The 72,089-nt window shown below is 33.6% G+C and overlaps 5 protein-coding genes across 5 annotated transcripts; 2 read left to right on the top strand and 3 right to left on the bottom strand.

Annotated features, from left to right (window-relative positions):
• Positions 1-4,640: 4,640 nt before the first annotated feature.
• LOC145637006 (uncharacterized) lies at positions 4,641-5,210 on the bottom strand. The gene has a single exon (XM_081688528.1). The coding sequence runs from the start codon at positions 5,208-5,210 to the stop codon at positions 4,641-4,643; it is 570 nt and encodes a 189-aa protein (XP_081544654.1).
• A 7,478-nt stretch (positions 5,211-12,688) lies between these two features.
• LOC145634946 (DNA replication licensing factor MCM3 homolog 2-like) lies at positions 12,689-20,244 on the top strand. The gene is made up of 17 exons (XM_081686267.1): positions 12,689-12,819; positions 12,925-13,040; positions 13,155-13,363; positions 14,175-14,305; positions 14,390-14,628; positions 14,733-14,969; positions 15,102-15,256; positions 15,335-15,543; positions 15,636-15,801; positions 15,878-16,077; positions 16,206-16,265; positions 16,349-16,441; positions 17,644-17,855; positions 19,279-19,350; positions 19,456-19,597; positions 19,704-19,811; positions 19,998-20,244. Exons 1-16 carry the CDS (start codon positions 12,754-12,756, stop codon positions 19,761-19,763), a joined length of 2,367 nt encoding a protein of 788 aa, XP_081542393.1. The 5' UTR covers positions 12,689-12,753; the 3' UTR covers positions 19,764-19,811; positions 19,998-20,244.
• Positions 20,245-26,202: 5,958 nt separating this feature from the next.
• LOC145636126 (uncharacterized protein At2g34460, chloroplastic-like) lies at positions 26,203-32,134 on the top strand. The gene is made up of 5 exons (XM_081687585.1): positions 26,203-26,434; positions 26,952-27,149; positions 30,686-30,805; positions 31,380-31,652; positions 31,747-32,134. Exons 1-5 carry the CDS (start codon positions 26,309-26,311, stop codon positions 31,909-31,911), a joined length of 882 nt encoding a protein of 293 aa, XP_081543711.1. The 5' UTR covers positions 26,203-26,308; the 3' UTR covers positions 31,912-32,134.
• A 13,050-nt stretch (positions 32,135-45,184) lies between these two features.
• On the bottom strand, positions 45,185-46,615 carry LOC145637005 (uncharacterized). Its single transcript, XM_081688527.1, has 2 exons — positions 45,754-46,615; positions 45,185-45,657 (listed from the first exon to the last, which is right to left on the bottom strand). The coding sequence occupies exons 1-2, from the start codon at positions 46,613-46,615 to the stop codon at positions 45,185-45,187; spliced, it is 1,335 nt and encodes a 444-aa protein (XP_081544653.1).
• A 2,374-nt stretch (positions 46,616-48,989) lies between these two features.
• LOC145636124 (small ribosomal subunit protein uS4y) lies at positions 48,990-51,083 on the bottom strand. The gene is made up of 3 exons (XM_081687584.1): positions 50,925-51,083; positions 49,959-50,340; positions 48,990-49,403 (listed from the first exon to the last, which is right to left on the bottom strand). The coding sequence occupies exons 1-3, from the start codon at positions 50,950-50,952 to the stop codon at positions 49,220-49,222; spliced, it is 594 nt and encodes a 197-aa protein (XP_081543710.1). The 5' UTR covers positions 50,953-51,083; the 3' UTR covers positions 48,990-49,219.
• Positions 51,084-72,089: the final 21,006 nt, after the last annotated feature.

Genomic DNA, 72,089 nt, shown 5'->3' with positions numbered 1-72,089 from the left:
AGATTACTGTAGACACCCAAATGTGTCTCCCCAAAAACCGAACCCAGTGATGAATACTTTCACGTTGCTTGCTCTATTTATGAAAATAGCTAATCCAATTTAGCTTGATCCATGATAAGGGTCCAATAATAGTGTAGTTGGGTCGATCTCGCAAAGAGCTTTCTAATGATAGATTATAAGCCCAATTCCGATGAATAATGAGGAAGTTGTGGCCAAAATATTAAATTGGGTCTGAAATGGTTTTATGGCCCAATGATCTAGTAAAGGGCCTGTAGGGAATATTTCAAGCATCACCCCAAAATTGAACCCCACTGTGATCATACACTTAAGCATGGTGGCATCCAAAGGGAAGGAAGTTAGAGCAAAAGAGGCGCCAACAAGTTTTAGGAACTTGTAAACCGTTCACAGGGTGAAGGTTACACCCCTTAACGATCCAAGAGATTGTTAACTCCAATAGGTCTGGAACCAAGACTGGAAGTTCGGGGATGAAGGTACAAATCCAACCTAAAAGAGATTGAACCTGCCCTAATAATAGGCCTCTACTTTATTCTTCTCATATTCATGTGTGCTTTCTGACTAACATGCAATCAATAGGTTTACCCTAAACCTGTTTAATCTATGTTGGTTGAATATTAATGCACAAATAAATCTATTATTGGCGATCACTTGAATTATAATCAAATTAACCCTAAACAAGATTATTAATTACGTGATTACAAGTACAAATTCCCTTTAAACATGCATAAAAGGTGTGATCAAACAATAACAATATAATATCAAGCAACATAATAATAATCATAGCAATTATAAAAATAATCATAATAATAATTATAATAAATAATCATCATCATCATGTTAAAGCATAATAGCAAGATCCTAGGCATGATACTAACAAGATTAATAACAAACCCTAGCATGTTACTAAACATTAAAAATCAAAGCTTTAACCCTAAAATGATACTAACATGCTATTATGAAAGAAAATAGGAAGAATCATAGAAATCATAATTGATATTAGGAACTTATTGTTGTCACCCTAAACATCATACTAAGAAAAGCATCCTAACATGATACTAGGAAAAACATCCTAAACATGATACTAGGAATCAAAATAACAATCTAAACATGATCTCTATATCATAATATCAATTAAACAATTAATGTACTTACTTGGATGCTTCATACCTCTTTCTAATAACAAAATACACACGTTAGTAACTTCAAGGAAAATATAATAAAAATACAATTAAATTAAATAATTGAAAGAAAGATTTGGAACCAAACCCTCATAAATATCAAACCTTTCACGTCTAGGGCGAAGGCAACTTTGAATTATACTAGGTGTGTCTAAATCTTGTGAATGCGGAATTTTGTTTGTAAAAAGGATGGTTTATAAAGAGAGAGAAAATATCAAGAAATTCTTGATGAGAGTTAATGATTAAAAACGGGGGTTTTAGGAGGCTATTTATAACGAAAATCATCCGGAATATGATAAAAAAGAATCAGAGTTTCGAGAAGAATAAAACACGACGCTGTCGCCACACACGCCTCTGTCGGCGCAGCGACAGCCTGTGGTGCGGCGCTGCAGGCAGTTTTTTCACACGTTTTCATATTTTGATAAAATTTAAGCGTATGAAGGGTAAAGTTGTAATTTCCTTTAAAACACTTCTTTTATTCTAATTAAAACTCAATTATCAATGTTAATCACATTATGATTCAAAAGAACCTTCAAGAAGATTCTAGAAGACTATAATCAATCCTAATTGCATTAGGAATGATAAATCATAATAGGCCCTCCTCTAGATCATTAGGCCGCATATAAAGATTAAACCGAGCCCAATTTAGTAATTTGGCCATAACTTCCTCATTATTCATTGGAATTGGGCTTATAATATATCGTTGGAAAGGTTTTTTCAAGCCCCATCCAACTACACCATTACGGACCCATATCATGGACCAAACTAAACTGGAATGCACGTTTTTCATAAATAGGGTAAGAAAAGAAATATTTTCAAAAACAGAAAGAAGAGATATTTTAATAAAAACATCCTCATCACTAAACTTTTCACACTTTCAGCTCGTTCGATAATCAAACGACATGAAAGGTATTCATCACTGGGTTTGGTTTTGGGAGGACACATTTGGGTGTCTACAAGGCCCATTAATTATTATTCCTAAAATTATTAGGATTGATTCTAATTTTCTAGAATAGCCTAGAAGGTTATTTTGAGTTCTAATAGAGTTAGGATTGATAATTATCTTTTTAGAAATATAATGAATTTGGTTTGAAATAAAATAAGTGTTTTGTTGTGATAAAATCTGATTTAAAATTGATAAAAACGAAGTTTAATTGCTTAATTTTATTGAGAAGAGGATTCCATACAAAAGCGCATTTTATCTTTTAATCAGCGCCAAACGACAAAGTTGTCGCCATGCATGATGCTTGTCATTTTGCGTTGGGCTCTATCACTGGCGAGTGGCGACAAGGGTCAGTTTTATTCCGATTCAAAATCTGATTCTTTTCTATCATTTCCGGACTATTTTTCTTATAAATAGGGTCGTATTTCCCCATTTTAATTCACTCAGAATCATCAAGATTCAACCATCCTTAATTCTTTCAAGAAATAGCTTATTCTCCCTTTCTTCTAAACCTTTCCCAAACACAAAATTCCGCATTCACGAGTTCTAGACACAGTTAGCTAAGTGAGAAGTTGCCTTCGCCCTAAACGTGAAAGATTGATAATTTATGAGAGTTTGGTCCAAATTCCCTATTTTAATTATTTAAATTAATTATTTATTATTTTCCTTGAAGTTACTAACGCGTGTATTTTGTTATTAGAAAGAGATACGAGGCATCGAAGTAAGTAATTTAATTACTTTGTTATTCTTTTGATATAGAAATCATGCTTATAATTTTATATTAATTCCTAGTATCATGTTAGGATGTTGTTTATTGCTTTCTAGTATCATGTTTAGGTTGCCTCCTATTTCTTCTATCATGTTAGTACCATGTAAGGTTAAAGATTTGATCTTTAATGTTTAGTGACATGCTAGGATTTGTTATTAATCTTGTTAGTATCATGCTATCTTGCTAATATTATTATGCTTTATTAAGATTATATGATGATTATTTATTGTTGCTTGATCACGTCCTCTCTTGCAGGATTAAAGGGAATTTGTACTTGTAATCGCACTTAATAAGATAATTAATAATCTTATTTAGGCTAATATGAATATAATTCAAGTGATCGCCAATAATAGATTTGTTTGTGCATTAATATTCAACAAACATATATTAAATAGGTTTAGGGTTAATATATTGATTATATGTTAGTCAGAAAGCGCACATGAATATGAGAAGAATAAAGTAGAGGTCTATTTTTAGGGTAATCTCTTTTAGGTTGGATTTGCACTTTCATCCCCGAATATTCAGTCATGGTTCCAGACCACTATGGAGTTACCAATCTCATGGATCGTGAAGGGGTGTAACCTTCACCCTATGAACGGTTTACAAGTTCCTAAAACTTGTTGGCGACTCTTTTACTCGAGTTTCCTTCCCTTTGGACGCCACCATGCTTAAGTGTATGATCACAGTGGGGCTCAAGTGTGGGATGCTTGAAATATTCCCTACAATTACCTGCCGCAAAACTACTAAAAAGTCTATACTTCTAGCACCTTAAACGTTCCAGACCAAGCACGTGATTGGAAAGGAACCATTATCAGCAAGATTTGTGTTATTCATGAGAAAACCGTTTTTTGGAATTTAGATTTTAAGGCATTATGTATATAACTAAAGTCTTGTCTAATTTCAAATGGTAACTGCAATGTCACCATCAATTCTAGTGTCTCCGGCCTTGACACCATCCATGAGTGTATCTCCATCTCTAATTTGCGGGTCAGGGGGCTTGCCATGCCCAAATAAGGATATGTGGGAGTGGTTAGGCATATAATTTTCTCCGGGGGTATTTGTAAAGCTACAGTGTTCGGGAGTAGCAAAGACATGCGAAGGGGAATTGAGATCCTGGCTTGAGATGGTCAGAGATTGTGAGGGAATTTTGGAGTTGCTAGGTCTGGCTTATTCAGTAGCTTGAAGTTAATTTGTAATATTCTCTTTTCCTGGAATATTTAGAGGGAATTTCGGAGTATGATTAAATTTTTAGGTCATTGATTTATCTTGGAGTATATTTTTTGAAACTTATCTACCTTGTTTCCTAATTTTCTTCTATTGCTTATCTTTTCCTTGTAAATTTCCTTGAGGTATGGGATTTGAGATATTCTTCCCAACATTGAAAGAGATATATTTGAAGAGAATAATATTTAGTTGAGAAGATTTGTTTCAATACATTGTTTCCATATATTGCTCACTCAAGGTCAAATTAATATCCCCCCTTTGAGCTTTTATATCCTTATTTTGTTCCTCACATTCCTGATTTATCTCATTTAAAATCGTGAATCCTGAGCCTCCTTGAATGAATCATTGACCTTGACCTCCTTGGTCAACCCATTGACTCTAACCTCCTTGTTGACTTTTCTCGGGGGTGCTCTGTCTAGCCTGGGTGTTCTTTTCATAAGTGAGGTTTTTTTCACCAACATCCATGATCCATAACCATGCAATTCAACCGTAGGCTTGATACCTCAAACTACTGCAATTGTTCATGCTGCATCTCATGAACTTCTGAGCTTGAATTGTTATCCTTTTTGGGACAATTAGTACCCTGGGGCCCAATTTTACCATAATAACAAATCATTCGAAGCCCCTCGTATTGAATCCTCCAAACTTTACCTTTAAGCCAGAATTTAGATAAAAGGGGTTTGGATAAATCCAGTTCGATTCTCAATCTGGTAAATTGCCCCCGTTGTGTCGTGTTATTGTCAATTCGAACGACCTTACCAATTTTACTTCCTATCTTATGAAGAAATTCCATATCAAAATACTCCACAACAAGATGAGGGATCCAAACCCATTTAGTCAGGAACCTTATTGGAGAATCATCAGGTATGAAATTGGGCACCCATTTCCTGATGGTGAGGTAATTGTCATCCAACATCCAAGGGCCTAGGGTAAGAACATGATTATAATCCCCGAAATTAGAAAATTGAGTGATAAAGAAATCATGGCCAATGTAAGTGAGGATTAAACCCCCCGTTAATTCCCATTTTCGCTTCAATCTCTTCATGAGAGACATGTAACCAATATTGCTATCATACATCTTGATAATCAAGGTGTGCTACCACGTTTACGAATGTGCCTTTTTCCCTCCTTATATAGAAGGATAATTGGACGTTTAGGGTCGTCCACCACATTAGGCGAAGGTTCATCATCATAAGATACCTCCTCATCTTCTTCTCTTACCATCATTTGGGTGGGATTTTCAGTCAACCCAGGATTGCATACCATATCCTTGAATGATACCCTTGATTGCATATTTATGTTTCTATTCTCAATAGGACCCAAATGAGGTTGATTGTCGTTAATGTCACCATTGCCATCAGGCTGGCGGTCCTTATTGAAAATCAAATGAGTAATTTTTCTCTTCGGTTTTTTGTTTGAGCGTGAGATTTGATCTATTTCTTCAGATGAATGTTCGTGAGAAGGGTTTTTTTTAGCTATGGTTGAGAAGAGCATAGCGAGAGAGAATTTTTTTAAGAGAGTTTTCCTTAAGGTGATTTCTTTTAGATAGGGTGAATGTAGAAAGCCTTATCTCTTTTATTCCGCAATAGTTTTAAATTAAACTTTTAACTTATGATAAATTCAACATAAACTCCTAATTTAGAATAAATTAACACATTTTGTATTTCTACAAATTCAAATTTAAATGAATTCATATGTTAATAAATTTGTATTAACTGATATTTCATTTTACAACCTATAATTTAAATAAATTTGTATATTTTTTTTTTATCTGAGTTCATTTAGAAATAGTTACACATGGTGTCATTTTAATAATTTATTTTGATTACTTAATGTACACGTACATAATCCACATTTTTTATATCACCCAAAAAATAGTAATCGGATCCTGTTGTTATTTTTTCGAGTAGTAATTAAGTTTCATTTTAGTTTTCTGATGTGCACATTAATCTATATTTATACTTATATATAGTTAGTATTTAAAAACTCAAACCAAGAAAGACGCTTTTTTTTTTTTTTTATCTTATTACATTTCCTTATCTTCTTTTTCAACTTAATGTGCCACATGTTGTAACGGCGACAATCGAAAAAACGCCGGAAGACACCTCTAGAAAGAGGATGGGCGACATTCATCCTAAAAAATTCTAAGCAAGTTAAATTTGACCGTATGACCGATCTAGAATGCCAATATCTTTCATGATCGATCATCAAATCCGCCCTGTTCTTCCAGCTCCAATCATCACTTCCACCGCCTCCTACACCATGGGCCAACCATGAGTAAGTATGGCACAAACTCTAGGAACAGGGCGTTAGTCCAAAGTGAAAAATAGACGATAGACAGTTGTAGGCGTCGTTTGAAGTGCGCCTACGTTAGCATGTGTGAATATGATTGGCACTCATAGGAAGTGAGAGTTGACATAATATGATTAAGGACAAGGAAAGTAGGGAGCCGCCAACAAGTTTTTAAGGAACTTGTAAACCGTTCACGGATTATAAAAGGCAACCACGTATTTTTGGTATTAAAAGATATTTTTGGCGGACACATCTGGCATCGCCAAATGTTCGGGAGTTCTTCTATTCAATCCAAATAAAGGGACAACGATAGGCAACAACGATTGACCCGTGAAGGTTACACCCCATTCATAATTCATGAGATTACTAACTCCATATGGTTCGGAACCACAAAAGAAGGATCGGGGATTATGGTACGAAGTGAGTCATAGAGTTACATTCGCGCGTATTGGCCTCTACTCGATTCTTATAGTGAAAAGTGATTCATGCGATCTCAAAGACATACAAACAAAATATTCAATTTGCTCCAAACTATTATTATGCTAAATTGGTTAAATATTAATGCAACATATAATTCTAAAATATTAGTGATCACTTGATTAAACAACAATATTAAAAAGGAACCTAAACCGGTTGTCCAAATTATCTTATTAGGCGTGATTTTCAATTACATATTCCCTTTAGACATGCAATATGGTGATCAATAAATATAATAAAATAAACATTAATAATGGAAGCAATTCAACAATAAATTGTTAGTCAAATCAAATAATAATAATAAACCTAATCATGATACTAGCAATATAAAAATAAAATAAGTAATTAAATTAATTAATTACTCACATTCGTGCGCTCCTTTAAATTGCTACATCATGAATAAATTGCTAGTAACTTCAATAAAAATAAATCAAATAGAAATTAAATTAAATAAATGTAGAGTTGATTTGGTTCAAACACTCAGTTATTTGTACCTTTCACACCTTGGTTTAAGGACGGAACCTCGGGTCGAGTATGGACTCCTTGGAGTGCTTAAGGGAAGAATGGTGTAATTAGAATTATAGGTTTAAGGCTTAGAATATGAGAGAGAGAGAGAAGATAATGATTTTTGGTGTGAAAGAGAGGAAGAGAAGAAAAGAGAATGATTTGGTGATCAAGCTTGTTAATGATTGAAAAATGGGTGATATAACCTCTATTTATAATGAAAAAAGAAGGGTCGAAGAATTAAGATAAGATCCGAATTTAATCAGAATAAAACCCGATAGATAGTAGTTTTTGCAATTTTTGATTTTATCATATCTTTTGATCCAGAAATCGGAATAAGATAAATAATATATCGTTGGAGAGATGTTGAAGCCTACTTTATAACCCAATTAAAATAAAATTAAAATATTTTGTAGAATAAAAGATATGGACGAAATAGTGAGACGGTGTCAGTTTGGATAGAGTTTGGTATTTCATTCATATCTTTTCCGTTATAGCTCGGAATTGATATTATAATATATCATTGGAAAGATAATTTCAAGAACTATCCAAACATATAATATTTGGATAAAAAATATGAGGCACAAAATTAATATCTAACTGTCTTTGAACGTCTTTCAATTCGAATAGAATTAGGACTTTCAAAAAAGAAAAGTTTTGTTCAATGTCAAACACTTTAATCTTATCTTTTCAAAAAGAATAATTAAGATCTTTTAGAAACTTATATAAGATTCCAACTAATATTAATTGGTTTAGGGATGGGATTAAAGCTTGTGGACCCTCCACATGATCATTGGGCCGTAGGTAAGGTGGGCTTAGGTTCGGTTTAGGCTCAGTTTAGTATTTTGGTCATAACTTATTCGTTATAACTCAGATTTGGGCTTATAATATATCTTTGGAAAGCTCTTTTGAATCCCCATCCAAATAGTCAATCATTAGACTCAGATTATAGACCAAAATAAACTAGACTAAACGTTTTTATAAAAAGGACACGAAAATGAATGATTTTAAAGGACACAAAATGAATTATTTTGGGTTTAAAGGCACGAAAAGAGGAAATTAATTTATGGTTTGGGGAAATGGGCTAGGAATTGGGTTGTTTATGAAATGTATTGGGATTGAATATGGATTTAAGTACTCCAAAGATTAAATACCCAACCCGACCAATAATGGAAATGAAAGTTTGTTCATCATCGGGTTTGGTTTCGGGAAGACATTTTTAGGTGTCTACAACAGTCGAACCCGTTTTTTCATAAATAGCCGCCCATGATTCTAGAGTCTCATCTTCCACTTCTAAATGATCAGGGAAAAGGAGAAAAAAAATTCTCGTCTAATTAAATCAAATAAAAATCAAATGCCGCTTCAAACTGTGAAAATGTGATGAATAATCGGTAAAGGACAGATGAACTCAATTGCCTCTCCAAAGAACAACCTCGGTTGAAAATGTTCCTACCTGCCCATAAAATTACTCCAAAACATTTTGTGAAGCAAAAAAGGAAAGTGTGAGGAAAAAAGGGGTGAAAGGGGAGTATTTTAAGGGATAAAATGGTGGAGTTACGATTTACTAAAGGTTACCATTTTCACCAAAGGCACTATTTCATTTGTGCCATTGAGTCTATATGAGATAATGTGGCAGATCACTCATCTTCTCTAAGGTGCAAATGGTTAGGGTAAAAATACCTTCTCTGATCATGACACGTGACAAACCAACTCAGCCTAGTTAGGCCAATCAGAGTTGAACGTGTGGTAGGTATCTTACGTCAAGCTTATCTGAATAAGGTTCTACTTATTTACCCTAACAATGTAATTAAGTTAAAACCCTAACATTTCCATGCACCATAAAAATACATCATTAATAATAGTTAATACACATTGAAAAATGATTAGGGTAGTATAAGTGCAATTAATACCATTCCAATTTATTGTTTTGACTTTTGACCTTTCAAACTAACTTGATCGTTGGAGGCGAAACTCCATTAAATCGGGGTTTCGTTGTTTTGCAAGTGTATGGACCAAGCAGGTCATATTCAGTATTGTAACATTCAAGTGGGATTTCCAAAAAACCTTAAGCTAATATTGACAAAGTAACCCCTGCAACACAGACCGAGTAATCCATATAACATTAACAAAGTAAACCTCATAATGGCTAGTCAACATTTAAGAATTTGTGTATTTTTAGATGTTCTATTACCCCTTTTGTGTTTTAATTAGTGTTAAATTTTGACTTCTTTCACTGTTCACATAATGTTTTTGACTTGATTAATTTATATATATATATATATATATATATATATATATATATATATATATATATATATATATATATATATATATATATATATATATATGTTATTGTACATTAAATTGTTGGATTCGTTATAATGTTTACTTTCACAATATCAATTTTTTAATAACTTTCCTAACATACAATTCAATGAGATAAATTAATGGTCAAAGCCAACTAAGTCTCAACATGTGTGTGTTGGTCAAAGTGTAACACTTATTGACTTACTACTTACTAGGTTAGATCCCATCCTTAAAAAAAAAAAAAAAGTTAGATCCCGTGCCGCGCACGGTAATTTTCAATAACTATTTTTTAAACTAACACTATATTAAATTTTTTTACTTTCGTATGTTATATTTATATCAATTGAATAATGAATAACCAACCAACAACAATAATGGTAGGAAAAATCACACTAACAATAATCATACTTGGTAGGTATATTATTAAAGTATTCTTATTTAATTATAGAGTATTAATTTGATGAAATTCTAATCATAAATTATGCAAAGTAATAATCAAAGTATCATTTTTTGATTTGATATTCGAATTTAATTATTTAAGCTCGTAGCTTCTATTCATAATAAAAAATCAAGAAAAATATATAATGTTGTTGTGATAAATGTACTACTTAATATGTCTTTCCTAAAAAAAAAAAGTCCATATTTCACTAATTATGTTAAGTTTATATATAAGTTTACAGTTGATATAATTATCACAAGATTAGAATATAAATATATATATATGGTAAAAAAAAAAGAGTGACAGGAGCAGCGCCAGGCGACAGCTGTGTCGTCTCGCGCTAAGTCAAAATTAAAACGCGATTTGTACGCAGAATCATCCTCTTAACACGATTAAGAAGCAAATAATTCTGCGTTAAGCAAATTAAAATCATATTCGTGACAAATCACATATTTTATTCAAAATATAATTATCAATCCTAATCTTATTAGAATTTGAAAGAACCTTCTAGATTATTCTAGAAGATTAAAATCAATCCTAATAACTTTAGGAATGATAATTAATAGGCCCTCCTCTAGTTCATTGGGCCACATGTAAAATCATTTTGTGTCTAATTTAATTTAATCCATAACTTCCTCATTATTCATCGGAATTGAGCTTATAATATATCGTTGGAAAGCTCTTTTCGAGCCCAATCCAACTACACTACTATTGGACCCTTATCATGGACCAAACTAAATTGGACTAGCTATTTTCATAAATAGAGTAAAAGAATAAATATTTTTGAAACAGAAAGAGAGATATAAAAACATCCATATCACTAGACTTTTCACACGTTCACCTCGTTCGATAATCAAATGATGTGAAAGGTATTCATCACTGGGTTTTGTTTTGAGGAGACACATTTGGGTGTCTACACCTAGGGAAAACTAAATTTTGCCTTGGATTGCAAATTGAGCACTTGAGTCATGGTATTTTTGTCCATCAATCAAACTATACATAAAGAGTTTTGAAAATATTCTTCATGGACAAAGCAACTCCAACCAACTTCCCAACGGTTGTTCATTCTTTGAATGTGAAAAATGATCCATTCAGACCCCGAGAAGAAAATGAAAAAGTTTTGGGTCCAGAAGTACTATACTTAAGTGCAATTGGAGCCTTAATGTACTTAGCTAACAACACTAGACCCGACATAGCTTTCTCGATGAACTTGTTAGCCAGGAACATCAATGCGCCAACATATAGGCATTGGAAGGAAGTTCGACACTTACTCTGGTACCTACGAGGGACATAAGACCTTGGTTTATATTATCAACCGAAACAAGTTGCTACTCTCATTGGGTACACAGACGCTGGATACTTATTGGATCCTCAAAATGCCAAGTCACAAAATGGATATGTGTTCACTTATGGTGGCACTGCAATATCATGGAAATCAACAAAGCAGACATTAACCGCGACATCATCGAATCATGCAGAGTTGATAGCTCTCTATGAAGCAGGACGAGATTGTGTAAAGCTAAGGTCGATGATTGGTAATATCCAAGAAGAGTGTGGAATGAACGCAATAATAAGAAATCCAACCATCATCTTTGAAGATAATACAACATGCATTGCTCAAGTAACTGAAGGATATGTTAAGGGAGATAAACCAAAACATATTGCCCCAAAACTATTCTTCACGCATGATCTGCAAAAGGGTGAGAAAATAGATATCCAGCAAATTCAGTCTTGTGACAACCTTGCCGACCTATTCACCAAATCACTTCCTTCGAAGAAATTTGAGCAATTAGTTCACAAAATCGGAATGTGGCATCTTCGTGAACTATGCTGAAATCAAGGGGAGTATTATATGTACTGCACTCTTTCTCCCTTCAACCGGGTTTTATCCCACTGGATTTTTCCTGACAAGGTTTTTAACGAGGCACTATACCAGAGCATATAATACTATATAGTTGTACTCTTTTTCCCTATCTATAGTTTTTATCCCACAGGGTTTGCCTAGCAAGGTTTTTAATGAGGCAACTCGTACCCCATTCCATGTGAACGTTCAAAGGGGGAGTGTTGAGAAAAATACAAACATGATTGAAGTTTATATGAGATTTTAACCGGTTAATGTAAATTTTACCAAGTACAATAATTTGCATGTAGTACAATAGTATATACTATTATTTGGCTATATATAAGCAAGTTCACGTATTGTGAACGAAGTTGCAAGAACAAAAACTTTTTATCATACTACTACTTGCTTTCTATCTTTATCCCTTCACAAATAAATCTCTTACCATTGGTAAATATTTAACATAAAGGAATTTAATTTCCATATATTTGCAATTCATGAAAAATTCTAATTGCTTGTGAACCAAAATAAAAAAGAAAAGGAACGAAAAAGAAAGACACATACCGTACATCACACTTGTTCCCGCCAAATTAAGGAAGAAAACATCACATTTTCCCGCCAAAACCAAAAACCCCTACTCCCTCATCTGAAAACCCCGCCCTTCCTCCCGTCAACCACCATTTCCAAAACTCCCTCTTTCTCTCTCCTCTCTCTTCTTTCTCTCTCCTCCCATCACTCTCATCGGCCATTGTTGCGCTTTCAATGGATATCAGTGAAGAAACATTTGCAGCTCACAAGCGCACCTTTCTCGACTTCTTAGATCACGACGTATAAACCCTAATTTCATCTATTCTAATTTCCAATTTCCTCAACATTTCTTCTCATTTTTACTCTAATCTTCACCTTTTTCTCTTTTGTTCTTGATTTGAGCAGGTGGGTCATGGAATCTACATGGATACCATCCGGAAAATGATTACGAACAAGCAGCGCCGCCGCGTAATCGTCAACCTCTCTGACCTTCATGACTACAATTCCGACTTAGCTCGCAGGTTGATTTATCTTATTTCTGCTGATAATTTTACCCCTTTTGATTAATTTCCTTAATTTGAAAAAAAAAAATTGAATTTTTAAAATTAGGGTTTTTGGGTTTTGTTGATTGTTAGGTTGTTGAGGAATCCTACTGAGTACATTCAACCGTTTTGTGACGCGGTGACGGAAGTTACTCGGAGTATTGATCCTAAGTTTTTGAAGGAAGGCGAGCAAGTTGTTGTAGGTTTTGATGGCCCATTTGTTTCTAGAAGGGTTACTCCTAGAGATCTTCTGTCCCAGTTCATTGGTTCTATGGTTTGTGTCGAAGGAATCGTTACGAAATGTAATTTTTCTTTCCCTCTTTTAGCTTTGTCCTGATTATTTGGTAGTATAGTGTTCATTTATGCTGTTTGATTGTCAGTTTGTGTCGAAATTTGTGTTTGTTTTGGTTTAAATATGATATTTTTGGTTTGAGTTTGATTTGTTTTCTGTAATTGTGACCGATACAAGCTTGAAGTTTTGTTCGTAAGTCCTGGGATTTATTTGTATCGGTCCCTTTGGTATAGAGCTATAGAGGGAGGTTAGGGGTGAGTAGTTGGCATTTGGGTATGTATTATGTAACCAAAAGAGTGAGAAAGAACTTGCCTGTGTAGTCAATTGGAGAAGTCTGAAAATGGGCAGTTGATTAAAGAATGAAAAATAGCATTATTATGATAAAAGATGGATTTTGTCGCATTTTGTCAAGCAGTATTTGGCAGTAGAAGTGGTTGAATTTGGTTTTTGACTTTTGTGATTTGTACAATTACTAATTTACTATTAAAGATCATTGGTTTCCTCTGGAGTCTTTGGATCAGGATGAGTGAGGCTTTTTGGTGTTCCCTGAAAGTCGAAACCTGTTATGACGATAAGTTCGTCTATTAGAATGAAAATTATAAGTGTTTGTGCAATTTAGCCAACTTTAAATAAGGACTGAGGTTTTTCTCAAAACTCATGCGCCATTCTATATGCTTTGCTGAAAGAATTTGAAATAAAAGTAATCAATAACTGCTGTCAGATTCAAGCTTTAATTCACGCATGCCTTTTTAATTTTCTTATTTTGGTAGTAATTATCACATTTCATAGAATGCTACTAGTTAACTTTTTCCTTCTTTCAGGTTCTCTTGTGAGACCTAAGGTTGTAAAAAGTGTTCATTTCTGCCCCTCAACTGGCAGATTCACTTCCAGAGAGTATCGAGATATTACATCTTCTACAGGCTTGCCTACTGGTTCTGTCTATCCTACCCGGGTAATGCTCAATTTTCGTCATCTAAGACTTTGTTTATCATAATAAGCATGTATGTTTTTTCTTATGACATAAACACATTTATAGGATGAGAATGGAAACCTACTGGTGACTGAATATGGATTGTGTAAATACAAAGATCATCAAACTTTATCAATGCAAGAAGTGCCTGAAAAATCTGCCCCTGGCCAGCTTCCAAGAACTATAGATGTCATAGTTGAGGATGACCTTGTTGATGCATGCAAACCTGGAGACCGTGTTGCAATAGTTGGGGTCTACAAAGCTCTACCTGGAAAAAATAAGGGTAGTGTGAATGGAGTTTTCAGGTTTGGCCACTCACAATATAATGGTGCTGAAGCTGTTTTTCTTTTACTTTGGGCCAGACTGTTTATACATTAATTAGCAATTGACATGACCATTGTTTTCATAGGACAATTCTCATAGCTAATAATGTGACCCTGCTGAATAAAGAGGCAAATGCACCCATTTATTCCCCTGAAGACCTGAAGAACATTAAGAATATAGCTGATAGGCAAGATATATTTGATCTGCTTGGCAATTCCCTTGCACCATCTATTTATGGACACTTGTGGATTAAGAAGGCAGTTATATTACTAATGCTTGGTGGGACTGAGAAGAATTTGAAGAATGGAACTCACTTAAGAGGGTTAGTTACTTACAAGTCTTACATCTAAACTTTCGGCTTCACTTTCTTTTTTTCTCATCAGAATTACAGTGGTCCTTTTTGATACTTGTATTTCACTAGAAAGACTGCTAACTAATAATCCTTTATTACCAGTGACATAAACATGATGATGGTTGGTGATCCTTCTGTTGCTAAGTCCCAACTGCTAAGAGCAATCATGAATATTGCACCGTTGGCCATTTCAACAACTGGTCGGGGCTCCTCAGGTGTTGGTCTGACAGCAGCTGTGACTTCTGACCAGGAAACAGGTTATACCCCTTGAGATGCTCTAGTCATTTTCTCTGATTTTTCTGACTGCTCAATTAACAAGTGTTTGGTGTGAACAGGAGAAAGAAGGCTAGAAGCTGGAGCCATGGTTCTTGCTGATCGTGGTGTCATATGCATTGATGAGTTTGACAAGATGAATGACCTAGATCGTGTTGCTATACATGAAGTTATGGAACAGCAGACAGTCACCATTGCAAAGGCTGGTATCCATGCATCCCTAAATGCTCGATGCAGTGTTGTGGCTGCTGCAAATCCTATCTATGGAACTGTAAGTTGAGCTCCGTGTTATTTTATACGCATGCCTTTTCATGTACCCTTTGTTTTATGCCCTGATTTCGAAATTGTTATTTTGTGCTGCAGTATGATCGATCATTGACTCCCACCAAGAATATTGGATTGCCTGACTCTTTACTTTCTCGTTTTGATCTGCTATTTATTGTGTTGGACCAAATGGATCCCGAGATAGATGGTTATATTTCTGAGCATGTCTTGCGTATGCATCGTTACCGCTCCCAACTGGATGGAGGTAACTACCCTTTTATGTGGAGTATATCTCTTAAACTCTGTTTTTGAAATGTATACCTAACTGTCTATGTATGTAGGAGACGGGACACTTGATAATTCACAATATGGGGAAGAAGAAGAGGTAGATGCTGGTTCATCTGTCTATGTCAAGTTTAATAGAATGCTGCATGGAACGAAGGCTCAGAGGGGGAGGAAGCAAGAGACTTTAACAATTAATTTTCTTAAGAAATACATTCATTATGCAAAGCACAGAGTCCAGCCAGAGCTGAGTGACGAGGTAGCCAAATTTTAACATGCTACCCTCCTTTGTTTTACTAACTAATGTCTATGTATTGAACATAGTTTCATAAAATAGAAATTGAAGATTTATATTTTCTTGCTGATTCTTGTAGTTTTTGTTTGCAGGCATCTGAAAATATCGCAACTGCATATGCAGAGCTTAGAAATGCTAACTCAAATGCTAAGGTAAATTTCCAAGCCACTGTTTGGAAATTAATTTCCATGTACATGATTTTACTGATAAGTGAAAAAAACACTTTTTCTTGTAGGGCGGGGGTGGAACTCTGCCTATCACTGCCAGAACACTTGAAACAATTATACGACTTTCAACTGCACATGCTAAGCTGAAATTGAGCAGAACGGTAACTAGAACAAATGCTAAAAATATTGGTGTTTGTTTTTTATTTGTTTATAAATCAGAAGCCACTAAGGGGTTTGGGATTCTTCCTGCTGGCAGGCTGCTGCTGTCACTCCATTTTATAGTCCTGACTCCTTGATGGCATAGTCAGTTATTCCTGTTTGCATCTTGTTGGTTCTCATTCTTATCAATGTTAAGCTTTATTCTCTTCATCTTATTCTTGTTACTTATTCTTGATAAAATCAAATTAGATCAGAGTACCAGACTTCATCAGAAAAATCTAATCAATCAAAGCCTTGATCAGAAAAATTCAGATCAGAAAATCAGTCCAGACTAGACAAGATTTTAAAGGAAACTAAACAAACCAGACAAAGAAATCAGACCAGACCCAGGTCAGACCACAAAATTCAGATCAGACCAGACCCTGCTATTAGTCTATCATTGTGAATGAGTAGATTAAGGTCAAAGGTACCGTAGTGAGAGTTAACTGAATGATAGTCTGTGAGTGCTTAATATACGTTTTCAAAGGAGTCAAAGCTTGCCAGGTTATATGAAGTAGAGCTATGTCTTTTGAAATAATCATTAACTGGTTTAATTGAATCCAAAAGCCAATGTTACCAAGTAAAAGTTGCCCAAGTGAATTTGAATCGATTGTCATTAGCCATTTTGATGTCACTTCTGCTGTATCTTTTGTAAGAAAATCTTCATAGCCTGGATAAAATAATTTGGGTAGGTAAGAAGAAGGGTCCTATCAAGGTGAAACCCCACTAGACAATTTGAAGAGTGGGTGGAAAGATACAGGAATTCCTTCACCAAATTGCCCCTAGTGGAGATTGAACCTCCAACCTCATGGTTGTAAGGTACTCTTCTTTCCACTAGGCAAACCTTAGCTTGGTTTAGTGTGGATAAGGTTGATAAAGGTGGTTGAATGACTTGATTCTTTCACAAATTCTACAATTCTTGGAGTTTCCAACTTGTTTGTGTGCTCCGTCACTTTAGGAAAACGGAAAATATCTGGGATGTTGATTTAATGAAAAGATCGACTTCTCTTCACGCTTTACCAACGTTTGGAAACACACTATTCTAGTTGTTCATCCTAGTAGAGGTCTTTTATAATAGTACTTGTCTATTATTCCAGGTCACTTGTTAAGGTTCTTTATTATGTTTTTATTATGATAGGACACCAAGTTAACAATTGATTTACAGGTTTTAAAATCTGATGTTGAAGCTGCTCTTAAAGTTCTTAACTTTGCCATATATCATAAAGAATTGACTGAGATGGATGAACGTGAGCAAGGAAGGGAGAGAGAAATGGAAAGGAAGCGCCAAGCTGATCGTGATGCTAACAACAATGAACGAGTTCAGCGTCATCGTCGCAATGATAGGTCTGGCCAAGGGGATGAAGCTGCCACAGAAGGGTATGTAATGAGCATCCTTGTTCTTTATATGTTTCTCACATCTCTCACAATAACATTTCAATGATTGAAATTTGAGAAGATTATATTAAATACTTGTTGCATTAAATATCACTGGCATTATCTTAACTAATAAAATGATAGCAATCCAGGGGTCAATATTTATGGACTCTTGACAATTCAATAGTTTTCTGAATTCATGCACGTGAACTTTAGTGGCTATGTACTACAAAAAAAAAAAAAAAAAAAAAAAAAAAACAAAAAAAAAACAGTGCAATAACTTGGTGATTGCGTAATTCTTTTGTCATCGTATACCCTCATTTTATCTTTTACCATTTGCATTTGATTGGTGAGTGATGAGATGATAGTAGACTCAAGAATGTATTCTATTCTTCCAAAGCTTATACTTCCTCCATTCCAATAATATTGCAACAAGGATGAAATTACTTATTCCAAAGCACATTTTATATATTAAATATCTATAATTGTATAAGAGTAAAATTTTTAAAAAGTTGATATTGTGAAAGTATATGAGTTGAATCTAACAAGATCTCACATGGTTATATTTTGCTTAATGTATAAATCATATTATATGGCCAAAAAAGAGTGATAAATAGTACAAAAGTCCCATTGTTGCAATATTATTGGAACTAAGGGCGGAGCCAAGCGGGGCGGAGCCAAGGGTGGGCCATGGCCTCTCCCTTGGCTCAAGATAAATATTAAATTAGCTTATACTTGTTATAAGTTGTAGTGTAGAAGAGTTGGTTTTTTCAATGTGATTGTGGGCAAGATGTCTAGAGTTCAAACCTATGCATAGATATGATCTTGGCCCCCCTCACTTTAAAATTCTGGTTCCGCCACTGATTGGAACGGAGGAAGTAATAGTTTTAGGGACTCTTTATCGACCCCCTTTTTTTTTGGGAAAAGTCAACAACCCTTGAAGTAAAATTGCTATACATTGTTTTTAGAATAATAATGGACTAAATTAGAATGACTCGGTTTATGGGTTATCTATTACGAAGTAGAAAATAATCATTGAGTCAAGGGCCGATTGACAACAAGCGAACAACTACCAATGCTGTGAGGTAACTATGTAAGATTGCATACATCTGCATTAAAAAGCAACATCTGAATCCTCTCCAGCTGGTGCCACACAAAAGTTCTTTAGAGGCATTAAATTATGTTAGTGTTGATGGTATGTATGTTGTCTTTGAGTGAATATGATCAGGTTTAAACTTCTTAAAAGGAAGTGCATCTAGCTTATTAAATACTAATCCAATTATCTCCTGCCTTGTCCATCTTCACTAGTGTATGAACAAATATCATGAGCTCAAATTGTCGAGCAAGCTGTAAATGTTTTGGATGAATGGTAGTCTACCCCATTTTACTTTTTCTTTTAACTGATGGTCTTCTTTCCTCAACTCAGTGAAGCAACCGAAGCTATGGAAGTTGATGAGCCACCAGCAGACCAGTCAGCAATCAACATATCTCCTGAGAGGTATGTTTGCTCTACTCTTTTTATATGCTCTCTTCACCTAATACTTAATGTATTCCTTGATTTGGACTGCTCACTGTGTTTACCTTTTGCCTTTTGAAACTACAGGGTGGAAGCATTTAATTCTATTTTTGGTCAGCACATGCGAGCAAACTATTTGGATGTGATAACTATTGCAGATATTGACAGGGTAATCAATGAAGAGGCAGCTACTAGCTACTCAAGGGCAGAGATAATGTTTCTTTTAGAGGTAGTTGCTCACATACATTAAACATATTTCTCTAATTTCATAAAGTATGGCTTAGTCTTCTGCTGAATTGATGAACTAATGATTAAGTTTTAATGTCTGCCTGCAGAGATTACAAACGGATAACAGACTGATGATTATGGCTGACATGACAGTGCGCATGATGTAGAATTTTCTGTCAGGAAAGCATCAATGCTTTCAATTTTAAAAAATGACGGTAATTGACTATTTTACGAGTCCCTTTTTCAGTGTCATAGATGAATAATACATACAATAGTTCATAGGTCAGTGGTAAATGCACAATTAAAGGCCCTGTCAAAAAAAAGGCCCTGTGATTTCCGCGTGGTATAGGTTTGTGAAACTAGGTTGAAATTCAGCTGATGGTTCGTATTGTGAATTGCAGGAGATTGAATCATTCAAGCAGCATATTTGATGTAACAAAAAGTACAAGTTTGCATTATTTTATGTAATGATGATGAGGCAGGTGGATGTAAACCGAAACTTTGTAGTTTTTAGTGTCACCATGTTGTGTATCTATAATTTATATGAAATTGGATGCAGCTTGGTGATTTTAGATAGCTTTCAGATTGTGTTTGTTGTAAATGGTTTGTACCTTGCCTAAATCTTAAGCTAATTAGATTTGTTGGTTAGGACTCTACTGTTATTATGCTGCTTAGATGTCAGTGCAGATGAGCTAATTTCTTAGGCGAGGCATACTTACAATAACCATTTGCAAATCATTCAAATTAATTCCAAAAAAAATATTGAGTTATCTCTTAATTTAGAGATGTCATCTTTGTCTTGCAATAGAATATCGAACTTCTGACTAGTACAAGAACTGAAAGTTAATTTTCTCCTCCATATATTGGACAACAAAAACATGATTTTTGGCTCTTAAATGGTAACTAATTTGCTTGCTATTCTCTGTCAACCTGTCAATTTTGATAACAACCATCTGAAGAAAGTTAATTGGTGCAATGGTGCTAGGAGATTGAATTTTGGATAGGAGAATAAATTTTTTTTGGGTTTTTTTTATGCATTAAACCTTTTAATTTCACTATTTAATGTTGTGCCTTTTCATATACTCTCTCTGTCTCTATTTGTTTGTCCCATAGACAAAATGTGCTTTATTAAGGATTGAATCAAAGTTTGCGATTGAGTTGGGGTATCCTGGTCTTTTGTAGTTTTATAATTGTGTGCAAGTGGGATTGATGGTGGGAACATATTACCATATAAGGAAATGGAGTAATTTTTAAGGGGACATCCAAAAATAGAATATGGGACAAACAATTAGGGAAGAGGGAGTATCACATTTCACATTGTAACTCACAAAGTACATTTAGTTTTCAAATAGTAATTTTGTGGTATTCCCGCTATTAACAAATTATGTTAGTGGGTTCACTTTTTACTCATTAATATTTTTTTTGTTGATTTACATGTTAAAAATGCTCCGTAAAGGTTTTGGAGACTATTTTGGTCCATAAGGGTCCAAATTCAAAATGGGCCCTACAAACAACTTAATTGAACGGTAATTAGTAAGAGCTATACCCTAGTGTAGCTAACACTACCTACACCCCCCTTAAACTAGGGCTGTTCAATTTCGGATCGGAGAAATTGCGATCCGAATCCGATCCGAAATTTTCGGATATTCGAATTTTCGGATCGGATAGTCGGATATTCGGATCGAATAGTCGGGTTTTCGGATCGGGTAGTTAAAATTTTCGGACAAAATCTGATCCGTATCCGATCCGAAAATTCGAATTTTTTTTCGGATATCCGATCCGAAATATCCGAAACCTTAAAAACCGGATCGGATATCCGAAATTTCGGATCGGATTTTCAGATCGGATATTTCGGACCGGATATTTTTGAACACCCCTACCTTAAACGCAATGTATTAAACCCCTCCCACTACCTTAAATATGTAGACCAGATTTTTTAAAAAAATATACTCATATTAGTGATTTCAGAAGCTTGCTTCATCGTATCATCTTTATTTCCTCTCTCCAAAGACCACAATTCTTGTTTCTCTCTCTAAACTTCCAAAGACCACAATTCTTCATTTTCTCTCTCCTCAAACAACCATGTCCTTTTTTTGGTACTTCAAAAGGATTGCAAACTGATTGATTGTTATTTTCCATTGTTATAAGCGTCACTGAAATCTTGTCATATTTGTCGCGCGGAAATTTTTCGTTGTAATATTTGCCTTCTTCTTCAATTTCTTCTATAGATCTAAAAGATGGTAAGAGTTTTTGAAGTCTATAATTTTTTTTGTAAAAGTAATATAATTAGGGTTGGATTATGTTATAATATAGAAATTCTAGATTTGTGTTGAATTAATGTATGGTGCATTCTTGAATTATAAAGTTATTGGACTCAAAATGACAATTGTAATTTTCTAAATTAATGGAGTTATTTCGTAGGATTACTAAGAATTTTATTTTTATTTTTCTTTTTGATAAAATGTTCATTCTCATTTTGATAGATGTTCATTCTTGTTTTGATATATGTTTATTTACGATACTGATAAATTATCATTCACATATTAATAGATTATCATCAAAATTTTTAAAAAAAGTTCATTTCTATATATATGCATCTTTAATTCTTTTCTACAGATCCAAGGAATTTTGGCATGAATTTGTATTATTTGAAATTTAATTTAATTTATAGTGGAAATTATTTTTTGATAAATGTTCATTCTCATTTTGATTGATGATCATTATAATATGAATCTATGTTCATTCACGTATTAATAAATAAAAGTATCATTAGAATTTCATTAGATGTTTGTTCGTATTTTAATGTTCATTATCATACTGAAAGATAAAATTCACTTGGAAAATATATTCATTTTGCTAATTTTTTGGATTATTTGTGTTTTCATAGAAAACTAAGATTTAAATTAGTTTATATTGAAAATGACTTTTTGGTAAATAATCATTTTCATTATAATAGATATTCATCATAATATTAGTACATGATCATTAACATTATTACCTTAGATATAATTACCCTAGTTTTGTTTATAATCATTCACGTATTAATGAATGTTTACTGGTATTTAAACAAATGTTCATTATTTGAATTTAAATACGTACATGTTCATTCTCATATTAAAAATATCCACATAGATTATAATAATACATGTTTAACTTCATACTCCCTCCATCCCCGAAAACGACCTTTTTGGGTTGATTTCACGGGTATTAAAAAAATAAAAAAGTTAGCAGTAAAAGTTATATTGGAAAGTGAAATTCACATAGGGTTTGCAAAAAAGTAAAGAGAGAGATGTAATAAAAAGTACGTACATGGAAAAACAAAATGGAAAAGCTAACTTTGTACAAGTATTGTTGCAATTTGGTGAATATTTTAATGCAAATGAGATGATCGTTTTGGGAATAGATTTAGGCAAAAAGGCTCGTTCTTTCAGGGACGGATAGAGTATTAAATTAATATATGCTCATGAGCGTCATTTGAATATATAATACTACATATATACATTTTAACTCTAATATTGATAGATGTTTATTTAAATTTGATACATAGATGTTCATTTGCATTTGGATATGTGTATATTCACACATATATTAATGTATGTTCATTTAAAAGTTAAAAAATAATGTTAAAAAATAAATCACATATTGTTCATTCATCATAGACTTTTGATAATTCCATTTTAAAATATAATATATTCTTATGGTACTTCATCCACAGTATATATATATATATATATATATATATATATATATATATATATATATATATATATATATATATATATATATATATATATATATATATATATATTATCATTGGTCATTTATGTACTAATAATAGATATCCATTTAGATTTTGATATATGTTCTTTTTTATATTAATACATGTTCATTTAGATTTTATTCTTTTTCATTCTCATATTGAAAGATTTTGATATCTTTATAGTGTGTTCATCTATGTATTCGTAATTGTTTTTCGTGTGTAAATGTTCAATTTTTAATTCTTATTCACGTACTTTTGTTTGGAATGTGTTGTTATTATTAAATTTATTTTAAAAAAAACTTGATCGATCTCTAATCAAGCGAGGAAGTAGAAGGCGACATATATATTGTGCTCAGATTATATTTTTCATGGAAGAAAACACACAAATATATGATTGGAAGTGCAACAGGGAGGATATTAAATTCATTTTATAGTGGAAATTATTATTAAACAACGTTTTATTTATATATAAAAAAAAAGAATTCTAATACGTACGTATTTGCATACATCTTACACTTACACATAGCTTTTGAAATGAACATGTGATGATATAAAATTGATCATTTGTTGAAACACGAATAAACAAAAATGAACCTTGGATGATGCAATACTTCTTATAATAAAAATGATTTGAACGCAACAATTATTATAAATAAATCTGCTCTCATTTTTATTTATAGATAATTCTTGAAATTCAATTCAAAGAGTATATTAATTTGAACAAAAAACTTCTTATGATAAAAATGAACATCTAATGATACATAAATGAACATTTACCAGTACAGAAATGAACATGTTATAAAAATTTGCAGGAAATTCATAAATTAAAAAGGGCGGGGTGGGACACGCGCGAAGGGTGAGGGGGTGCAGGTAGTGTTCCCTGCCGTGGGGTGTAGGTAAAAATTTGTAATTGAACGGAAATCGTTTACGGGTAGTGATAGACAAACTTTTGTCATCTTATAGGTGATTCTAAATATATATTTTTTTAATAAAATTAGATACTTATTCACAAAACAGTCGATCTTTAAAGGCAAATTTGTAAAAAAAAAAGAAAAAAAAAATTAAAAGCACCATTTGCAGAAAAAAAAAATCTTTTTGTAATAAAAAAAAAATCACCACATTCATTTTTTTTGCGAGAGAAAACCTATTCCCCTAATAACCCTCTAATTAACTTAATTAAAATCTAAATTCTTCTAATTAACCTCTATCCCACCAAATTACTACATAATTAGATTTAATATTATATATATATATATATATATATATATATATATATATATATATATATATATATATATATATATATATATATATATATATATATCCCCTCCCCCACCGGGCCTGCTGTCCGGATCCCCCCACCTCCAGCGACCTCTTCTATCGCCAGACGACCCTCCCTTCCCCCCTAATCACATCCCAACAACCATCTCCTTGATTTTGAAAAACTAACCCTAGTAAATTGATTTGGAGGTTTTAAATTTTGTGCATCTTTCTTGCAATTGATGCTTGTTTTGGCTTTGATTATGTATGTATATGATTCTAGGGTGATTTAGAAACAAATTGAAATTGATTTGGACTTGATTTGAGCATGTTTGAGTATATAATATCCATAATTCGAAGGGAGGTGGTGATCGCCAACGGGGATAAGGGGGAAAAGGATGGTCCATCGGCGATGGAGTTAGGTCGTCGAAAGTGAGGGGATCTAGGCGGTGGGTCCGGTGGGTGAGGGGGTTGCTTCAAAGGGAAGGGGAAAGGGAGGAAGAAGGGGAAGGGTGGTTGGTTGGTGGTTTATTTTTATATATAAATCTATACTTCTATATTTAAAAACACAAACCACAATCATCTATATGCAACGTGTCCTCATAACTTACTCATATGCCACATTGCCACATGTCCTCACAACTCACTCATAGGCTACATGTCCTCACAACTCACTCATATGTCACATGTCACTTCCCTTACATTTTTAATATTAAAAATAAGTTAAATGTATAACATAATGTTAAAATCTTTATGTATTCCGTAACTTGTACAAAATAAAGTGTTTCATTTCCACAATGATAAAATAAAGTTACTTAAGTAGTATACATTACATAAACATATGAAGTATAATAAAAATAGTCTTTTTATCTCTTAAACTTAAAATAGTTAGCTTAAATTAATATTTCATTTCATATCCCACATTAATCATGTATATATACAATATACCTAACAAAAGTCCTTCATCTTCTTCCACAATTCCACCGTCACTCTTTCTTTTTCTTTCTTTCTTTTTTATTTATTAATTTTTTATATATAAGTTTTCAGTTTTCATAGTTTCAATCCCCTCAATAATCATGAAACAATAACTTCGTAGTTTCAACTATTGAAAAGCATACATACATACATACATACATACATACATACATACATATAAAAATAACCTAAATTATAACCCGTGTATTGAACGGGCCAAAAGACTATTAAATATAATTATTAAGTAATTGGGTGGGTTAGTGGTTAATTAGAAGAAATGGGAGGAAATTAGAGTCTATTTAAGTTAATTAGAGGATAATTAAGGAAATAGGTTTCTTCTCGCAAAAAAAAATTAAACTTGGTAGTTTTTTTTTTAACTAAAAAGCTTTTAAAAGGTTTTTTTTTTTTTTCTTTTTCGCAAAATGGTACTTTTAAAAGCTTTTTTTTTATTTATATATTATTTTTTTTAATTTTTTTTTTATAACAAATTTGCCATTTTAAAGTGATTATTCCTATATTTTGAGATAGTGTTTGTGATTCAAGTGGACTGGACAAAGATTTGCACACCCGTGTCCAATGTCTAACGTAGCTAACTATTGGAAAGAATAAGCCTAGCTTGATTGCCGTGGTACGTGGCAATACACCAATACATGGAGAGATGAAGGGTGCAATGAAGCTTAACTAGTGGCTGGTGGATTGCGTAGCACCCCAAATTCCATGGCCATCTTCCTCACCAAAACTTGTATCTTTCACCCCCTTTCTATTTCACTCTCCAAATCCATCACCCCAAATTTTCCACTCTACAAAATCCACCCAATTTCATTTTCTGTCAAAGCTACCAAGGTAATCTATCAATTTCTAGAAATACCAAGATGCTATTATTCCTAATTTAGTGATATTATCAACTGATTATTTAACATTATGCTTATTTTCTTCAAGAATTCAGCTCAAAATTTGAATTAAGAAATACCCATTTGCTTGAATTCTTATCATATTGATATAATGTAAAATCAATTGATTATTTGATATGCTTAATTGCATCAGAAGTGTACTATATTTCAAATTTCAGGAAAACTCAGTTGCTATTATTCCTAATTTAGTGATATTGCCAACTAATTATTTGACATGATGCTTATTTTCTTCAAGAATTCAGCTCAAAATTAAGTTTCAAAAACACCCATTTGCTTAAATTCTTATCATATTGATATGAGGTAAAATCAGTTGATTATTTGACATTATGCTTAATTGCATCATGAAGTGTACTATAATTCAAATATCAGAAAAACCCAGATGCTTATAATCCGATTAAATTGACTAATGAACTGAATTTTGACAAATTTTGTGTTGTGTTCTATTTTAGATGGAAGAAAGTGAAATAAAGGAGGTTGGAGAAGCAGGAGGGAGTACCCAGAAGAAGATATTTGTAGCAGGAGCTACTGGAAGCACTGGAAAAAGAATTGTGGAGCAGTTGTTGGCTAAGGGTTACTCTGTTAAGGCTGGAGTTCGTGACTTTGAGAAGGCGAAAACAGCCTTTTCAACTAATTCTGCCCTTGAAATTGTGAGTATACTATACCTCATAATAACTTTAGTAAGAAATGAAATGAAATTTTTGTATGTGGTTTTGAGAAATTTTTTTACAATTGTTAATTATTATGGCTACTTGCTGAGCAAATATTTGTGTTGTTCAATGGTAAGTGGTTGATAGCTAGTGTATTTGATGGCTTTATGCTGTAATATATTTAAGGGTACATGTAATGTTGTGGTCTTACTGCCCGTTTACGTGTAATTTTGTAAGAAAAGTCCTATATCAAATCTTTAGGATAAAAATAGTAAACCTATTTATTGGCAATGGCATGAACATGGTGATTTAGATCATTTAGTTCATGAATTTAGAGACTTTTGTTAGTTGTATACAACTGGAAAGATGCAGCTGTGATGATTATTTCCCTACATCGCAAAATGAAAGTTGATTCTCCCATGGTGTGATTTTAGTAAGGAGTATTTAGGGGACGAAGATTGGATTAATTTGGAGTGAAATTTACCCTATATCAATATAACCCTATGTTTGCTTAATTTTTCCGATGAAAATGAGTTGTCTTTACCCAAAGGAGGGGCTTATCTTTAGCTAAGTAAAAGGCACTCGACTTACGGTCAAGGGCGAAGCCACGAGGGGGCTGGTGGAGGCCTGGCCCCCCGTGGCCCAACAACCGACCCATTAATCTAAAAAGGCTGGCCCCTATAGTTTTTAGGATAAAATGATTATTGTTTGTATAAATCTAGTATTCTAAATTGTAGCTTAGTGGTTGAGCACTTAAGCATTTAATCTACTTTTCTTTTACCCCTTCAATCAATCTTTTTATTAATTTGCCAATTCTTTTGATTTTAACTCATGTTATTTTCCCTATATTTCTAATTGACTAAAGTAGTAAATTGCATACCTTATATATATATATATATATATATATATATATATATATATATATATATATATATATATATATATATATATATATTAAAGTTATTATATATTTATTTTTGTGCAAATGAACTACAAGAGCAATACCAAATATATCGTACACATACCTTTGCTTAGCTATAATAAAAAAAGGCAAGTTCTCGATGGTTGAATGGTTGTAATATTGAATATTCTGATGAAATAATATTTTGTGTTGCTTTATAAAATATAGTCAAATCTAATCTATAATATTGCAAATACTGCAACAGAAAATATTATGTAATGAGAAAATCGTATGAAATACAATACTATTAACTGAATAAGTCTCGGCCCCCCTATATTTAAATTCCTGGCTTCGCCCCTGCTTACGGTGAGCCTAAAACCATTTTCCTCGAGAATGCTGACCATGGTACTATTACATAACAGTTCTAGGCCTTCTAGCCAACAGAGTGCCAAAGGCAAGACAGCAGCAAACCAACTTACAAAATACGAACTACAGCAGGTATCAACCAATAGAACTTGAAAATTTATGTACTACGTAAATAAGCTTTGCTAACCAATCCTTATAAAGTATCAAGTTATCAACTGAATAAATCTTCTTAGGCATGATGGTGTAGGTTGATTTTGGTCAACTCAGCATCTTTTATCATTTTCACACTAAGGTCCACTCTTTGCACCAAAAGTTTCTGTGATCCACTCAAAACTTTATATTTCCCTGTAGGCCAGGTTCACCACATTACATATACAGCCACAGCTATAGTATCCAAGACAACAAACAGACTTTGTGAATCTATACTCTAAGAGCGTAGAGGCAGTTTCTTGCATTATAAGCATTCAAAGAAGTGTATGCGGGTCTAATGATCGAAGTCACAAAGAAGGCTACAAGAATCATCGACCCCCGTATAGCCAACATAACTCTACTTTTCAACCTCCTTATTATAAAGGATAAAGACGATTATATCATCATTATCATTATTAGTTATTGTTTAGAATATGTAAATCCCTTGATTTACTCCTTAATTTTAATAGTCAAAGTATATCCCTTATAATTAGCTAACGTACCTAGTCACATATTGTATCTAGTCATGTTTGGCATGTTCAATGTTCTAATCTTGTACTATATATACTCGTGTATATTCATCAATATAATCAAGCTTTCCAACATTCGCTTTTCTCATAACTCTATCATGGTGAGCTTTTGATCCATATTTTCTTGCTTCCGCTACTACCATGGTTACACTATCAAAACCCTTTGTTGACGCCGACAAATGATGGTGACCATATCAAACTTTCTTCTCGGAAAGTTTCAAATCAAAAACACACTTTTCGCTCAACTCTTTTGGCACCCCGTATTTCATATACCAAGATATGCCATTGACATATATATTTTTTTTCTCCAAACCCCTTACACGGAGATACTAAGCTTTTTCGATATCCCGTAGTTTACCTACCAAGTGTTACCATATACGAATTTCTCTCCAAAACCATTATGGAGGAACATAACATTATGTTCTAAACCACCATCACACCACCATTACACCACCATTACACCACCATTACAATTTTTCTATCTCGCCTTCAATAGTGGTCAAGGAACCTCTATATTTTTTTCCCTTCCATTTGTTGCAAGCATACGCTAGCCAATTTGAAATTTCTTTATTTTTATTTTTTTTGAATATTTACAATCAATGGTTCATGTGTTTAAAAACCGTGAAAAACACCCATTAAACAACTTCTTAATCTCTCTCTATATATACTATCTTTTAACTTCTTCACGCAACTCCTCCATCCAAAAAAAAAAAAAAAGCTCCTTTAATACACTTCCTTTTCTTTTTCTTCTTAGCAAAAGAAAAAAAAAAAAACCTTCTATTGCTCCACTCCCTCTAGACCTTATTGAATTGGAGAATCGCAATGCAACCTTTTTCACCACCACTTCAATTCCTACATTGAACAAGATTTGATATCTTATATCCAAGATCGGTCTCTTGTTCCGAACGTCCGTCTTGCGGGGGCGTGTAAAGGATAAAGATGATTATATCATCATTATCATTATTAGTTATTGTTTAGAATATGTAAATCCCTTGATTTACTCCTTAATTTTAATAGTCAAAGTATATCCCTTATAATTAGCTAACGTACCTAGTCACATATAGTATCTAGTCATAGTTTGGTATGTTCAATGTTCTAATCTTGTACTATATATACTCGTGTATATTCATCAATATAATCAAGCTTTCCAACATTCGCTTTTCTCATAACTCTATCACTTATCACTGCTAACCAGCTATTATTAGTAATTTAAAGCTTGGGACATCATTTTACGGTTTTACCTTAAGCGTCAGGGTCAAAAACAACACTTGGATGTAGTTATGGTCTTATGGATACTTTCCACTTTATTTAGGACAAAATTCATGAATTTTTTTTTTAATTAGCTGAAATTTGACACTTGGACATGTACTTAAGTATGACTAGAGTACCCGAATCCTTGTAATATAGCTGTAACTACAATTCGTGTGGTTGGGACAATTTTAAATAGAAAGTGAAATACATTTATTCCAGAATGGAGGTATAGATTTTTAATTTGAAGCAATATTAGTTGGATCATCTTTTTAAATTTGAGGTCTATAATTTGTTTGCAGGTTAAAGCAGATGTTACTGAGGGTTCAGACAAGCTAGCTGAAGCCATAAGTGATGACTCAGAGGCTTTAATATGTGCAACTGGATTCCAACGCTCATGGGATCCGCTGGCTCCATGGAAGGTAAGAAACTCTTCATTTGTAGCTTCTGCTTGTTTAGGTTCCCAGTAATGTGTTATCCTTCTTATTTTGTGGTGCAAAGTATTACCCGTCTTATTTAAGAGCTATATGAATAGTAAAGTTGGAAAATATTGAGTGCGTGCTTGATTCTCATATAATTTAATTTCTAACTAAACACCGTTGCTCCATGTAGAACAGTTTGTATACTATGTCACTCTTTTAAGTGTGGGTGTTTGCTTGACAATTGACAGCAATAAGTGCAGCCTGTTGCTGTTATATGCGACTTCTGGAAAAATACAAAATAATGTATACTGATAATTTGATTGTTGTGTTAATCATCAGAATAGATAAGCACTATTGAGTAATGACTTGCCCTTAATCTCTGTTGATCTGTTCAAGATATGGTTTTAAACTGACCAGTCATTACATTCTGTTTCTTCCTCTTAGCCACCACCTTTTATTGTTTTGGCTTACATTCATATTGGAGACACTTGCGTCCCTGTGATCTTACACATCCATTTGTATCATGTTTGTGAGATGATATAATTGGTCTATTTAATCACATCATCCAATGCAGGTGGATTATTACGGAACTCTCAACCTTGTTGAAGCATGTCGCAAGCGTGGTGTCAAGAGATTTATTCTTATTAGTTCCATCTTAGTCAATGGTGCTGCAATGGGGCAGTTGCTTAATCCAGCCTACATCTTTCTTAATGTATTTGGACTTGTATTAGTTGCAAAGCTACAGGCTGAAAATTACATCCGGAAATCTGGCATAAACTACACAATTGTACGGCCTGGTGGATTGAAAAATGATCCTCCTTCTGGAAATATAATCATGGAGCCAGAGGTGACTGCGTGCCTCATTTCGCTATTTCTGCCTTCTACTGTACATTTGTGCAATTGCCAAGAACTTACGTGTTTATATTTTTGTACTCTGATAGGATACTCTTTCTGGAGGCAGTATATCAAGGGATCAGGTAGCTGAAGTTGCTGTTGAGGCATTAAATCATCCCGAGGCTTCTTACAAAGTAGTAGAGATAATTGCTAGTCCAGATGCTCCTAAACGGTCGTTTGAAGAATTATTTGGTGCTATCAAGCAACGGTGATTTTGTTGCATTTTCTTAAGCATGGTTTGTCATACTTGATAATGTGTACAAAAGTTTGCCATTTTTCAATATTTTTAGTGATTATATTGATGTAGTGTGAAACTGTGAACTTCCTCAATCACCCTTCTGTATACATTAGCTGACAATAATCAGCCGAGTTGTGCAACTCATCTGTTCTCAGTGTGGTCAGCTACTTCTATCAGTCGGATCTTGATTTTGATAATATTTTTTGTTTTCGCTTAAATAATCTCATACAATCGTTTACAAGAGGTGGTAGATTTCCGGAACCCCTTGTGTTTTGGGGGTTGAAAGAGGTTGCAATTATGTGCCATGTAGTGCAACCATAAGTACTAAAGTTCTAGCCATTTTTATGCTCCAAATTCAATTTTTATTGCTAAAATCAACTCAGAAAAAGGTAAGGAACATGTAAACAAATTGAACCAAATTATTATTGAATAATCAAAGAAGAATATTGAAGTTTAGAGGAAAGAATCTTACACAAAACATTCAATAAGATACACTGAAAACTCAAGAACTAAAAAAAATGATACGTAGACGTTTGTCATTTTTAGAAGATCCAAGCTGCTAAGGAAGCCATAACAGCAACCAAGGCTGGCACTTGCAGAGACACAGCAGCACTCTGCGGCGAAGGAGTTGGTGCGGTGGCAGCATCTTGAGCTGCGCCAAAGGTGGCGAACATCGAGCAAACCATGATCATAGCTACAATGAAGGAGGTGAACTTGCAAGCTTCCATTTCTTCCTTGAAACAAGAATGTGTTAAAGCACACTTTCAAAGAGAAAAAGTAAGCTATTTTTTGTTCTGATTGATTGTGGACTGTGGAATGAAAAGGATAGGTTTAGATGGGTAGTATTTATAGTATAAACATTGCTGTAAACAAAATTATTCGCCAACTAATTATGAATTAATGTGTATAATTAACAACAAACAGAATCATTAGTAGGGTGGTGGGTTATCTTATCTATAAATATGTTAAAGATTATTGATTCCTAGTATTTCTTGTAACAGGTTGTAGTAGTGGTTACAGACCTCATGTTATGCCAATGATTAGGTATCTCTTCTTTACAGGTATATTGTTTGTCAGTTTTTGCTGTTTTTGTAAGCATCAAAATCCTTCCGTCTCTTATTGTTTGCCTCATATTTCATTTAATGTTGTCTTTAAAAGGAAGTTTCATATCCGTTTTTCTAAGTGTTACTCAATTTTCATTATCATTTTCATCCGCTTTTCTAAATGCTACTCGCTTTTGCTATTCCTATTATGACAATCTTTTATTTATTTATTTTTATCATATACAACCTTATTTTGTGAGACCCAATTATATTTAGAGTAAACCCATATTCTAAAATTGCCTACATACATGGTCCCCTTTTTCTACTTTTTTTCAGTTTGCGTAGCTACGGTAATTGAGTAAAACTTAGAAAAATAGAGGAAGTATATGTTTTTTTATCATGAGTAATACAACTTTACTCTCATATAAAATTAACTCAATTAAAAGTTAATACTTGTTAAATAAAATGAGTTTACTAGCAAATAATTGGGGGCAAAAGGAGTACGTATAAAGTATGGCCATGAAAATATTATATAGAGAATAAGTACCTGTTCACAGTGTGATATTACTAGTTATATCTGTTTTCTCTACTTGCTTCCTTTTTGATATCCTCATTGACTGACCTGTTGCACATTTTCATGAGTTGGCAGTGGGCTTTTATTAAATAGAAAAATAGTCTAGCATTAATTTATTTATACTTGTATCGGTTACACTTTACCCTCATATTCTAAATTTTAATCCCTTAAAACTTCCCACCATTATCTACAAAGGCCCTCAACAACAATTATGGAGTCAATTTCCGATGATAAAAGGAAATATTGGAAGTTGATTACGATGCTTGCTCTGTTTTGCAATGATTGATATATACACTCTATTGCACGAAATAATTTTCACTTTAAAGTTGGGGTTTATAAGATTTGAAATGTGATCTTTGTGTCACGTTAGCTAGCTATGATACCATATTAAATTCGATTTGAGCCACTTCCACAATCAAAAGAGAGAGTCCACTTCACAAGTCCAAGAAGTTTTCATTCCAAAACCATTTTCCTATAGGATCAGTAGTCTCTTATATAGTGCTTAACTTTATCTTCTTTTCTCAATGTAGGACACTTAGTGTTGTTTTGGAAATGACATACCTTCACCGCTCCCCCTTCCTCTTACATGTAAGGTCTCTTTCAATTCAATCACATGTGATATTTTATGGGGCTAGAGTGCATTTTTCATACTACCTCTCACATGACCCATTCAATTTAAAGGTTAGAGAATTAATAAAGAAAAATGCAGTGAAAATGGGGTTAGTAAGAATATAAGATAATAAAATATGTGTAAGCAATAAGTCTTGTATGTATAAGACGGATTTTCGCTAATTTTAGAAAAGACGTGTTGGTATCCTTTAACAAATTTACAGTAATTCATTTAAGAGTACATTTTAATTTGTAATGAGTTTAGTTGTATTTTTATGCATTTTTTAATAGATACATATTATAAAGGCTAATATGATTAGTCTGATACATTATGAGGAGTGTTTTTTAAAGGCGAATTTTAAGTATATAAGGGTAATTTTAAATACTTTTAAGATTACTTTAAATCGTCTTACAATAAGTTGATGAAAGTCTGTCTTATTTAACTATTCAAGTTTTGTAAGAGTAGTCAGCGGGAGGAAAAAAATAATACAAAAAGTTAGTAGTAGATCATTATCAAATCAATGACTCTTATATAAGACAAACTTTTGTTAATGACTCTTATATAAGACAAACTTTTGTTAAGGTTACTGAAAGGTAATCTGAAAGTAACTTTAACAAATTTTACGATAACTATGACCCATTAAAGTAAAACTTTTAATTTATAACTAGCTTTTTAGCTCATTCTACGCACGAGCTGTGTGCCTGTGTATAATTTATTATTTATGCTATAAAATCATTTACGAAAAAAGACGTTTACAATACTGTAACATTATGGATGCTTGGTAGTTATATAAAATCAAATAATTGGAGACCAAATTCTTGTTATAAATTTATACTTTACATCAAATATGAGATTTCCAAAAGAGGTCATTTAGTATCTTGAAAGTATGCATAGTCTTATGACATGCAAACAATGTCATACATTATGGGTTTTCCGAATATTCTTACATCCTTTCCTTCTTTTGCCGTTCAATTTTCCCTTATTTGAGCTTTAAATTATCTCCTTTCAATACACCATCTTCATCATAGAACAGATTTTGCACAACATTTTTAAAGATATTTTTGTGTCAAATTTATAAGGGGAATTTAGATGATACAAAAAGTGGAAAGCTTCATTAGAAATTTATATTATGAGAGGAAATATTGGTAGATGGTAAAGGGTCAATGGATTAAATAGCACATTCAATTAAATTGAATTTGAAAGATGGAATTGAATTTGAAAGATGGAATGTGAAGAAGAAAGATTAAGAAATTCCATATGTTGAATCAAAAAGGATGTTACTAATTTTTAGAGCTATTAATAAATAAATGGGGGAAGATAGAAAAGTTCTACAATAAGTAATGACATATAAAGAGGGTCAATAAAAAAAATTATAAAGGAATGTAAAATTAAATGACACGTGGCAAAATATTATAGCGAATGAAATATTCTTCCTCCGTTACGAATTACTCGCAACAAAGGGGTATTATTTGTGAGACATAAAATATTCCTTTGTTGCGAGTAATATGTAAAGGAGGGAGTACAAAGAAAAGAGGATATGTGGCAAAATGGGTTTGTGTTTTTAAATACTAACTAAAGTATAAATAGATATGTTTGATTGTGTTTTAACTTTTAATGGATACATGTTATAATGGTTAATATGATTAATTTAATACATTATAAGTGTTTTAAAGGTAAAATTTATGTAAAAAAAAAAGTAAGGTGATTTTAAATAACTTTAACCCGTCTTTCCATAAGTTAATTAAAATCCTTCTTAATCAATAGTTTGTATTACAAATAAGTAAGCGGTGTAATTAATATGTAACGAATGAAAAAAAAAAGTGTTGCAATATATTAACACGAAACTGAGTGATTTTTTTTTTATTATTATTTCAAGGAAGTTTTTATTATTATTTCAAGGAAGTGATTTTGATTATAACACCACAAGAAAAAAAAACTTTTATTATAATACGAAACTTTATTATCTTATTAGTCGTGATTTTCAATTACATATTCCCTTTAAACATGAAATATGGTGATCAATAAATATATAATAGAATTAACATTAATATTGGAAGCAATTTAACAATAATCCAACAATATAAAATCGTTAGAAAAATAATAGAAATAAAAGGAACATGATTACTTACTTTGATTTTGCTTGCTTGCAATTATAAAACAATAAACGAGTTAGTCACTTCAAGGAAATAAATAAAACAATAATTAAAATTAAATTAAATAGAGTTGATTTGGGGCCAAACCCTCAAACAGTTCTACCTTTCACGCCTTGGTTTATGGAAGAAACTTCGGGTAAAGTACGGATTCCTTGGAGTGCTTAAAGGAAGTATTTTGAAGAATAAGATAGGCTAGTGTTTAGGCTAGAGCATAGAAGAGAGAAAAGAGAATTAATTTATGCCCCGACCTGCAGAAATGAGGGGGGTATTTATAGGGAAAATGAGTAGAGGGGACACACGAAACCCTAAAAAGATAAAACCCTAAAATTGGTTGTCGTGACATGACACGTCAGCAGATTGCCGCGACACGGCAAAATATGCTGTGACACGGGATATTGTACCGTGACGCGGGGAAGAAACAACCCTAAAAGATAAAACACGTGCAAGTACGGACACGAGAAAAACACGGAAGCTTCCCGTGTCACGGTATGAGCACCGTGACGCGGCAAATTCCACCGTGGTGCGGCACATGATGCCGTGACACGGTGGACTTTTTTCCATTTTTACGTCCAGATTCATTTTAACCCTAATTACACTCAACATTTTTAAGTGTCGTGTCAAAATTTCGGGCTATTTAGGTTTGTTATTCATTATTGGGCTAAAATAATAAATAATATGAAATTAATAAATTAAAAAAAAAAAAAAAGTAGTAAAAAAAACCCTAGCCTCCTTTTCTCTCCTAAACCTAGTCTCCATTGTTAATTTTAAGGGGCTTCCATCGGATTTCACTGGTGGAAAGCCCCAATCTTTATTTTCTTTTAAGCTTTTTAATTTGTTTTAGGTCACAATAATGTCTCCCTCGAAAGAAAGGGTTTATCTCCTTCGAAAGACAAGGTTTTTTCGATCTCCTTCGAAAGACAAGGTTTTTCGTACTCCTTCGAAAGACAAGGTTTTATTTGTGCTTAATTTGGTCTCCGGTTGTACGGGGCTACTATTGATTGTGGCTCGGATTTGGGTTACGGAATCAACACAAGAATTTACTTTCTCACAAAATTGCGAAGCGACGACGGATTCACTCAAAAAGTTGTATAAGACAACGAAACGAGAACATGCCGAATTGTTATATTTATGTATTTGGATTCTTAGCCCTTCCCCGATTAATTCTTATTTGATTTTGTTAAATTCTTTTTCATTATCGTTCATTGTCAATTGTAGATGCCGTATGACTTACATTAATGAAATTTAGTGTCCTTTTAGGACTTTTTTCAAAAAAAAAAAAAAAAAAAAAAAAAAAAAAAAAAAAAAAAAGTTTGGGCCAAAATATAAATTGGACTATGCTTTGACTAAACATTAGGAATGGTACGTTGACTATTTTATGAATTGAGTTTGATTGAAAATGGATTTTAAGCACTTCCGGGATTAAATACTCAACCTGACCAATAATGGTAGTGAAAGATTGTTCATCATCGGGTTTGATTTCGGGGAGACATTTTTAGGTGTCTACATTAGCCCAATACATGCTACTGCTGGGTTTGACTGCTCTATATTATATGCTCATAATGATAGCAATGATAGGGAGGCTTAGATTTGGTGTAATATGGATATTTAAGTAATTTCATATGTTAACCATAGTTAGTAAATCAAGTTATTTTTAGGTGTCTACATTAGCCCAATACATGCTACTGCTGGGTTTGACTGCTCTATAGTATATGCTCTTCTAGGAGGAATATTTCTCCCTCGAAAGACAGGATTTTTTCTTCCTCTTTAGGAGGATTTGGCTCCTTCGAAAGACCGGGTTTTTCTTCTCTCTTTTGAGGGAGGATTTGCTTTTTTATTTCATGGATTGCTATAGAATTGTTTCATGGGTAAAATTTTGTGCGGGATTGAAAAAGAGATTAATATTTCGACAACAATCAAACGAATCAGACGGAAATTTTCTGCACGGCTACAACAGATCGATAGACCCCCTCGTCGAAAAAGGCTGTAAACCACAGCGATATGAAAGTGGGTATGAAGAATGTACGATTTGCAACAACGACCGTAGCTTTGCTTACGGAATGTTTTTATTTGATTCAATTATTATGTATTTGTTAGATCTAAATCTCTTTGTAGATGTCATATGACTTATTTATGAATCAATTTTATTTAAAAAAAAAAAAAAAGTTATTTTTTTATCTTACTAAATTCGTGAATGAGATTCATTAAGAACGCACCATAGATATTAATATCTTTTCGTTTATAAAAGAGAAAATGTAAATTCACACGATTATCAATGAAAAGTCCTTTTTTCCAAACTTTTTTAAATGCGTATTTAGAGGAACACAAATATTTTAAAAAAGCGGGTTTACACTATTTTATTGATGGCAAGAAAGAAGAGGAAGATTGTCCTTCCCTAAATTATTTCACGGTGAAATTTTTTTTACCCAAGATTACTTTTCTCTCTCCTCATTCTCTTTCATCTAGGGTGAAAGTCATTCGGATTAAATCGAACCGAAAACCAAAAAGAATTAGTAATTCGGTTTGGATTTTTTTTTAATTCGGCTTGGATTGGATTGGAAAAATTAAAAAATATGGATTACGGATTGGACTCGGTATGGGGTTTAAAAAAACCGAAAACCGAACTACAAACCGAATTTCGACCCAATACTTTAAGCCATTTTTCTTTTTCAAAGTATCCAACCACTTTCCCCTTTTATATATAAACTTAAAAAAAGAACCTAATTCTCAATTCTCCTTTCTCAATATCTTATTCTCTCACAAAGAATGTAGTTAACAAGAAATGATTGTAGGAATTTTCAGGGTGAAGTTCGAGTTTTGGATTTGAATGTTGCAAAAGAAGGGAACAAATTTCGGTTTGGATTGGATTCTAATTTGAAAAACCGAATTAATTCGGTTTGGATTGGATTGGATTGAATCTTAATTCGATTTGGATTCGGATTGAGATTTCCGAAACCGAATTAATTCGGATTGGATTCGGTTTTGGCTATAATCCAAACCGCAAACCGAACTTTCACCCCTACTTTCATCCTCTTTCCTCTATTTGTCCAAGATAGATTACTTTTCTCTCTCCTCATTCTCTTTCATTCTAATTCCTCTGTCTTCCTGGTATTTTGCTATCTCCTTGACATTGCTCAAAGCTTTCTCTCTCTTCAATTTGCTTTTATTTCTTCGGCGATTCAAGCTTTCACTCTTCCATTTGCGATATACCTTTGTTATCCAAGTTTGTCATCTTAATTTTTTCTGTTTTTCTTTATATTATGTAGTTTTACTTGTAGAAATTTTAAACCGATTGATTTTATCGTTTTTTCAGTAATTTTTGATTCGTGAACACTGCAATGAAGAAGACTAATCTAATTTTCTGATGAAGTTGATCTAAATGCATGTACATTTTCACTTTTAGTACTCCCTCCGTTTTTAAATACTTGCTCCATTTCTCCATGCGCGGAGTTTTAGGAGAAATTGGAGAAAATAATAAAATAGGGAGGTAGTGGGGTAAGTGGAAGAATAAAAAATGGTAAAAAACAAAAGTAGTGGAGATAATTAGAGGAGAGAGAACATGTGATGTGTCCATTTTATATAATATTTTACCCCCGTCCCTCGGTCATAATTAGTAGTGTTTTTGGCCCTTTAGGGCCACTTTTATTACTAATATGTGTTTTCTAGTGTTTCGTAGTTTTGGTTAAGTTTTGCAGGGAATTGCACCTTTGGAGTATTTTCCCGGGATTTTTATGAAGCGACTACGAGCATTGGAGGAGCACGATCATTTTCGGAGCCCGAGGTAATTGGACCATGTATTCGAGACCCGAGAGGAAATATGGATTGGGCCGAGAAATCTAGCCCAAATCGAAGTCCAAACCTCCAAGATGAAGCCGGGCCCGATCGGGCGAGCTGCGCGCATGCCAGCTGCCAAGGAGATGCGCGCTCGATCGGGTGAGCGTAGGCTCGATCGGGCGCAGCACTGAAAGATAGGCGTAGAAAAAAGGCGGGCCCGATCGGGCGCCCCCTTCGCCCGATCGGGCGCGTGTTTTGTTAGAGCCTGATTAAGCTTTGTTTAATTCGTGTTTTAGGGGAGATATTTATATTCGTTTTGTACGGATAATTAATCACTTCTTTCTCTTAGACTTTCTCTCTCTACTTAGTATTTCTCTCTCTCTAGAATTCTCTCTAAACTCTTGTACTTAATTCCTTCATTAATTCCAGATTTGTTTTGGTACAATTTCTTCCCTTTCTAATTTCAACTATTTTAATTGTTTTCTTGTTTATGTTTTTAATTGTTTATTTGATTGGATTAGTTATGATGATTAGTGAGTAGTTTAATTCTAGGGTTTATGGGGATCCATAATTAATATGAAGGGATAGTTTGTAATTATTGATTGTTGATATTGCATGATAATTTCTTATTGAATTGTTTTAATTCTTTGCAATTGGATTATGAATCGAGTAGATGTAATTTGGTTGTGAATGTTTAGCAATATTGAATTGATGAATCGAGCAGATGTTGATTTAATATTAAAGGCTATTTTTAATAGGAACTTAGGTCTAATAAATTGCGAGAGCCTGTTAGATCCATGTTGGTTAATAAATTGCGAGAGCCTGTTAATCATGTTATTGATGCATTGTTAATTATTAATTGCTTCGTTCTATCCCGGAATATTAATTATTGGTGAACCTGCGACCCTAGGGTTCCTTATTATTGATTCTTTTCTCCCTAAAATCATCCTTCGTAGTATAGAATTCATATTTAAAATATTGGTTACTTAGATAATTTAGATTATAACAATTAATTAGAATTAAAAAGACTTGTTTCCCTGTAGAGTTCGACCCTACTTCCCTATCTACTGTAGTTAGTGATTTAGGTAATTATTTTTGATTAAGGGGTACGACTTTACCTTGTCAACATGAAATTAATAAAATATGATTAATGGTGGGTCCATTAGGTGAGAAAAAGTTATTAAATATTGTAAAAGATTTTCAAATAAGGAAATGGAGCAAGTATTTAAAAACGGCCGAAAAAGGAAAGTGAAGCAAGTATTTAAAAAACGGAGGGAGTATTTTTTTTATTATGTGATGTCAATCTTTATTATTTTAATTTGTTTGAGTGATTGTACAGTTTTTTCATGACTATTGATAATTTTGTGTTTATTTTTGTTGATTTTGATACTCTTTTTTGCATATGTAGCTTAATTACTTATGTGAAAAAGGGTTACTTTCGTGAAAAAAAAAAAAAAAGTGACTTTTGTGAATAAAAAGGGTCACTTTTGTGAAAAAAATGGTCACTTTTGTGGAAAAAATGGTTACTTTTGTTGAAAAAAAAGGTCACTTTTGTGAAAAAAAAGGGCCACTTTTGTAAGAAAAAAGGGTCACTTTTCGCAAAATGTTCGATGTACAATAAATTTATTGTAAACGGGGGCATGCAAAAGTTATTGTTAGAGGAATTAGAGTAGCTTCTCAAGGGTATTGCAATGATGAAGGACCTCAACCTATGTACCACAGATTATGAAGAGAAAAATAGATTTAATATGAAGGATGTTGAGAACAGCAGAGAAATAGAGCAGGGAAAGTTTCAGTCTTTTTCCATTTCATTCTCATTCTAAATTCATAACTGCGTACATTACAATTATTCTCTTTATATACATCAGCACACCAATCCCTAGATGAATTACCCTAATACATGGAAAAAGGACAGCTGGCTGTCTCAACCAGTCAAAGAAAAAACAAAATAACAGAAGAAAACAAACTAAAGGGAAATATAAGGTGCAGGACAGAGAAGAAAGATAACCCCCTTTCATCACTCCCCCTCAAGCTAGGTGTGAGAGAATCGAACGCCAAGCTTGGGAAATAAGAGATGCTGTTGAGAAATGGTGAGAGGCTTGGTGAATATGTCAGCCAATTGTTCTCCTGAAGGGGTGTATTGAGTTTTGATGCAACCTTCATTGATTTTGTCTCTAATGAAGTGGCAATCAACTTCAATATGTTTAGTCCTTTTGTGATGGACTGGATTGGCTGCTATGGATAAAGTTGCCTTGTTGTCACATTTCAAAATTGCAGGACCGAGATTCTTCAACCCCAAGTCTTTCAACAATTGAGTGAGCCAAGTCACTTCACAAGATGTAAGAGCCATGGCTCTATACTCTGCTTCAGCAGAGGATTTAGCAATTGTTGTCTGCTTCTTGGATTTCCATGAGATCGGTGAGGAGCCTAGTAGGACACAGAACCTAGTTGTCGATCTTCTTGACATAGGACACCCTGCCCAGTCGATGTCAGTGTAAGCTGTGAGGAGAGCAGCTGATTTAGAAGCTAATAAGACTCCTTGTCCAGGAGCATAATTGATATATCTCAGAACCCTTTTTGCAGCTTGCATGTGACTTGTAGTCGGTTTGTGCATGAACTGACTTAAAATGTGAACAACATTGGCTATGTCTGGTCTGGTAATGGTCAAGTATATGAGTTTCCCAACCAATCTTTGGTACTCAGTTGGTTCTGATAAAGGATCTCCCAGCTCTGGTGTCAATTTCGTGTGAGCTTCCATAGGTACTCTAACAGCCTTAGACTTATGCATACCATATTCCTTTATCAAGTCACGAGCATACTTCTTCTGAGACAGAAAAATACCTTGTTCTGTACTGTCTGCTTCTATGCCCAGAAAATACCTGAGAGCTCCCATGTCTTTCATGTGAAAGGTAGATGAAAGGAAGGCTTTAACCTGTTGTATTGCTGTATAATCATTCCCTGCTATCAAAAGGTCATCGACATAGACTAAGACAGTCACCAGACTCTCCCCCTCACTTCGAGTAAATAGAGAGTAATCTGTTTTGGATTGACTAAATCCGTAGTCTTTCAAGGTTGTGGATAGCTTAGAGAACCATTGCCTGGGTGCCTGCTTCAAGCCATACAGGGATTTTTTTAATTTGCACACTAGTTGCTTCTTGTTTGTATTTTGGTGCTTCACAGTGCTGTTTACATGAATCCTACTATTCCATCCTGTGTAGCCTGCTGGGAGAGTCATGTACACATCTTCAATGAGATCTCCATGTAGAAAGGCTTGACATCCATTTGGCATACTTCCCAATTCTCCATAGCAGCTACAACTAGAAGTGATCTTACAGTTGTCATCTTGGCAGCTGGAGCAAACGTTTCCTCGTAGTCTATTCCATATCTCTGTCTACAACCCAATATCACAAGTCTAGCTTTATTTCTTTCAACACTTCCATCTGGGTTGTACTTTGTTTTATACAACCATTTGCACCCTATGGCCTTTTTTCCACTTGGTAACTCAGCCATCTCCCATGTGTCATTACTTTCCAGTGCTTGCAGTTCCTCATTCATGGCAGCCACCCATTTTTCATTTTTAACTGCTTCTTTAAAATGCAGAGGGTCTTGAGTCTTCTCAGCTTGACTCAAATAAGCAGCAAATTCAGGTTTCACCAGTGTCATTGCAAAGTTCACCACTGGGGCAGCATTCACTTCAGTTTCACCTCTCTGTGTTTTGCTTCTTTTCACACCCACTCTGCGATCATATCCCATCAGCCACTTTGGTGATCTGTGTGGCCTGGTTGATCTTCTCAAATGAGTTTCATGAGATTCAGGAGCAGTTTGCTGAGCATCGTGATTAGACTCTGAAGTGTATGCAGGTTCATCTGGAGTGTCTGGAATTGTTTCAGTGATGATCTCTTCACACTGTTGGGGATCAGGATCTTCTGTCTCATGATTCACAACTAGATCATTTCCAGTTTCCTCATCATCAACCGATATTTGATCCATATCAGGTGCCAATTGACCACTCTCACGACCACCATCATGACTCAACTCATGCACTGAGATTGGCAAGGGTGTGTTGTAACTGCCTGTGCTATTGACTTTGTTAAATGGGAAAATATGTTCGTAGAATTTCACATCCCTAGACACAAAGCATTGCATATTCAGCAGATTCATCACCTTATAGCCCTTGGTATCTTGCGGATATCCCAAGAAAACACATGGTACACCTCTGGGCTTAAATTTGTCACCCATCAGATTTAGGTTATAAGCAACAGCAAGACAACCAAATGCTTTCATACATGCATAATTTGGTTTCTCTCCAAAAATCAATTCATATGGAGTTTTATTTCCTCGCACTGAATTAGGTAACCTATTTATGATATAGGTTGTTGTTAACACACAATCACCCCAGTACCTCAGGGCTAAACCTGCTTGAAATCTTAAAGCCCTAGCCATTTCAAGCACATTTCTATGCTTTCTTTCAACTCTCCCGTTCTGCTGTGGTCTGTCAACACAAGATTTTTGATGTATAATGCCCAGATTTCCAAAGTATTCTCTGCACTTAGTATCATCAAATTCTAACGCATTATCAGACCTGATAATTTTTACAGTTGCATTGAATTGATTTTTTGCAAATAATATAAATTTCCTGACAGCACTGTAAGCTTCTGATTTTGATTTTAGTAGTTGAACCCAAGTGGCTCTAGAGTAATCATCGACAATAGTGAGAAAATATTTATAATTTCCTCGAGCAGCTACCCTATATGGCCCCCAGATATCAATATGTATCAATTCAAACACAGATTTGGCACAAGCATCACTCACAGGATAGGGAAGTTTAGTAAATCTAGCCATTGGACAGATTAAGCAAACAGAGTTGTTCTTACATTTTCCTGAGACACACCCAATTTTAACAAGTTTCTCAAATGGAGCATGCCCCAGCCTGTTATGCCACAAAGTACACTGATCTACACTAGCTACATTACATTTAGCAAACTTCCTTTTTACAGAATCACCAGTTCTTCTTTCAGTCTTCAATGTCTTTGAGCTATTATTTCTTTTCACCTCTGCATTCTTCTTCTTATTTGCAAGATCAAGATCATCATTCATCAGATAGATAGTCCACGGCTAGCTCTCCCAAGTGCCCTAGTTTTCAGAGTGACAGAGTCTTGAATAACACACAATTCAGGTTGGAATTTAACAATACACTTTTCATCTCTCACCAGTTTATGTATTGACAAGAGATTGTGCTTAAATTCAGGTACACACATCACATTTTTAAAATGCAGGCCATTTTTTAACAGAACATTGCCTATGTGAGTTATTTTTGCAGTCCCACCATTTGGCAAATTAATTTTTGTGTTCCCTTTCACATGCACAGATTCATCAAGCAATTTATCATTAGAAATCATATGATCACTTGCCCCTGAGTCCAATATCCATTCATTCATACTACTAGAGGCATTATTACAAGTAATCATACCTGCAAATCCAGACTCTATCTCTTCTTCAGTGTCATAGCCTGTCTTGCCTGTCTTAGAGCTTGATGGCACCAGTTTTATCAACTGCTCCAACTGTTGTGCTGAGATAGATACACTCTCTTCCTGAGTTTGAGCATTAGTTGCAGTTTTCTAACCATTGAATGGTTTTCTTTTGTTCCATTTTGGTCCTGTGTTACCTTCCTTTCTTTTCTGCTTCTGTTGTTTTTTGTACTGAGGATGCCATGAAGGATATCCTATCACCTTCCAGCATTGTTCAGCAGTGTGAGATTTGTTACCACACACTGAACAACCTACCTCATTTCCTCCTTTCCCATACATAGCAGTAGGTGGTTCAGGGTCTGGTTTTCCTCCTCCCTTTAGGGTTTCACGTTGAGATTCTTCTTGCTGCAGTTGGGCACAAGCAAGTTCTATAGTTGGCAGAGGGGATTGCATAAAAATTTGACTTCTCAATGCAGTATAGTCTTCATCCAGACCATTGAGAAACTGAAAGAGATGATGTTTATCTTTCTGCTGATTGAGGGCACTTATGAAAACATTCACCTCACTGTTCATCTCAGTTATTGGTGGCAGTAAGTTCAACCCTTCAATCTCCTCCCAGAGAGAACTCATCTCAGTATAATAGTCACTTAGACTTCGACCATTCTGTTTCAGGTCATAGACATCTCTGCACAACTTGTATTTTCTAGCTCCATTGGTCTGAGAAAATCTGATCTCCAGGTTCTTCCACACATCTCTAGCAGTGTTCAAGAACAACACAAACCTTTTGATGGAGTCACTCATGCATGACATCAACCAAGAAATCACCATATTGTTGCAGGTATCCCACTGATCTGCTTTCACTTCATCTTCAGCATCCTTCTTCACCAATCCAGTTACAAATCCTAACTTTCTCTTAGAGGCTAGTACTATCTCCATAGATTTTCTCCACTCTCTGTAGTTTGCAGCTCCAGTCAACTTATCAACAGATACCGAGTTATGACCATCACTAGGATGCAGATACAGAGGATTCTGCATATCCGCAAGAGAGATCTTCGACATCTTGAGGAACAAAAGCTAAAAGCTTGAAGCTTTGAGAAGGAAAGAAGGGAAGAAGCAAAAAGACCGAGACTTTAAGGGAAAACTGGAAAGAATGCAAGAAATCTTTGCCAAAATCAGTAATTTGGCTCTGATACCATGAAGAGAAAAATAGATTTAATATGAAGGATGTTGAGAACAGCAGAGAAATAGAGCAGGGAAAGTTTCAGTCTTTTTCCATTTCATTCTCATTCTAAATTCATAATTGCGTACATTACAATTATTCTCTTTATATACATCAGCACACCAATCCCTAGATGGATTACCCTAATACATGGAAAAAGGACAGCTGGTTGTCTCAACCAGTCATAGAAAAAACAAAATAACAGAAGAAAACAAACTAAAGGGAAATATAAGGTGCAGGACAGAGAAGAAAGATAACCCCCTTTCATCAGATTATCTTGTTTCCTTTGTAGAGTATTTGTCCACACAAGTTTTCGTTGCTTGTATAAACAAATTTGGTGCCAAAGCAAGGTAGGTATGTTCCACATTCCTAGTTGATGCATATCCCACTTTAACTCCTTGGAAGAACAATCTTTTGTTAGTTCGCATGAATCTCAACCTACTTCTATCTAATCTAAAAGGATCTGAACAGTTTATCTATTAAACGATTACTAATCTGAAATCTATTATTATCAATGTTTTAATCGCCACTCACTACTACAATGAAAAACGAATACCAATCTCAATGTATTATCAATGTTTTAATTGCAAAACTTCAATTTCATCGTGGATATACTCAATCAAATCCTCTCATGGCATGTAAACTAACACTCCTCAATTCGACTTTAGTTAGATTGAAACCTCACGTACTTGCATTCTTCAAACAACCAGAAACCATTTTGATTAATACAGATTTGGAGGGCATAAGGTTTGTTGTCTTGCAGAAGAGAGTAGGGAACCCATGGGGGTGAAACAAAAGATACCACTGTTGCCAAATGACATGGGAGGTTTAAACTACGACGAAATAATGAAATATGCAAGCTTTCAATGATTTTTACTCTGCAAACAACCTAACAGAATTAAATCAAATCCCCAAGTTCTGGTGGCAAAAATGCTTAACTACAAGTATCTGATCACGAGGAATCCACCTATGACGAGATGTTCAGGGTGAGGGAGAGGCATAATCAAAGGGAAAGAGGTTCTACAACGAAACCTGGCAAGGAAAATATCAGATAAGTGTGTCAATGGTCAATGGGGGTATGTCCTAAACTCAAGGTTGAAGTTAGTTTACAGAGGGCATCACAATGAGATTTTTCAGATAAGGCAAACAATTATGCCAAAAGTTCGAAGAATACGCATCAAACAAAATTTTTAAGATGTAACCTCCGAATCTGAGAAATGTTTATTTTAAATACCAGACACACAAATTCTGGAATCAGGAGAGTTCACAGTTAAAAGATGCTATGCAACACTAACAGGTAAGAGGTTACGGCATTACAGATGGTTGATATATAAGGCTGGGACCTAATGACAACAAATTCTGGAAATTCCTATGGAACATGAGAATGTATAAACAAACATGAAAACTTTTTGTGTGGAGATTATGTTATAAGGGTTTAGCATTGTCAATTGTGTGGAGATTATGTTATAAGGGTTTAGCATTGTCAAAAGCGCCTGCAATCAAAAACATATAGGTGGAAGGCACAGTGGCTTATGCAACCAGCAAGAAGAAAAAACTCCCATCATTGCGAAGTGTCATTAACAGTGAATCCAATTCTATGCATGCCTCTTTCGAAAACAAGATAGTAGTCTAGCCTTTCGAGAACAAGATAGCAGTCGCAAGTAACAGGACATACGGATGGATCACTCAAGGCCAGAAAGTGGTATTGCAGCTATGGCCTAGGTGGCATTTTACAATCTTTGCAGATTTTTTGCTGCATAAGGGAGACATAGCAGGAACTGCAATACAGCTGAAGCTACAGCATGCTTTCAAGCAACAATTTGGACCAAGGAGCAAGATTATGAAAGAATTAAAGTGATTACAGACTCCACTGCTAGAGTAGAAATTCTAAACATATTTGCCATATCAAAGAAAAGGCAACAGGCATGGAAAGCTATACACTTTATTACTCTTCTGTGGCTCAAGAGCAGATAGAACAGATGGTACTATTGATGTGCAATTATTTGATTTGAGTTCAAACACGAAAATTATCCAAATGCCGTCATTTTTTTATCTGATTACAGGATTCAACCATCAGAATCACAAGTCAAGAGTAAATCATAAACCCGTCATTTTTTACTACACATTAGCTTGCATCAAAACAGCTTAAATGATTTGTTAAGGGATGGGGCAAGCAGTATAGTTGTGGTATGCAGAAGAAAAATAAGCCAGGTATTAAGAGCAAAACTGATCTATTGGATCCATAGAACACAACAAACATATTGTCATATTCTAATAGTTTTAACACATAACAAAAACATGCACTCCAAATATTTTAAGTTGTAAAGGAACAAAATCAGTCAATTGCAACATGAAAATTGGTGGATCTCCTGGGGGAAAGAGCCATATTTAGAGGTGCTATTAAAGGATCTCAAGCCTACAAACTACAAAGAACCGGGTATAGCTCACTCTTCATCTTCCTCGTCACCGTCACCACCAGCAGCCTTCTTTGCTGCTGCCTTCTGGTTCTTTCGCTTCACTCTACCTGGACGGCCTCCTCCGAAGGGACTAGTGAGAGAGAAGTCAATGTGCTTCTGAGAATCAACCCTCACCATGAAAGAGGGAACATTCACCACTTGTCTCCCAACCCTGAAATCAAAGATAACAAGCAGATGAGAAAACAAATTTATCTTCCCAGATAACAATCTCATTGCTAAAATGACAGACTACATATGACAGATTATTCAAAATATATAATCAAACATCACTAATGCTACAAGGTAGGGATCCACTTCCACAAGATAAACCGAAGAAAAAAAAAATCAATGATAGAGGCAACAATGTGATTGGTTATTCATCAAATTAAAGGCACTCGGAGACTTAATCCACAAAATGGGCTGAATAACCCAAGAATCGACAGCAAGTTAAGACACCTTAGATCGGTTAGATGTTGACTAAGACAAGAATCAGTCCACAATTGGTTGGGCTCAGAAACAATCTAAAACATTGTAAGTCCCCTGATGTGAAAATCTAGTATAAAATGATTGATATAGTCATCGATGTTAAAAGAGTATGTAACCAATTTGATTACCAACCACCACTGAACATCATCAATATTGAGCAATTGAAAACATCAAGCAATGCACATCAGAAAGAAAAAACTAATTGCATTTGAAATGTAAACAAGGGGTTAAAAAAAGATACCTAATATGCCTCTGCCTGATGAGCACCCTAGCATGGTGAATAGACTTGGCCATACCAGACTTGAAGACGAGGGTCTGAAGACGCCTCTCCAAGAAGTTCTCAACTGTAAGAGCCAACACGTAATCGAGCTTGTTCTGTCCTTCATCCAATAGCCCGTACCTGTTCATCCTCCTCAAAAGAGCTTCTCCCTCAAAGATACGGCGAGGGTTCTTCTCATCCAGAGTAAGAAGATGCCTTGCGGCATTACGGATACGGCTCAAAACATATTGAACCCTCCAGAGCTCTCTCTTGTTACGAAGCCCATATTCTCCTACGAGCTTCAACTCAGCATCCAATCGCTCCTTCTCATAAGGACGACGTGGCTTCTTAAATGTCTTCCCATCTATACACCATCCAATTCACAACATCATCACTAAAATCATCCAATTTAACCAAATATACTAAAATTCTCCCTACAATCTCAGATTTAGCACGAATTCTGATAATTTAATAAAACCCACTACTGTTTCTACTCTAATTAGCAGAACAAACCAAACAGAAAGCTACCAATTTGCAGTATTTGACATACAAAAACAGATCATTACTCTAACATGATAAACCCTATATTTCCATATTAAGTAAAATGTACAAGCTTTGTGCAAAACAACGATTCCAAACCCAAAATCACAAACCCAGTTCATCAAACAATCAATTAAAAATTTCCCACTTGATTTCTATTCTTAAAATTAACTAATCCTAGAAAACGTTGATAATGCACAACAAATAGAACGAAATTAATCAAATAAAATGGAAATAAAGCAAATCAGACAAAAAAAACCCAGATGATTTCTAATGTTCAAATTAACTAATCCGACATAAACAGAGAGAATGCAAACCAAAGTGATCGAAAAAATCAGATAAAATGGAAAAAAACAAACAAAAAGAAAAATCGAAAAAAAGGGAAAAGAGGAAGAGAGGAGAAATTACAGTTGCGGTAGTAGACGACGTGGACCATGGCGGCTCACCGGCGGCGAGCAGAAGGTAAGTGGTGAAGAAACGAGCGGAGTCGCCAAATGCAGAAATGGAGGAGAGAGAAAACGGAAGTGAGAAGAGGAGAAGGGTTTGTGACCTAAGAATATATACGTGTGGTCTCTCAACAAAAACCCTAGTTATTATTGGGCTGTTTTTGTTGGGTTTATGGAATTAGGAGGTCCATATCATATTTCTGCTGGTTCTAAATCGAGTGGACTGAGAGGTTGTGATTTGTGGGAGCAAAAATTATGGGTACCCGGTTCGGGTTCAGAATCGGAACCGAAATATGTTTGTATCTGGTGGGTTGAGATTCGAAATCAGTTTAGGTAGGTTTGGGTCTAGTTCTAGGAACAAGGATCTAATTTGAATTGGTTTTGATTTCAAGTCATATGTACTTGAACTTAGTACTCGCTGGGTAACCGATTTAACTTGGGCCAATTGACCATATTGGTATATAAGTTAACATCCTTATGACATATTGGTATATAAGTTATTGTCGGCGATATATTGGTATAAAAATTAACATATGGCGACATATTGGTATATAAATTAACAAATTGTGACATTTACCCCTATTTTTTCTTCGGATGAAATAGCGTGTTGTATACTTCAAAAATTTGTTTTAATTACTTTTGCAATCTTATTTATTATCATAATATACTTATTCAGCACCAAATAATAATTTTTCCCTCTTCCCTTCCAATACAATAACTTTGATAAATCAATCAAACGATAAAACCCCAAAGAACTAATAAACAATAAACAAAATCTCAATATTAGTTATTTAATTTCAAAACCAATTACTAGTAGACGCTAACTTTCATTATTACTTCATTTGTTTAATTATACCCACAACTTTGTAAATCAACAATATAATAAGAATATATATATATATATATATGAGTGTTTTTTTTTTTGAAAAATAAAAGAAGAAGAATCTACCCTTGTGATGCTTCAATGACCAACGTTCTCAATACATTCAAGCTTATATCCCTTTGCTTAAGCTTTCCTATTCGTTTTCCTCTAGCTTCTTTCTCATCACTTTTGGACTTTCAACTTTTTTTTTTTTTTTGGATTTTTACTTCATAATTTTTGTAAATTAATATAAAAAGTAGAGAAAAGTACAAAAAAAAAAATGTCAAATAAAAGGTATTAGCACTAAAATTAAGCGCGTGTATCATATGCATATCCTCCGACGAGAAAGGGGTAAATGTCGCAATTTGTTGACTTATATACTAATATGTCGCCACATGTTAATTTTTATACCAATATGTCGCCGGCAATAACTTTTATACCAATCTGTCATAAGGGTGTTAACTTTTATACCAATATGGTCAATTGGCCTAATTTGTTTCATGCAATTTTATTTTTAGAAACAATTGGTAATAGTTATACCCATGACTAGGTATAACAAAAGTTTGTGTGCCTTATACCATGTCTTATTTTTTTAACTTGTAAATTAAAAGAGATAAGAATACTAGAATAACTTGTAAGCTATCAATGTGTGTAAAAAAAAAACCTGTAATCTATCAAAGTGTTACTATATATGATATCATAAATCTATCGTATAAGTAAATTGCATTTTACAAGCGTATTTAAAAGAGAAGCATACTGCAGTTTATAGGTCATACTTGTCCTTTTATTGGTTCATAGGCATGGAAAATTATTTTCAAGTGTTAAATGTTTCCTTTTGTAAAGCTTCACATAAAATTCACTTTGTTTTACTTTAAACACTTCCCTTAATTTCTTTCTTTCTATCAAAAAAAAAAAAAAAAAAACTTCCCTTAACTGTTCATATAAAAAGGATTATGAACTCTCTTATTAAAAAAAGTCTATTATATAAAACCCTATTGAACAAAACCATAGCTAGGAAAAAGAGTAGTTATATATACCTACACTCTAGGTTAGGTAAAAACTACCTACACCCCCTTAAAACACTTTGTTTAGCCCCAACTTCCCACTACACATTTACCCCACTTATTGCAAATTAAACCCCCAACCCAAATTAACTACTACCTCCGTTACATATTATTTGCAACGATTAGACATTTTTCCTCTCTACTTTATGTCAAATCGTTGCAAATAATATGTAACGGAGGTAGTATTAATAAAACAAAACTTTGTTGATGTCATCACTGTCCATATGTCACTCTCATTATAAAAATTTTCCCGCCTAAATGCATGATGATGTCATCTTCTTCTTCTTCTTCTTTTTTTTTTTTAGCTATTATATTTAGTAGATTTTGAAATTTGAATAATAGAAGCTTCTATATTACAAATACAACCTATCAATTTATCCTTAAAAAAATGAAATAATTTTAAGTTGTACACTAATAAATAGACTCATACATTAAAATATGTATTAGGCAAAGTTGAATAGGTATTATATCATAATTTTGATAAAAATCTAAAATTTTCAAAATACATATATTTTGTACAAGGTGCATATTCTTATTTATATTTATCCATTTTTTTTAAAAAAAAATTACAAATTATAAAAATAAATTTTATACAAACCGTGCATCGCACGGGTTCTAACCTAGTTTATATACTACTAAACAACAACAACAATAATCTATAACTTTATACTAAAGACGAAACCAGGAATGACACATGTCATCTCCAAGTTAAAAATTTTCCCTCCAAAAGTTTTTTTTATAAAAAAAAAATTTATTTTTTTGGCCAAAGCTCCTTAGAGAAGTTTTTAATACAAACTATATCCATAACTTTTCACTAAAGACGAAACCAGGAATGACATATGTGAACTCCAAGTTAAAAATTGAAAAAATTGTTAAAATAATCCCAACTTTGGCCGGTTCGCTCAAAATAATCCCAACTTTGGATTATTTTTAAATAATCCCAACTTCAGGGAGTATTCGCTCGAAATGAACCAAAATACTTGTAACCAGTTAAACAGGTAGTTTTTTTATTTATGTGACACTTGTCACCCTGTGAGTGGATGAAAATAAAATAAAAAACACTAAAAATTAGAAAAAAAAAATAATTAAAAAATTAAAAAAAATTTTAAAAAAAAAATTAAAAAAAAGAAGAAAAAGAAATGCCAAACCACCAGCCCCCCACCCGAAACCCCCGCCGGTTTCCCCCTCCCCTTGTCAGCGTCGGCCACCCTCACCCAGCCTTCCCCACCCTCCACCTCTACCCATTATCCCCAACCAAAAGCCACACCCCAACTCCCACACTCGACCCCACCCCGACTCCTACACTCAGCCCCACCTCGACTCCCACCTCAAACCACCTCCCAAAACCAGCCCCTTCCTCGGAATCACCCCTTCTCCCGTTTTTCGACACCCATAACCCTAATTTCGCGCCCATAAATCCGTTAAACCCAAAAAATCCGAAACCCTAAAAAACAGGTTTTCTGGGTTAACGGGTTTTTGGGTAGGGAATTAAAATTGGGGGGCCGCAAAAAAAGGGAGGGGGCAATTCCGAGCAGGGGGTCGATTTTTTGGGGTGGTTTGGGGGTGGGGATGAGGGATTCATGTTAAAGGTGGCAGTCGTGGTGGGATACGAGGTAAGGATGGAATCAGGCTGGGTGGAGGGAGTGTGAGTGGAGTTCGCCGGCGGATATGGGTGAGGGAAACTCCGACCAGGGCTAGCCGCCGGCAGGGGGAGCGGAAGGGAGGTTGCTGGTGAATAGGGGGAGTTGGGTTTTTTTTTTGGTTTTTTTTTTATTTTTCTGGGTTTTTTTTTTTAAAAAAAAAATTATTTCTGGGTTTTTTTTATTTTATTTTTTTCAAGTATTTTTATTAATTTTTTCTGTGTTTTTTATTTTTCTGTTTTTTTTATATTTTTTTCAGCGAATCAGGGACTGACACGTGTCCCTTAACCTGGTATAATAGGTTACATGACCGGTTAGGTCCATTTTGAGCGAATACCCCCTAAAGTTGGGATTATTTAAAAATAATCTAAAGTTGGATTATTTTGAGCGAACCGGTCAAAGTTGGGGTTATTTGTAACACCCCTAAATCTCCCTCTACGGAAATACCAGTATAATACGTATAATTATACCGTAGAGATAGACTTAGGCGTATTACCGCCGCGTGATTACGCAAGGCTACTCAAAATACTCAACTCAATAAAAAAAATTGCCGCGGAAACTCAACTTTATTTTATTAAATACTTATAAAAATAATAATATTGTTATAAAATTGCTCAAAAATAAAGACAAGACCAACATTCCTAAACTAGGTGAAGCAAATCCCTGGACTCCCATATGCTCATTCATGACTCCACCTGAAAATAGTCAACACTACTTACCATTACGGTAAATAGGGCGAACCAAAACAAATAAGAAATACGGATTAGCAAATTATGCTAAGTACGATAAGTGCAAGATAATATAAACTTAATTTATTTGCAAACATGCTTTTAAAACCAATTCCAATAATTAATCCAATAAATTCAAAACTCATTATTCCAAAATTGATTCTAATGATTCATATTCAAAATAATAGTTAATAAAACCAATTCCTTTATTAAGAACCAATTTCTTTTAATCCAATTCCTCACCCAAGTGTGCACACCCCCCAAGCTAGTCTCCTTATATTACAAGGCTATTCTTGAGGAAATACCCGGTCATACAAAGTCCAAGGCCTTATCAATAAACCAAATCCGCATAGTGGGATTACTAACATGCTTATAAAGTATTAATAATAATAATTCAATGGTTCAATAAATCCTTTTAATATCTAATAGTTCCAATATAATTCAAAATCATTTTTAATTAATTCCACATGCTTTCAAAATCAAACCTTGTAAATAAATACTTGAGAATAAAATCTCATATTAATAACTTTTCAAAATCAACAACCCTTCCTTGAAAAATCTTTATTTAATTTAACAAATCTTTTAAAATCAATTCCTTTATTTGAACACAATAAGTAATCCAAACCATTCAAAACATAATATAAAAATCAATCATTCAAAATACGATACTTTTATTAAAATCAATACCTTCAAACATAATTTATTTCAAAATCATAATTCAAATCAATTTAAGTCAATCACCAATCAAATCAGGTAATAAAACATGTTATTCAAATCAATCACTTTCGAAGGTATCTAGCCACCTAAACTTACCTTGATCCTTGATAGAAAAACCACACAAAAAGAACCTCAAAAACCTTGATCAAACACACCCTACAAATAAATATAACCTTAATCAATATAAGGTTAACAAATAATTAAAAACCCCCCATCTATATGTACATGAACCTTTAAAATTAATTTCTCATAAACATCATTAAAAATATGATTTTATATAATTAAAACTACTCATAAAAATAATTTATGAATCCTCCATAATAATAATAATAATAATAATAATAATAATAATAATAATTGAATAAGAGAAGAGAAGAATAAAAGATAAGAAACAAAGGAAAAGAGAAGAATTGGATTTGCGTTGGAAATAATAGGCAGAACTTGCAGAGCCTATAACTCCTTTGATATAACTCCGAATTGGGTGATTCTTGATCCTAAACTTAAGGATTTTTTGAGAGGAACAATATTCTGTGAAATGTCAATACCTCAAAAATTACCGGTGTAAAATTGAGGAGAAGAAAAGAAGAGAATTGGTGTGAAGAATGTGAGAGGTATGAAGGGTATTTATAGGCTACCTCATGCTAGAATTATGGCAAGAGAATTTGGAAAGAATTATGGTAAGTAGAGTTTAAGGGATTACTTGGAGAAGTGAGTAAAAGAATTAAGGAAAATTTGGATATTAAGGTGATTGTGTATACTTGAATATGGAAGGTATGTATGTCATGAAAAATAATAAGGAAATTAGAATTACTTGGGGAATAATTAAAAAGAATGAATGGCAAGAAAATATGATGGTTTGATATTAAAAATATGGAGAATTAGAATTAAGGAAAATAAGAGTTTTTGGGAGATAAATAATAAATTCCCCCAAAATGACTCATGAGGGCCGAAAATTTGAGCTATGGTAATATTGAGCTTACCATAGCTCAAATTTTCGGATTCCTTTAGATGTATTTAGGAAGATTTTGCTCGGTTTTTAAGGAATAAAATAATTGTATAAAAATATAGAATAAATAAATAAATAATTAATTAATTAAATACCAATTATTTACCAATAAATAATCAGATTTTCCATACATGGAAAATCCAAAAATCCTAGCTATTATTGGAAAATTTCGGCCATAATAAAATAACTATTAAAAATATTATTTTTGCTTTAATTAAAATATCCGAAATATGTTAATAATCCGGTTTTAAAATAGGATAAATGTATAATATATCTTATAAAAAAATGATTAATTTTTAAAATACTTTTGGCGCCAAAATTCAAATATTATTTTGGCTCCAAATAATAAATTTACTAAAATATCCTTTTTATAAAAATACTTCTTAATTAATTAATTAGAAAAAACGTATGGAAATACGGGGTATTAAATTATTTTTAACAATTTTTCCTTAAAAATTTTCCCTCCAAAAGTTTTTTTTTTAATTTTTATTTTTTTGGCCAAAGCTTCTTAGAGAAATTTTTAATACAAACTATACAATGATATTTCATTTCCTATTTGATAAGTATATTCCATTTGTACACATTCAAACAAATATGTTATTTTTTTTATATACAATATTATGCAATAATAGTTTGCTATCTATAACTTTGTAATGTAATTCATAGTTATTTTTATTAGTCGTGCATATATTATCCTCCTGTTTTGTTTAGTGTGATAATTTTTTTTTTTTTTTTTTGTAATTATAGAATTTTCATCCTATTTTGCAATTAGGTATAAGTTTTTATAATAAAATAATAGTGTTAAACTGATGATAAGTATTAAGTATTAAAAATTATCTTTGCATTTCAAATCTAATTTCTCTCTCTTCAACCATCCTCTTCATCATTATCTTTCCATTTTCTCTCTTATCAAAACCTCCATTCTAGCTAAAAATTACGACAAAATACTCCAAATTTCTGACATTTGAGACAAAATTCTTTAATCACAACAGTTATATCTACAAAATTATAAGTACTTTGTTCATTTTTGGAACGAAAAAATAAAAGTATTTTTCTATAATTTTTTTTTTTTGTGTGTGTGTGATTATATGTTCTCAAAATGTAATCTACTCTGATTATACTTATTGTTGCTCAAAATTAATTAAAATCTACTATCATTTGTACTATTTTTGTAGAATGGATCGGAGAAGAATATTTCAAAGACCAAAAATAAAGAATGTGACAATACGTAAGTGTTTATAATGTTGAACGTTGGATAGCTGAAACTGAATCAGTTATTAATTTAAATTTAGTTATTTGTGAATTAAATTGTTACTCGGTGAATTTCGACTAGTAAATTTAATATATCGTAAATGTTCATTTTTGAAGAACTTCATGTTCATTTATAGAATGATTAGATTACAAAATTGTCAGACATAAAAAACTTAAAAACAGAGTTTAATTGTCCTAATTATTTTCTGGATAATTTGATATATAATTTGGTTTATTTTGTAGGATTATAGAATTATAAATTTATTTCGTGATGAAAATTATTTTTGATGAAAGTTCATTTTGATATATGTTCATTATGATATTAATATATGAGCATTCACATTCTTACCTTAGATTAGGGTTCAGTCTTGAGAGAAGACAACCCTAGTTTGTTTTTTTTTTTTTTTTTTTTTTATTTTTTTTTTATGATCATTCACATATTAATGAATGTTTACTATGATTCAAACAAATGTTCGTTTGAAATTAAATATGTACATGTTCATTCTCATATTAAAGATATCTATACACATAAACTATAAAAATACATGTTCAACTTCATATTAAATTAATGTATGCTCATGAGTATTATTTGAGTATTATACTACATATATTTTAGGAAAATTTGTCAGAAACAACCTTTTAAAGTGTCCACTTTATTTAAAACAACCTTTTAATTTTTATTTTTTTATTATTATTTTTTTTTTGTAATTTCAGACCACATTATAAATTTTTTTTATTAAAGACAACCAAATGCTACTTTCCGGTGTTGACTCTATTTTTTCCGATGTTGACCACTAGTGTGCAACGCACATGAACCCGTATATTGCTTAATACACCAATTTTCCCTCCAATTCACTCGTACTAAAAGAGGGATGAAAGAGAAGCAGGAGTTTTAATAGGAGTTAATTGGAGGGAAAAGTGGTGTATTAAGCAATATAGGAGGTCACGTGACTCGCACACTCGTGGTCAACATCGGAAAAAATAGAGTCAACGTCGGAAAGTAACATTTGGTTGTCTTTGATAAAAAAAATTTATAATGTGGTCTGAAATTGCAAAAAAAAAATAATAATTAAAAGGTTGTTTTAAATAAAGTGGACACTTTAAAAGGTTGTTTTCGACAAATTTTCCTATATTTTAAATACTTTAACATTGATAGATGTTTATTTGAATATTGATACATAGATGTTCATTTGGATATATGTATATTGATGAATCTGTTATATATAAATATTTTATTCCCCGTCCCACGGTCATATTTGTGCTTATTTGAGCTATTCGGAGCTATTTTTATTACTAATATACGTTTTCTAGTATTTTTTGTAGAGTTGGTATTATTTTGTAGGAATTTGCAGAATTATAATAATTCCTGAGCTTATTAAACCACTACAAAGATATTGGAGTTTGATCGTATTTCATGATCGTATATTTGAAGCCCAAGGCTGAGTTAAAGGAATTTAGTTTGGTGATTAAAGGCTCAATTAATGAGAAGTTCGAATAAATATTCGGACCAACTAAGAGTAAAATTGGGCCAAAGGTTGAAAGGGGCCCGACTTGCAGTTTCAAGCAAAGAAGAGCTGAGCGTGATTTGTGGACCGGCTCGATTAATTAAGAAAGGATGGGCTTATATTCCTTGGGCCTAGGGGTGCTAAACCTTCGAGCCAAGCCCGAATAGTGGCAGGCTCGGCTCGAGCTCGTTTGTCATAAAGGAGGCTCGGCTCGAGCTCGAAGCTCGACGAGCTTTGAAAACTTGGGCTCGGCTCGAGCTCGAGAATCCAAACCCAAGTTCGGCTCGGCTCGAAGCTCGGCTCGATTTGAGTTTTTTTTTTCAAAAATATTTAATTCTTTTTATTTAAGTAAATGATTTTATGATAATGCATTTTATTCAAAAGAATAAATAAATTATGATAATGCATTGTCTAATTAAAATATTTGGCATATTTCCGATCATCTAAATGTTAAACAAACTCCAAGAGATACAAATAATTCATATAAAATAAAATATTACAAAATATCTAAAAGTTCCACAAAACCATAATATTACAATTCTTAGTGAAAAAGTTGCTGCTCTTGTCTTCTTTCCAAATCTATGTGACTTGTCTTCAGCCATAGTTAGATAAACAAACTAACATCCAATTCCAGCCATAGTTAAGTAGACGACGGTGAATAGGTGACGGAGAACACTAATTCGCGGTGGAGCATGAACAACAGTAGATGTGGACTCGTGGATTGTGGAAATCTGGTTGTTTAGAGTTGAGAGTGTTTTGAGGGTAGAGTGTTTTGAGGGGGATGACGGCCGTGAGGTATTGAAGGTTGGAGTTGTGGTTAGGGTTCTAAAAAGTCATGAGAATATATATTTTTTATTTTTTTATTTCTTATTTTATTTATATTTTTTTTAAATATCAAACTTTTTTTTAATATATATATTTTAATCGAACTGTTCATGAGCTTTTCGAGCCGAGCTTTGACTTGCTCAGCTCGGCTCGTTAAGGTTCCGAGCCGAACTCGAACTCGAGTCGAGCCTCATCGAACCGAGCTTTGACCGAACCGAGCTCGAACAGTTCACGAATAGCTCAGTCTCATTATCACCCCTACTTGGGCCTTACTCTTGTTATTTCGCTAAAGTCAGTTTTGTGACAAGGGATTGTTGGGTTTATACATACCCAAGATTCACGCAGCTTGAGCGGTAGTACGTAGGCTTTTCTTTAGTTTTAGTTCAGTGGAATTTGATAGTTTATTTTAGGAGTTGACTTTAGTTTTTAGTTTCTAGTATGTACGCAACTTTTGATATTTGTTTTTCGGTTTTTTCACCAAATGCCCTTGAAATTTTCAAAAATTCACCAAATACCCTCAAGTTTTTCAAAATTCACCAAATGCCACTGACGTTTGTTAATATTCACACTGTGACCTCTGGCGCTAAAGTTCCGTTAGTGTGGGGAATAGTTTCAAGCCTTTAAAATCCCACTAGCTTGAACCCCACTGTGATCATACACTAAAGTACGGTGGCGTCCAAAAGGGAAGAAGATAGAGCAAAAGAGTCGCCAACAAGTTTTTAAGGAACTTGTAAACCGTTCACGAGGTGAAGGTTACACCCCTTAACGATCCAAGAGATCGTCAACTCCATAAGGTCATGAACCAAATAAGGGTCCGGGGATGATGGTACAAATCCAACCTAAAAGAGATTGAACCTGCCCTAATAATAGGCCTCTACTTTATTCTGCTCGTATTCATGTGCGCTTTCTGATTAACATACAATCAATAGGATTAACCCTAAACCTGTTTAATCTATGTTGGTTGAATTTAATGCACAAACAAATCTATTATTGGCGATCACTTGAATTTATAATCACAATTAACCTAACAAGATTATTAATTATCTTATTAAGCGCGATTGCAAGTACAAATTCCCTTTAACATGCAATAAAAGGTGATCAAGCAATAAAGAATATAAAATAATCAAGCAACATAATAATAAATCATCATCATAAAAATAAATTATAATCATAATAATATTCACAATCATCATAAATTACAACAATTAAAATTTTAATCATGTTCATGTTAATATTAAAGCATAATAATAATAGCAAGATCCTAGGCATGATACTAACAAGATTAATAACAAACCCTAGCATGTCACTAAGCAATAAAAATCAAATCTTTAACCCTAACATGATACTAACATGGACAAATATTAGGAAGAGAATAAAAGGCATCATAACAATCATATTTAATATTAAAAATACCCTAGACATGATACTAGGAATATCATAATAACAATACAAACATGATTTCTACATCATAAAATCAATTAAACCATTAAAGTACTTACTTGGATGCCTCGTACCTCTTTCTAATAAAAAATACATACGTTAGTAACTTCAAGGAAAATAATAAACAAAACAATTAAATTAAATAATTGAAAGAGAGATTTGGGACCAAACCCTCAGAAATTAAACCTTTCACGTCTAGGGCGAAGGCAACTTCGAATATGGCTAGGTGTTTCTAGATCTTGTGAATGCGGAATTTTGTATGAAAAAGCAAGAAAGAAAGAATGCTAAAAGATTAATGTTATTGAGAATTGATGAAAGAAAGATGATGAATAAAGAGAATTGGATGAATGAGATGAATGATAAAGAATAAGGAGAATTGGTGAATGTTGGTGATTGTTGATTGTAGATCCATCAAAACGGAGTTTTTGATACGATATTTATAAAGAAAATCGGCCAAAAAAGATAATTTATCAAAACAGAGCCTGAAGATCACAGAAACACATTGGCGCCAGCCCTGGCTCATTGGCGCCAGGACCAGTGGCTAGCGCCAGGCGCCAATGGCTGGCGTCTGGCGCCAATCCTGGTTCCAGGCGCCAAGGCCTGGGGTTGGACGCCAAACCGGATTTTAACACGTTTTCGAAAATCTGATAATTTTACCGTACTGGAAGATAAAATAATATAATTTCAGTCGAAAATGCTATTTGATCTAATTAAAACTCTAAAGAATCCTAATTGAATTAAGAATGATAAGACCTTCTAGATTGTTCTAGAAGACCAAAACCATTCCAAATTACATTAGGAATGATAAATCATATCAGACCCTCCCCTAGATCATTGGGCCGTACTTAAAACTCAAACCGGGCCCAGTTTAGTAAATTGGCCATAACTTCCTCAATATTCATCGGAATTGGGCTTATAATATATCGTTGGAAAGGTCTTTGCAAGCCCCATCCAACTATACCACTATTGGACCCATATCATGGACCAACCAAACTGGATTGACTGTTTTCCTTAAAATAAAGTTTTCAAAAACAGAGAGAAGAGAAAAGAAAAGAAATAAAACTTTCCGCAACACTAGACCTTTCCACACTTTCGTTTCATTTGATTATGATCCGACGTGAAAGGCACTCATCACTGGGTTTGGTTTTGGGGAGACACAAATGGGTGTCTACAGTTAGCAATACAATTTAATTCACCAAATTCCCTATCTTTGTTAAATAATTACACAAAATACCCTTATTTTTGGAAGTATAATGTCTAGTTTGAAATTTAAGGAAACTAGTCGTTAGTTTTGGTTTTAACCCTTCTTTTGCATAAATACTCGATACATAGCATATCTCTTATTTGCTTAACCACAAATTCTTAACGCCATGAGTTATCAATCTAAATAATCCTCCTCAATGTATAGGTACTTTTGTGTAAGAGTTGCAAACATCCTCTATTCATAAAAAGAATTGTCGGAGACCTCACAAACAGAGAAAAAGAGGGCCAAATGAAATAGAGGTGATTATTTACGGGCTTGGACGGAAAACGGATCGGGCTATAATTCATATTTTGTCTAACGGATTTAATATAGCAAACTCAAACCCCTTTTATGCGGCTTGACAATTAGTCTATACCCACCCTAGTAAACTGTCTGGGCTTGTCCGCGAATTAGCTAGCGGACTCAGAAGTTCTTACTGTAAATCTTCTCCTACTACAACAAGAGTTGTTTGCAACTCTTACACAAAAGTTCTCATACATTGAGGAGGATGATTTAGATTTATTTCTCAAGGAGTTAAAAATTTGTGGTTAAGAAAAAAAAGAGGATGCTATGTATAGAGTATTTATGCAAATAAAGGGTGAAAATCAAAACTAACGGCTTGTTTCCTTAAATTTCAAACTAGACGTTGTACACTTGTACTTTCAAATATAAGGGTATTTTGTGTAATTATTTAACAAAGTTAGGGCATTTGGTGAATTAAATTTTATTGCTAACAGAACTTTAACGTTAGGAGTATTTTGAGGTCACGGTGTGAATATTAACAAACATCAGTGGCATTTGGTGAATTTTGAAAAACTTGAGGGTATTTGGTGAATTTTTGAAAAGTTCAAGGGCATTTGGTGAAAAAACCGTTTGTTTTTCATAGTTTAGCTTATTTAGTTTATTGGTTTTCGTGACTATAGTTTCATTATTTGTAAGTTTAATTTTTGCTTCTTTGTTTTGATTATAGTTTATTTTGGTTGCTTTTGTGTTAGTTTCTTTATTATTGTTTTCTATATGCTTACTTTAATTGTTTTATTTAATTGCTTATTAATCATGCTTTCTTTAATTGCTTTAATTAGGTTAATTTTAATTATGCACGAGTAGTTTAATTTTAGGGTTCTTGGGGATCCATGATTAATATAAAAGGTTAATCTATTATGGTTGATTGTTAATTTCCTATTGATTGATTTAATACTATGCAATTAGATTACCGCTGGTTTAATTGTATGAGTTATGCAATACTGATTCGAGATTCGAGAGATGAGAATTGATGTTTAGACTTAGTGTCAATAGGCAGGTTAATTTATAAATTGTTAAGTCAAGATTCGAGAGATGCGATTTAATACCGATAGATTAATTCTGTGATTGTAATACGTAGCGAAAGCCCTTTATGATCTGATTAATTGATGCATTGATGATTGATTATTATGTTTTACCCTGGAATATTATTTATTGGTGAACCTGTGCCCTAGGTCTTTTATTCATTGGTATTTCTCTATCCTTAATCTTCGTAGTTTAGTATCCTTTAATAATAACAAATTAGTTACTTGATAATTTAAATTATATTAATTAATTAGGAATAGAAAGACTTGTTTCCCTGTGGATTCGACCTTACTTCCCTATCTACATTAGTTAGAGGACTTAGGTAATAATTTTGATTAGGTGATACGACTTTAGCCTGTCATATATGCACACATAAATTAATGTATGTTCATTCACATATTAGAAATGTTCAAAAATAAATCACATATTGTTCATTCATCGTAGACTTTTGATGGTTTTATTTTAAAATAGGAAGTTTTGTCTAAAACCACCGGCCAAATATTGTTTTTTGTCAAAAATCACCCACTTAAAATATATGTTGCCTAAGACCACCCAAATACAAAATTTTGTTGTGTAAAATCTCCTGGCTCAACTTTCCGGCCGTGACCTTAAACTCCGACGTTAACCCAGGGCACGTGACAAGCATGTGACTATTAAAGACCCCCTCTCCCCCTTTCTTTTTCCCCCCTTAAATTTTCTGGCTTCCCTTTCTCTCTCCTCTTTCTTCTCTTTCCTCTTCTTTTCTCTCTAGTCTTCTTCTCCTTCTCTTGTCCTCCCTCCTCTTTCTCGGTCTTCTAGCTTCTCTTTGTCCCTCCTCTTCACACTCTGTCCACCACTAACATCAACGTCCATTGATAACAACAACGCTGCAACAACATCCTCCACCAACGTCAGCCAACCACCAATAATAACGGTGCAACACCACCAACAACAACAAAGCCAACAACCATCATCAACCGCATCAACAACAACAACGACGCAACACCAACCACAACAAAGCCAACAATCACCGTCACGAGCCAGCAACCACCGTCACGAGCCAGCCAACAACCACCGCCACGAGCCAACAACCTACTCTCTCTTGTAGATCTTGTTTTAATTTAGGTTAGATTGTAGATGTAGTTAATTAAATTTTTTTTATGTAATTGTAATGTTACTTTATAAATATTATTAGATAATTGTATATTTATATATTTTCTTTACTTTTTGTTGGTTAATTATCGTTTTTTTAAATGACGTTGCGATTAAATAAGTAGATCTAATGGTTTTGATTTTTTTTTTTTTTTTTTTTTTTTGGAATTTTTCGATTTGTTGTGTTAATTTTCATATTTATGGGCTTATTTTCAGTTTTGGGCTAATCTTCGTTTTAATGGGTTAATTTTGGTTTTTGACATTAATTTTTGAAATGGTGGTGTTGGTGGTGGTGTATGATTGTGTGTGTGACTGTGGGGAAGGGGTTAGTGGGAGTGGTGGTTGTGGGTAGGTTGGTGGTTGGGGTCGTTGTGGGTAGGTTGGTGGTTGGGGTCGTTGTGTTGGTTGGGTGAGCTGGTGGTTCTGAGGCGGGGCTTTAAGTGTAAGGTGGGGACTGATGGTGTGAGCGGTGGTGGTCATTAATAGCCAGAAAATTCGAGGGGGGGGGGGGAAGAAAGGGGTCATTAATAGTCATGTGCTTGTTCGTGCCCTGGGTCAACGCTGGAGTTTGAGGTCAAAGCCGGAAGGTTGAACCAGGTAGTCTTACACAACAAAGTTTTGTATTTGGATGGTCTTAGACTCTTAGGTAACATATTTTTAAGTGGGTGATTTTTAACCAAAAACAGTATTTGGTTGCTGATTTTAGACAAAATTTCCTTTAAAATATAATATAATCATGTGGTATTTCATACACAATATATCAATACATATAGGGTCGTCCCAACTATTATGGAGGCCTTGTGCAATTGAGATACATTTGCCCTCCCCCCCTTTTTTTTGTAAGTAACGTATAATAATATTGCATTTTTTTTATTAAATGCTCCGCTATGATTTATTTGTTGAAGAGGTTTAGAATAAAGAAATATATGTAGTTTTTGTAAAACTATTAAAGAGATCAAAATATGTTGAAAAGCAAAAATAAAAATAAGTTATAAAAGTATTTACGGGCTATTGTAAAGAGGAGAGAGAATGGTAATATTTTCTAAAAATGAAATTGAGTCAAGGGACCATTATTGGGGATAAAAATATAAATATTGTTACAATCTTCCAAAATATAGGAATGAAATTAAAAAAAAAAGACTAAAATGAAAAGTAAAGCACAGACGAAGTATTTGAAAATCGAAATAATATCCAAACCTTTAAATTATAAAATTAAAATTAAGAAAAGTTAAAAAAAAAATTAAAAAAATAAAAAGCTGAAAAAAAGTACATAAGCAAGGCTCGAACCGCGTATCTACAAGTCTTAGTATCACCATACTTACCACTAAACCACAACAATAACATTAGAAATTTGTACAACAGTTTTGTATATAATTGTAAACTTTGAGGCCCCAAGTGATTTTGGGCCCTGTGCGGTTGCGCATGCCGCACACCCTAAGGGCCGGCCCTGAATACATATTAAGTTGTATTTTGACGTATTGCATTATTGATTGATGGTCACTTTCATAAAAAATGTTTATTTAGAATTTAATACATGTTCATTTAGATTTTGTACTTTTTCATTCTCAGATTGAAAGATTTTTATTACTTTATAGTGTGTTCATTTTTTAATTCATAATTGTTATTCATGCATAAATGTTCAATTTTAAATCCTTAGATTTCATGTACCTTTGTTTGGAATGTTTTCACCGTATTAGTTTTTTATAAAAGAAAAACTTGATTTCTAGCTTATTGTATAGGATACTCAAGTAAGGAAGTTGAAGGCGACATATATATTGTGCTTAGGTTATATTTTTCATGAAAAATATACAAATATCATATGATTAGAGGTGGAACAAGGTGGATATATGTTAAGACACTTTATTACATATACCAAATGTAACAAAGAATGTTTATTATGCAAGATACATACGTACATTTATTTAAGATTTAATGGTTTGCTTTCATGTTTATGAAACGGTTACATGTATTAACATACAAATGTATTAACATACAAATGTATTATTATTGTGATTAAATTAAATTTATTTTATGATGATAAAAAATTATTTTTTTTGCAATGTTTTATTTAAATAAATAGAATTCTAAGACGTATGTAGTTGCATACATCTTACTATATTACATCTATTGAAACACGAATAAACAAAAATGAACGTTTGATGATGCAATACTTTCTATAATCAAAATGATTTGAATACAACAATCCTTATAAATAAATTTGTTATCATTTTTATTTATAGAAAATTCTAAAAATACAATAATTCAGAACGCATATAAATTTGAACAAAAAAAACCCTTGTTAAAAAAAAGAAAATTTTGACTTTTGCTACCTCTAAAACACATGCATTTTACTTTTGCTACCTGGAAAAAATTTTATTTGATTTTACTACCAAATAAATGATACTTTGTTAAAAATCGCTACCACTTAACGGAATCGTTTAGGGGTTCCGTTAAGTTTTTTTTTTTAAAATAATAATAATAATAAAAAAAAAACCAGAATCCCTTAAACCAACCCAGCCCCTCCCGTAAGCCACCCTTTCCCTTTCCCTCTGCCGGCGACCGGCACCCAAAGCTACGGCCAACGCCAGCAAAGCCATCCCACCCCATTTCCCCCACAAAGCAGCCAACCCCTTCCCTTTTCCCCTAGCTGCCCCGACCCTAACCACCACATTAAAACCACCGTTAACCCTAAAATCCGTTTAGGGTGTTTTCGGTGTGGTGGTTTAGGGGTTAGGGGTGACCGAAAAGGTTAAGACGAGTCGATCGTTGGGGTTTAGAGGAAGATCGATCGAAGAAGAGTGGCGGTATTGGTGGTGGTTGTGGCGATTGTGGTTTTGGTGTGGTAGCTAGGGTCGGGGCAGCAAGTAGGGGAAAAGGTAGGGGGCTGGCTGCGTTTGTGGGAAAAGGGGTGGGATGGGTTTGACGGCGTCGGTCGCCGGTCGGGGGGAGGGGGCTGGGTGGCTAACAAGGGGGGCAAGGCTGGTTTCTTGGGCGGCTGTTTTTTTTTTAATTTTTTTTTTATTTTGGTGGCTGAGGGGGAGGCAGCTAGGGTGGCTAAGGAGGGAGTGGTGGCCGGAAGGTGGTAATGACGGTGGTTGGATCTCACTAATGGAATTACTAACTGAAAGTGTTAAGTGGTAGCGATTTTTAACAAAGTGTCATTTGTTGGTAGTAAAATAAAATTTAAATTATCCTAAGTAGTAAAAGTGAAATGCATGTGTTTTAGAGGTAGCAAAAGTCAAAATTTCCTAAAAATAATGAACATTTAATGATACAAAAGTGAACATTTACCAATACAAAAATGATGAACATGTTATAAATATTTACAGCTAATTCATAAATGAAAAAGGGAGGGTAGAGCATGCGCGGAAGGTGGGGTGCAAGAAGTGTTCCCTGCCCTAGGGTGAACGTAAAAATTTGTAGAAAAAGAGAACGACATAGTTTTATTAAATACTAGGGGGAACCACGCTCGACATGGCTAGCCATCACGGAATGTTATGTTTTCTAACCTCAGAGTTTACAGACTTTTAGTTGTCACGTGTGCTAAGTTGATCGATAGACATTAACTCTAATTCTACATGTAACCTCCAAGTTTTACAGATTCTATTTGGTGTAAGAAAAAGCACATAATTTCTAGTGAACCCAAACTTTCATTTAACTCTATTTAGTGGCCAAATCTTATTTAAATTGGGTTAACTAAACACTAATGCTGACTTTATTCACTCTAATTTATGAATTTACTAACCTACCCCTATTTTTAATTATTCCCTTTCATTTCATTAATGCTGACATAAACCTTCCACCGCCCTAATACTTCACGTATCGATGATCAGTAGAATTGTTCATCTTCTTCCATAAAGTTCAAAAAGAAATTTGCAACAAAACATCAATCTCGTTAAAATTAAACAATTTGCAAGGTCGTCGTAAATTGATTATATTATAGATTTTGCACAAAGTACCCTCTATTTTGCGATGTGATTTTTGGCAATTTGCGGTTGAGTATTCAAATCGACTAATAGGGTTTGCTGTTGGATTCATTACAAAAAAGCTGGTTTGCGACTGAAGATTAATGTGTTGAGCATCTTCCAGGTAATCTATTGAAGATACTTACAATAAATTTTGAATTTTGCTCATATATGCATGTTAGGTTTAACTAGTTTCTCTGTTTTTTGTGCCATTTACAGTTAGCTTAGTTTTGAGAATTTAATTTAGCATTCCATTGTTTTATTTTGAATTTTTGTGTGTTTGGTTTTGTAGGCGTCGCTCGAAGTGCGCCTACGTTAAAAGCATGTTGTGAATATGTTTGGTACTCATAGGAAGTGGGAATTGACATTATACGATTAGGGACAAGGAAAGTAGGGAGCCGCCAACAAGTTTTTAAGGAACTTGTAAACCGTTCACGGATCATAAAAGGCAACCACGAATAAAGGGACAACGATAGGCAACAACGATTGACCCGTGAAGGTTACACCCCATTCATAATCCATGAGATTACTAACTCCATATGGTTTGGAACCACGAAAGGAGGATCGGGGATGATGATACGAAGTGAGTCATGGAGTCACATTCGCCCGTATTGGGCTCTACTCGATTCTTATAGTGAAAAGTGATTCATGCGATCTCAAAGGCATACAAACAAAATATTCAATTTGCTCCAAACTATTATTAAGCTAAATTGGTTTAATATTAATACAACATATTATTCTAAAATATTGTGATCACTTGAATTAAATAACAAGATTAAAAAGGAACCTAAACCGGTTGTCCAAATTATCTTATTAGGCATGATTTTCAATTACATATTCCCTTTAACATGCAATGTGGTGATCATAAAAATAATAGAATAAACATTAATATTGGAAGCAATTTAACAATAATAACGTTAGTCAAATCAAATATATAATAACCTAATCATGATACTAGCAATAAGAAAATAAAATAAGAGTAATTAAATTAATTAATTACTCACATTCCGCACGTTCCTTTAAATTGCTACATCATGAATAAATTGTTAGTAACTTCAATAAAAATATAAATCAAATGAAAATTAAATTAAATTAAAATTAGAGTTGATTTGGTCCAAACCCTCAGTTAATTCTACCTATCACGCCTTGGTTAAAGTATAGAACTTCAGGTATTGTATGGACTCCTTGGAGTGCTTAAATGAAGAAATAGTGAAAGAATGGGGAGGCTAGTGTTTAGGCTAAAGAGGGAGAAGATAATTATTTTGTGATCAAGCTTGTTGATCCCTGAAAAAGGGGGGATATGACCTCTATTTATAGGGAAAAAAAGGAGGGTCGAAGAATCAAGAAAAGATAAGAATTCGAATCGGATAAAGCTCTTGCGATAGACAACAGTTTTTGTTTTTATCATATCTTTTGATCTAGAAATCAGAATAAGATGAATAAGATATCGTTGGAAAGCTCTTGAAGTCAACTTTCTAACACAATTAGAATCAGATTAAAATATTTTGTATAAAAAAATATATATCCTAAATAGTGAGACAGTGTCAGTTTTGGATAGAGTTTGACATTTTATTCATATCTTTTCCGTTATAGCTTAAAATTGATATTATAATATATCATTGGAAAGATAATTTCAAGGGCTATCCAAACATATAAAATTTGGATTAAAAATATGAGGCACAAAAATCATATCTGACTATCTTTGAACGTCTTTCAATTCAGATAGAAATAGGACTTTCAAAAAGAAAAGTTTTATTCAATTTCAAACTCGTTAATCTTATCTTTTCAAAAAGGATAATTAGGATCTTTTAGAAACTTCTAATTAATCCTAATTGGTTTAGGAATGAGATTAAAAAATTTGGACCCTCCACATGATCATTGGGTCGTAGGTAAGGTGGGCTTAAGTTCGGTTTGGGCTCAGTTTAATATTTTGGCCATAACTTATTCGTTATAACTCGGATTTGGGCTTATAATATATCGTTGGAAAGCTCTTTTAAAGCCCCATCCAACTACTTAATCATTGGACCCATATTATGGACCAAAATAAACTGTATTAAACGTTTTATAAAAAGGACACGAAATGAATGATTTTAAAGGACACGAAATGAATTATTTTGGGTTTAAAGGCACGAAAAGAGGAAAATAAGTTATGGTTTGGAGAAATGGGCTAGGAATTGGGTTGTTTTATGAAATGGAAATATGTATTTAAGCACTCCAAAGATTAAATACTCAACCCGACCAATAATTAGCGGTGAAAGGTTGTTCATCACCGGGTTTGGTTTTGGGGAGACATTTTTAGGTGTCTACAGAAGTCCCCACTTTGACTGAGTTTGTAGAAACGTCAGTTTCATAAACGATAGTCAAAGTAGTCTATAGGGACGGAGAATGATTTAAGACGTTCTGCGATCCTAAATCACTTTGTAT

The sequence above is a fragment of the Chenopodium album genome, chromosome 6 (assembly GCF_948465745.1).
Source record: "Chenopodium album chromosome 6, dcCheAlbu1.1, whole genome shotgun sequence".
NCBI classification, from domain to species: Eukaryota; Viridiplantae; Streptophyta; class Magnoliopsida; order Caryophyllales; family Amaranthaceae; genus Chenopodium; species Chenopodium album.
This window is presented reverse-complemented; position numbering and strand designations above follow the sequence as displayed.

Excerpts from the sequence above, each read along its gene's own strand:
- LOC145637006 (XM_081688528.1), bottom strand. The coding sequence starts at position 5,210 with ATGTATGATAGCAATATTGGTTACATGTCTCTCATGAAGAGATTGAAG.
- LOC145634946 (XM_081686267.1), top strand. The coding sequence starts at position 12,754 with ATGGATATCAGTGAAGAAACATTTGCAGCTCACAAGCGCACCTTTCTC. Across the intron at positions 13,364-14,174 it reads CGAAGGAATCGTTACGAAAT|GTTCTCTTGTGAGACCTAAG; the intron begins GTAATTTTTCTT and ends TCCTTCTTTCAG. Across the intron at positions 16,266-16,348 it reads ATGCTAACTCAAATGCTAAG|GGCGGGGGTGGAACTCTGCC; the intron begins GTAAATTTCCAA and ends TTTTTCTTGTAG.
- LOC145636126 (XM_081687585.1), top strand. The coding sequence starts at position 26,309 with ATGGCCATCTTCCTCACCAAAACTTGTATCTTTCACCCCCTTTCTATT. Across the intron at positions 26,435-26,951 it reads TTTCTGTCAAAGCTACCAAG|ATGGAAGAAAGTGAAATAAA; the intron begins GTAATCTATCAA and ends GTTCTATTTTAG. Across the intron at positions 30,806-31,379 it reads ATCCGCTGGCTCCATGGAAG|GTGGATTATTACGGAACTCT; the intron begins GTAAGAAACTCT and ends CATCCAATGCAG.
- LOC145637005 (XM_081688527.1), bottom strand. The coding sequence starts at position 46,615 with ATGTCGAAGATCTCTCTTGCGGATATGCAGAATCCTCTGTATCTGCAT. Across the intron at positions 45,658-45,753 it reads GAAGCAGAAAAGAAAGGAAG|CACAACAGTTGGAGCAGTTG; the intron begins GTAACACAGGAC and ends TATCTATCTCAG.
- LOC145636124 (XM_081687584.1), bottom strand. The coding sequence starts at position 50,952 with ATGGTCCACGTCGTCTACTACCGCAACT. Across the intron at positions 50,341-50,924 it reads CGTCGTCTACTACCGCAACT|ATGGGAAGACATTTAAGAAG; the intron begins GTAATTTCTCCT and ends GATGGTGTATAG. Across the intron at positions 49,404-49,958 it reads ATCAGGCAGAGGCATATTAG|GGTTGGGAGACAAGTGGTGA; the intron begins GTATCTTTTTTT and ends CTTTGATTTCAG.